Raw genomic sequence first — 72,089 nt, forward strand, 5'->3', positions numbered from 1 at the left:
ATAAAGGAATCACAATTCCTTGTCGAAAAATTCTTTAACCTCTGCTTTCGATCCATTTATCCAAGTATGTATGAATGTTTGGCTGAAGTCTTATTTTATTCGACCGCGTCGTTTTTTTAATCAAATTAGAAACAGTTTACATGTCATGTTTGTCCATTAACTTCTTCATACGGTTATGCGTAATACGTGACCCTTGGTGAGTTCGCAGTGTGACCTTAGACCGTGAGAAAGAGCCTTACAGATATGCAAAAACCATGTCCATTCAATAGTGTCGTTTTCGCAATATATTGATGTTCAAGAGAAGTGTCATTTAAAAAAAAAAAGTGAAAACAATTTATGGGCCGTCCACTCGTGTGCAGCCCAAACTTATGGATGGTCCGCACATCAGTTATGCTTTCCCTCATGATATTATTTCCCCCTCAGTGCTGCCTGCTTGGTGATAACCCTTTGGAAAATACACCTCCCTTCGGCGGTCCAAACATGTTGTATTATACACACTATCAGTTTATGTATGTATATTATAATGTTTACGTGTGAAACAAAAATGTATTTTGTCAAAGAGGAAGACAGTTTGACTGTACTTAAAAATCTCCGTTTCCCTTATAATCCGACGGATTGAACAGCTCTACAGGATAAGGTACTCGTTGATATAGCCGAAGCGTTGGGAAATGATGAAAAGGTTGCTGAATTAGGCCGAGCATTGTGTTTTCCTACAGCAGCATTAGATAGATACACGGAAATGAATAGGAGAGGGGACCGGATTACCTTTAAAGGTACACAAGATATGCTTTTTGACTGGCGGCAGAAAATCTCCCCCAGCGATCAGCATCAGAAGCTCAAAGAAGCCCTCATCAAGGCCAATCTTGTAGAGCTTAGTGACAACTTTCTCAAAGAGGTACCCAAACCCGAAGGTGAGTGTTTTTGTGTAGTGTGGGCTTTTACTGACGTGTATCAATCAGATACAACAATGTACGTCTGGGGACCGACCTTTTATAACGTCACCATCCGAAATACGTGACTAGGTCTTGAACAGGGTTTCGCGGGGTCATGGTATTACCGGCTAAACTAACGCATTAGTATATATCCTGAAAATGTTTCTCCCAAAAATTAACATTTCACGATATCTGCATGATTTTGTTTGCAAATTAAACCGTGGGTGATGGGCTATACAATCGGATGGCAGTGCAAGTATTGACAATATTTGACGCATGAGTGTGAGGTATGTCTAATTTCAAGAAAATCTTAAGAGTGTTCTTTTCTTTTGATACATTGTTCACCATGGTCTCAGGGAACCCAAATGCCGACCGTCAGGAAATTAGAGCTCCAAACCGCAGGATTACGGATAAAACTATTGAAGCTGATGTTGTTGAATTGCGTGACTACGAATTTCGGTTGCCAACCGAAAGTCTGGATGGGAAGGTGGTAGGTTATCTTGCCTTTCTTCCTCTGAGCATGCCAAATTCAAGGAAGCCTGTTCTCAACTTGGTCATCTATGACAATTTACCAGGATTCAAGAAGGTAAGGCAGAAGAAAAAGAAAGGATTTGCCAATTCATAGCAGTATGGTGTGTTCTTATAGTCTTTGCAAATAACCTTTAAATCAAATTGATAGAGATTGCAACGCATGGCAGAACGAACACGAATTACAGCAAATTTGTAATTTAATAAAAAATGTCATTGTTATATTACCAAAAAGGAGTGAAAATATGTTTAATTGTTGATAATTTTAGAAAGTAAAGAAAAGCTAAACGAACATAAAAAGACGAGTAATTGTACGATATGTATGATAATGTGACAATTACCCCGCGGCAAGTTTCATACATTTCCAACTTTAACCGTTGACCCACCACCATACCCTGACCATAACCCTGACCGCCAGCCTTAACTAAAAACCAATTGCAACCTTCTCCAATGCCACTTTAACTAACTGATACTGCTTTCAAACTGGCTTATATCGGAGTCACACCGATGAAAATACCGATTGAATTTTCCTTAGGTAAACAAAGGTAAAACCGCCATTTTCCCTTCTGTCGATTTCATACTGCTGGTGAAATTCACTCACTGTGGCGAGCCTTTGCCGGAAGTGAATAATTATTACGTACATGTAATTATTAAGCCCAAGCCTCATCTAGCTGGCATTCAGCATGTTCAACAAAAAGTCAACAAACACAGCTGGTAACGATAAAGCGCGCGTACACTGCGACATTAGGCCATTTGAATCGGTGTGTTCATCGCTGTTTTCTCCCGAACACATTCACAGTGGCTGTTTCATCGGTGTCATACCGATAAAATGAGTATTTCTCCTGCTCTTGAGCAGGAGAATTTAATCGCCGATTTCTCTTCTTTTCATCGGCTATTTAATCGGCCTTTTCTCCTCTGTACCATTCATAGTGGCCGTTTCATCGAATGCGTCCGGATGCATCCGATGAAAATCAGGCCAGTTTGAAAGTAGCCTATCCGATAGGCGTCGGGCTGTACAAGTATACTAATCGCGTTTATGTGGAGAGTGGCATCGGCGCGGGCGTCAGCCCGAGCGCCTATCATCACTGGTCAACTCACACAGTGTTATTTTCTTTGTTTTCCTTGTTTCGTTCGTAGAAAATCTACGAACCCCCTGCAAAGCTCTTTCATGAATATTTATGAAGCATGGACCAAAATAGGCCAATGAGCGATGAGGAACCTGGAGATGATATTTGATTGGTTGAATCAAAGTGATCGATCACGTGATAAGGCTAGTCTTATGAATCATGCATGAGAATACGCTCGTCACACATACGATACACATATATGAATAATGATGAGTTGACCAGTGATGATAGGCGCTCGGGCTGTCGCCCGCGCCGATGTCAGTCTCCATAACGCGATTATTACACTTGCCATTTAGCCCGACGCCTATCGGATAGGCTAGTTTGAAAGGGGTAGGACGGAGTAATGCCCCGTTAACACTAGCCCGCATTTTGGTTTGCGCATAGTTTGCGCATAGACACATACTCTTGAGTGCCAATACGGGAAGTATTCAAAATAACGTGTGGGAGGATGCGGGCCGTGAGTGAAATGCGTGACAGAATTTTCAAAATGTTCAAAATTTTGGCGGGGCAATTTTGTTTGACAACGTTCGTGAATACTTCGTGAACTATGCGCACCCTATACACTACCTAAAGGCCCGGTCCCACTGCACTTACGGATGCAAAGAGGATGTAAAACGTAAAAAAATATTGCCATCCGTTGGAAAACGCTTTGCATCCGTTGTGTACTCATTGCATACGTGTTTCATACGCTCTATCCATCGAGCATCCGTCCACTGTGATTTCATCCGCGCAAAAAGTTTTGAGCTGCACACAATTTTTAGAACGGATGAACTTCCGCCGTGTACGATGTAAATCCGCGACAAATACGATCAACAAACGTTCTATATTCGTTATTATCCGTTAAACGTCCGCTGTATCCTCCCTGCATCCTCTGGGCATCCTCGCAACTCACATCCGCTACAGCTGAAAAACGGAAAGAGGGAGGAAAGATAAGGTACATGGAACGTCTATACATCGTTAGTAGCACGGAAATAGAAAGGATGTAAGCGTATGCATCTCGTATATAAAGTATTCAAAGCTGTCATCCACTTCCATCCGCTTTCATCCCCTAGGCTTCCGATGAACATCCGTTTAACATCCCCGCTACATACTAACCACGTCCGTTATTTTCCGTTCTGTTTTCGCAGATTTCGCAAATCTTGTCCATTTCTGGAGCGGATGAAAACGGATGGAACTACCCCCGAAATTTTGCTCGTCCGCTGTGTCCTTTATGCATACGTTTTGTGTCCATCGGCCAGTGGGACCGGGCCATAAAGGCCCGGTCCCACTGCACTTACGGATGCAAAGAGGATGTAAAACGTAAATAAATCTTGCCATCCGTTGGAAAAAGCTATGCATCCGTTGTGTACTCATTGCATACGTGTTTCATACGCTCTATCCATCGAGCATCCGTCCACTGTGATTTCATCCGCGCAAAAAATTTTGAGCTGCACAAAACTTTTAGAACGGATGAACTGCCGCCGTGTACGATGTAAATCCGCGACAAATACGATCAACAAACGTTCTATGTTCGTTATTATCCGTTTAATGTCCGCTGTATCCTCTCAGCATCCTCTGGGCATCCTCGCAACTCACATTCGCTGCAGCTGAAAACAGAAAGAGGGAGGAAAGATAAGGTACATGTAACGTCTATACATCGTTAGTAGCACGGAAATAGAAAGGATGTAAGCGTATGCATCTCGTATATAAAGTGTTCAAATCTGTCATCCACTTCCATCCGCTTTCATCAGCTAGGCTTCCGATGAACATCCGTTTAACATCCCCGCTACATACTACCCACGTCCGTTATTTTCCGTTCTGTTTTAGCAAATTTTCGCAAATGTTGTCAATTTCTGGAGCGGATGAAAACGAATGGAGCCACCCCCGAAATTTTGCTCGTCCGCTGTGTCCTTTATGCATACGTTTTGTGTCCATCGGCCAGTGGGACCGGGCCATTTATCGTGGCAGTGCGCGCCAATGCGTACCGATGCGTGACCGTTTGCTTTAATAGTGGCACACATGTTCACGACTTGTTAACGACTAATAGGCCAGTTTCGGCGGTTACGTAATGCGCGGTTACTGTAACCAAGCCCGACAAGCTTTGTCAAATCGCCATTTTGAATCTGTGCATTGTGTATTAGACTGTCGGTTCTTACCGTTAAATTGCATTCATATCTTTCTATCAAAACTGCGTGTATACATATGAATTTCTGTTTTGGCCGGAAATGTCTTCCAACTTGCCATTCATCAAGCTGATTTTCAGGCAGCTGCAATATTTTCTAAGAAAAAGAGGAGTTTCGACTACGGTATACACCCGAGAAAAGACTCGTTAAATTAGCGTCCGCAGTAGCGGACTAGCCTGCCCGTAGCCCCTGACCTACGGGGTCCGTGTCACTCGGTAGACGTGACTGTATGGGGAAATTACAACGGGCAGGATTTTCGTTGAGTGAACTAGTTACATGCCTCCCTTAAGTTTGACGATATTCCTGACTTTGGGACCTATGACGTATTCAATTATCTAGTAGAGAATATGGCGGACCATGCATTTATGATCGTCGAAAACTGAAGGCTTTTAAGAGTTTTGAAGACTTTCGATGGATATTTCCCGATGGCCATAGATTATGTGGCCTGGAGAAGCTCGAGTACAATCCTACCTCTAGTTAGCTCTCGGCAGCTTATGATAGCGACTTGTGACTAGATTATACAGGTCAAACCGACGCAAAAAGACAGAACATCCCAACTTGAACAAAAAGAAAAAATATATAAATAATAAACAAATAAAAAGTAGAAGTCTACAGATCTAATAGAAAATGTAATAACAGTTTTATTTTTAAATGTTTTTTTTTAATAATAATAATTGCTTCTTGAAGTTGAATAACGAAGGTCCGGCATAATTGTAGTCTAATACTAGACTATTAACTTTTATTTTATGAAAATCAAACTTAATTCCTTATCTTATTCTAAACAATAAAATTATTCATCATCCTGATTCTTCTTCCTTGCCATCATAAGGTGTTTTTTTTATTACTTTTATTATTCCCTTTTTCCATTGCTCTATCATTCTTTTTCCTTGTTCATTGTTTTTCTTCATTTTTTCCGTTCAAAATTATTTGTTTATCATTGTTCATCATTCTTATTCTAGCTCTTTGTCATCGGACGATATTATTTTATAAATATTATTTTATTAACAAAGACCTTATATATTGTATTATTACCTTAATTTTCATTATTTCTCGTTGCCTTTGTTAATAATATTGATTCTGCGGTCAGTGCTTGCTTCTCGTTAGCCGTTTCTCGTCCGCCTTGAAATAGTCCGTATCGAGGCGTTTCACAAACATTTTTTAATCCGTAAAATTGTTTTCATTTTGAAAATGTGAATCGCGCCTACACGAACACGAACACGTGGTACGCGCGCACGCTTCTGCAAGCAGAGGTGACTGTGTGTGCGAACGAGTGGAAAATAGTTCATCACTTCTTTCATTTCTACGTCCTAATTTGTTCTCAGATTCAAGCTAAGGTAAATGCAAAATTGAAAGGAAATTACCGATATCGGCTAGCTAACTTATATTTTGGTGCTTCGCTTTCTATTTCATCACTGGCTTTCAAGCCAATATCGCTTGTATCATCGACCTCGTTTTTCTTCTTTTTGAGGGGGTATCGTGCGCTGCCTGTACCGGGGACTTGGCCGAACAGGTTTAGCTGCAAGATGTGAATCGCTAGTTCTGTACCAGCAATGCTTTTCTATTATTCTTGCCTAAGACTCAGCGATTTTAAAGATCAAATGTATGAAGAACAAAATCACATCTCAAAGATATTTATTATTCAAGTTTGAAACTGCCTCCTTTTTCTTCTCTAGGCTCTCTCAAAATAGCGAAAACAAACGATACAATCACACCTAGCGAACACAGTCATGTATGGTATGCACGCAAAGTGTAGTCTGCTACGCACCGCGAGTTCTTTGCTTGTCCGACCCTCCGATTACGTAATGCGATTTAAAGGTCTTTGAATACATTACGAAACTGGCCTATTTGCTCACAATTTGTCCTTTGGCTGCGCATACTTCCCGCGCAGTTTTCGCATGTCATGCTCATAGTCTACGAATACATGCCCTCGTGGTTACGCATTGCGTGAACTATTCGTAAATTAGACGTGACCCTAAACGGACTGCGTGTCACTAATTGGCACGCATTGCCACGCCATAGAGTGGGTCAGCGTGGGACCAAAATATGTGCAAGTGTCAACGAGGCAATCGTCATCGTTTTAAAGCATTTCACGATAAGATAACAATTTTATATGATTCCTTTGTATTAGTATTATTATTATCATTATCACTAGTAGTATTGTCATTATTGATAGTATTGTTATCGTTAATATTTATATTATTATTATTCTTGCACTTATTTAATTTTAACAGAGTCTATGTGAAGAAATGGATGCAAAGGGACGTATCAGCCGAGATATCGAGAGACTCTTTTTTATCGAATCTTCTAATCACAACAGCCTGGAGGTATCATGTAGTATGGATGAAACAGATGATGATTTGAGAGAGGTAAAACAAAATACATCAGGACAGATCTGGAGTCCTTTGCATATTAAAACCTACCAGTGATGGTAACGTTGGCATCAATATTGATAATGACAACATCACTCAACACCCAATCAAATCCATGAAAGTTACCATAAATGACAAAGGTATCATGAATGATAACATTTATGCAACGGGGCGCAGGATTATCAGCACCCATCCGTCACATATAACAAATGGAAGAGGGAAAAGGACGGAGGGATTGAGAGAGAAAGAGAGAGAGAGAGAGATAGAAATAAAGATAGGGAGTGGTAGAGAGATACAAAGGAAGAGAGAAAAGAGAATGAGAATGGCGACCGGGTTGGTTAAAGAATACCACATGATAGATACTCACCATCTTTTCCCTTCTCTTTTTCTCTTTCTCTCTTTTCCCTCTTCTCTTATCGTATGCATCTTTCTATCTCTCTATACACCCCCTTCACTTCTCCTCGACCATCGCTAGACTCTCTACTTCTGGGATCTGCATGATTTCGGACGGAATGTCCTGGACTTCACGTTAGATTGTAATCACTTATCAACAAATGACAGCAATGTGAAAGTAACGCTAACACACGGAAAGAGAAGACGCAACAGCATCTTTGTTGTCGATATGAAAGGTAAGAGATATATATACATATATATTTATATATACATACATTATCATATCATATGCCCGTCTAATTAAACGCTGTAAGGTATATACGCATAAGACGGACATGTGCGGTGAAAAATGACATTAAACAGACGTGGCTATTAGCAGGACATTTGCGTGTCCTGTTGACGATTAAACAATAAGAGGACACTTTTTTTTTTTTTTGGTCTCCAAATTTGAAAATTTGATATTTTTCTTCGTTGGGGGGGGGGGGGGAGAGGAAATGTCACCTTTTTTAGGTAAGCCATGGGCATACTTTTTTTTTTTTTTTTTTTTTTAATGATTAAACAAGAAAAAGAAAAAAAAGGGGGGATTTTAGGAGGGTTTTCTTAAAAATACACACATAAAAGTATCAAAGGGTGGGGGTTTAACCCCTAACCCCCACATGGAAGAGGAGACACTAAGCTTTCCAAATATGTATCATTCATTAATTATAGTTGTGATTAAGTTATGAACATCGATACTTCTCGGTTTCGTTTTTTCTGGGACGCACTGTATATAACCCCTAATGGTACATTATTACCGGATATCATACAAAAAGGTATATTACCCTAACGCTTACACTAGCCCTAATCCTTACTCTAACCCCAATCCTAATCCTACCCTAAATTCAAAACAATATCACTCATTAAACTAATTACGAATGAATATAACCCTATCTAGGGGGTAGTTATTATATTGTTCAATCGTTTAACCCATTGACGACGGGAACCGGATGCTCTCTGTATTAAACCTATGGGAATGAGAGAATTCATTTGTCAACGGGTTAACAGGACAGGAAAATTTCCTGCTAATGTCCATGTTTACTTTAGGACTCATTTTTGCACTACATATTATGTCGCAGTGATGTATACGTTTCAAAAAGCTCTTACAGACACAAAGGTGCGATTGGTCCACAGCTCATCAAATTATATAAATTGTGAGGATAATAATTATCCCTTTTTCCTCCGGTCCTTTTTTTCTATTGTCATATTGAACATATGTGACCAGGGCCCCGTCTTATAAAGAGTTGATATCAATCGCACTTAATGTGCGATTGAACTCGATCGCAACTGTGTACATAAGAGATAGAAGACTGTAAACTTGCGATTAATTGGAATACTTGCGATTGATTCGGATCAATCGTAACTTCATATAAGACGGAGCCCTGTCATTAAAAAAGCCACCAAGAAGTCGTATGCTTTGATTTTCAGTTAGAGCTTAATAACGGTGCATTTGGTCAATATAGTCAATTGTCAATTTTCAGCATTTCATGAAAGAGCATACACTTTTCTTTTTAATTTCCAAATTTGGAAACAAAAAATGAACAAATAATAGTATGATGGACATTGGTAGAACTCTGTTTGTTTGATATTGAGTTTTCTTAATGTTTTTAACTTCTTTATTATCCTGGCTATTATAGAGCAAGCTGATGCAAGCATTGGTACTTCGTCAAAAGAAGGTAAAGAATATACCTAATTTGTGTAGCAATTTTTAAAGACAATTTTACGATCCTTTCAAAGAAATTCGCTATGTTTTATTTGTACGCAATTAAAACAAAATATTAGAGTAGAAAGTTTCAAATATTAGTTAATAGGGTATGAAACTTTCTAGCAGCACCGATTCAATTTACTTTCTTTCTGATCGTTTCGAAACGGCTCTGTGCACATCACGTCTTCTGTACAACTTGTACATGTTATTCCAAGTTGTTTGTTTTGTAATTTATTTGTATTCCTCCAAATGTGTAATATAAACATACAATTGAATAAAATAAATAAACTTTTTCAATATTGATTGCTTATACATGAACATAATTAAACAAAAGCTCATTTGCAGTGTTTATAACTTAGCAAAAAAATGAAAGTAAACTTAAAGTACTTATTTACTTATATGAAAACATATTTAAACAACTGGAGGTTATTTTACTGGTACTCCCAGCTCCCCCTCCCTCACACAAACATACACAAACACACACACACTAATCACTCAGTGGATTTCTGCTAACATTTACACATCCACACGCACCCACCAGGAACACACACTCACACACAAACATAAATTATTTTGCATTTTGATATATGAACGGAAGTTAATACTCTCCTTTCAAGCCATAACAGTACGATAAACTGAAGAAAAAAAACCTCTGTCTAGGTCTTGCCTAAAACAGATTATTATGTTTCATAGCTTGTGTGATTGTTTGTTTATTTTCGTGTTTTTATTTTCTTCTTTGTAGGTAACGCAACAAAAACAGCATGGGGAGACGATTAAAACACTGTATACCAATTCCACCCACAAAATGGGTAATTTCATGTTCAGATAACCTATATGTCATTGTAGTTTTTACAATACGTAATGGACACGGCTATTGATATTGCCTTAATACGAAGACTTTACAAGCCTTATCGATCTATTTTGTTTTACTAAGATGAATACCGTCAGGGAGAAAAATAGAAAGAGCGAGAGAGCGATAGAGGGAGGAGAAAGAGAAAAAGAGAGAGAGAGTGAGATGAAGAGAACGAGAGAGGGGATAGGGAAAAGAGAGATAAACAATAAGGAAAACAATAAGAACGCAGACGAAATATTAGATGGGACATTTCTCAAGTCGGAAGGATATGCTAGAAGCCCTTCTGGTAGAGGAACAGGGGCGGCAGAAGAGGATCAAGAACCGGAAATCTGGTCTAACTCGCACCAAAGTGAAGAAGAGGTATCAAGACAGAGAAATTATAAGCATTGATGGCTCTTGTATCTGTTCTTACATTTATAATAATTATATACAATTAAATAACTATTTGTTTTGTCCTGTGTTGTTGTATTGTTCCACCTTCACGTAATAATATTGTCGCATACATACAAGTTGACAAGAAAATGCACGTTGAAAAACAACAATAGACATGTAACATATCACGAACAAATTGAGGGCACCTATTAAGAAGCAAGCTAACATGTTATAGGTTATATAATGTAAGCAAAATAGTGTAAATTTACTTTCATATAAAGACGAAATAAAATTTTGAATCTCTTGCAAATTAGCATAATGAATAACATGTAACAAAAAAGTACTTAAAGCACGTCTTATCGTTTGGATGGAAGTAGAAAGGCATTAACTCACATATTTTAACGCCCGTCTAGCTTCAAGCTTGGGGGGGGGGGGATGTTATATGAAAATAACGTGTATATACGGTATGTCGCCATGGTATATATGATTTTACATTTTTGTGAGGGATGCATATTTGGCTTGGGTAGGTGTGTGTTATAAGGAAGAAAAAATGTATATATATGGTACGTAGCCATACATTTGTATGAGTGAAATATGTGTGGCCTTGGGCGGGTGTGTGTTATAAGGAAAACAAACATGTATATATGGTATGTCCCATAGTATACGTGTATATTCATTTTTGTGAGGTATACGTGGCTTGGGTTAGTGAATGTTTTAGGGAAATGAAATGAAAAAATTAGAAGAAATTGTGAAATTAATCAATAAAAAGGTGCTTTCATCTCTTCTTTAATGTTAGAACTATTTCTAAGCCACTCAATTTTAATTTATATATTGTTACAATCTTGTAATAATTTTCCATTCAATGTGTTTTCATATCTTCGTATAGCATGTAATTATCAACGATGGCAGCATTCTTTTACCCTAATGTTCTTCTTTACGGAAATTTGTCTTCCATTTACTAATCATCTTGCAATAATTCTAAAAATCCTAAAGTCAAACACCAACATGTATACGAACCTCAATACTCTAGATAAACAGTCAAGTTTGTTGATACAGTGTATGCTTATGTATATATAACTATTGTGTTCTGTTAGGAACTACTAGAAGAAATATAAAGTTATTTTAAAACTGGTCCTTGTCATTTTCGATGGCAAAAAATCCCAATGTTGGATGTTAAATCTGAGATGCATGGCCCTACGTGTGCTCAGTGTATGTGATATGGTGTAATTATGAAGCCCTGAAAAAATTGCGCTTCAAAACGATCAAGAAGTGCCTCAATACAGTACATCTTTGAGTGGACCGGTTTTACCATACTCATTTACCACGATAGACTGTAGTGTTATGAAAACCGTTAGGAAAACGCAAAATTTGATTTCGAATTCTAATCATAAATATCTTGATAATCAGACAGGTGATCGGCTTGTAACAGTCATGGGGCTCCTGACTGACTTAAGAGTTTATAATTCAGGATTTTGTTTCAGAATCTGAGACAAAGTTACCCAATCCCTTTAATGATGGTTGGATTCTACTGGGAACTATTGCATCTTTTTGTATGTAAACAAAAATCTAAAATCGTTTGATTGTCTCACTTAATGGATAACACGTGACTGCGTTTGACCAATCGTATGAATGTGATGTAAGAGTGAATTGGTGTCGTTAACGAAACATAATTATGTATGCAACTTTATTATCCTCCATATAATCTTGATTCATGCGTTTGCTTTAATTGTGGAAAAAAACGTGTACCCTCAGTGTTCAAGATCTAGAAACGAAACAATGTGTATTACGAAACGAAATATTTGATCACATAAATGTGAAGTATGCCTGGTATTGTTTAAAAACAGAAATGCTCAACAGCTTCTTACCGCAAAGTCATGAAGAGGTATATATATTATAGAAAAAATCCCTTGAAAAATTCCTTGAAAAAAATCCTTTCAAGGGAGAATTTTCTTGCTTCGTTTGACTAGATTTGTAATGGGATAATTGGTGACAGACAGCAATTAAGAGGATAACTAAAATCCGGACAACTAAAATCCGTATTTTTGGCCTCTGTGTGACACCGCCTATATATAGAAAAATCGATAGCTTCAGCACTTTGCCTGCTGGCACGGTGTGGTATATGAATTATACTAATGGGGAATATGAAAACTCGCTAGCCTTTTTTTTTTTTACAATGTATTGACGACATTTCTAAGAGTTGTTATCGTTTTGTGTGAAATAAAGTTTAAAAAACAACAATAAGATGATGATCCTTTTCCTTTTTTCAATATTCCATTGAGTAGTTTGAGTTCTCGGAATTGCTGAAATAGAATTTGAGAGCAATCTTTTGGTCTTTTGTATGTTAGTGGTGAAGAGTATTATTATAAAATGTCCCCTGAAAAGGATGGTTATTCAAAATGCCCGCACATTCGAAATATGACGAGTAACAAGTAAAGGTCGTGGACCAAACTTTCATGCGACATGTTTGTGTAGGCTTTTGTAGGCCCTTCCCATTTCTCTGTACCGTTGAGGTGGATGACAGACACCCAGAGCAGACCGAGATACCTAAACAAAAACATATGTTTTAGAAAAACTAAAGATACAGAATGGCAACAATTTGAAGTAAATTGGACCAATAATAAGATTGTCGATATTAGATCGCTAAGTCTACGAAATGTTCTAATAGTCATTTTTTTCATCGGATTGTGACATATATACAAGGACAACTTCCAAATTGGTCGTGTACAAATATATCATTAGTTTTAATATATTTGCACGTTTTATTCCAAGTGCCTTATCGCTTGGGGCACTACTCACAATGTAGTATGGAAAGCAAAGTCTTGCAGGTCCTCTGCTTTCATTTAGACTAATTACGGTTGGATTCCCCCCCCCCCTAAACAAAAAGTTCTCTGGCAGTGTTACAACCATTTGCGGGGGCTTCACACCATATTCGCGGGCTTTGCTCCATATTCGCGTTGGTCCTACTATTCTTTCATGAGATCGATGGTTGCTATATCAACGACTGTTCATTTCTTTCGGACGGGGGTGGGAGGTGGTTTCCCCTCAGTTTTCCCTCTTTCATCCCATTTGCGTAATATAAAAGAATCACTCTCAGAGGGGGTGAATAAACAAATGCATCTGATATTTTGTATTTATGTAATGAACAATCGAGTAAAGCAAACAACGATATAATAACACATTGTCCTATAACAGGCAATGGGAACGACACTCACGATATTTAATCCGTATTTTCGTTACTTACATTGACCTTGTGATGACCTAGATGATAACAATATCTCGTCGTTTGCTCAAGAACATACCTTTCTAAATTACTTTAATTACTTACTTCTTTCAACATTGCACAAGTCATGAATGAACAATCTTTAAAAATAAAACAAAACAAACAAATCAAAGCAAACCTAAATAATACGAACAAAAGTAATTTGCATACGATACTCTTCCACTCAAACATGAAATGGATAAAAGAGCTCACTAATTCCTTTTCACCTGTCGTAGAACCCTACCTTCTCTTTAAAGTTGTAGAGCTCGGATGAAGAATGGCTATAGTGAAAAAACATTCGAGCATGATTGACGATCACTGTAATGAAACATATTGTTGTAATCACGAGTGTAGGCTTTGGTCCCACGCGAGGGTTGCAGAGGGGTGAGAAAGGGTAAAAAGGGTAAATAGCTAGGGAGCCTACACAACATGACCAATTATAACATTATTAAAGATATCCATAACTCATGAATCAATTGAAGAACAAACTCAAAGAAGTCAACCCCCCCCCCCAACAACAAACAATTAAATGTACTTGTAAGGATACTGTGTGGTAAATGTAATGTGTATTTTTCCCTTGTCCTCATTCTAAAAATTGATTGGTAAAATTTGATTGATATTAGGTTGAATTTAGACAACTGCTTTTACATTTTAAGTGTATTCGCTAGTGAAAACGATTCGTTCACCCTTCACGTTACCCCTTCTCTATATATACCCATACATATATTTATCTCTCTCTCTCTCTCTCTCTCTCTTTATCTATATATATATATATATTTATATATATATATATATATATATATATATATATATATATATTTCCTACCCGTCCTCTCTCTTTATTTTCCTCTCTCTCCCTCTCCAACTCTCTCTCTCTCTCTCTCTCTCTCGCTCCCTTCCTTTCTCTACGTCTTTCTCTTTATCTCTTTCTCTCTATCTCAACATTTGTTCTCTCTCCTCCTCCGTCCTCTCCTTCTTTCTTCATTTCTTCCTCTCTCTCCGTTCCTTCTTATCTTTTAAGTCTGAATAAGAAACTACCGACAAAAATGAAATGTTGTATTTCATAATGCATGAAATATATATTTATTACAAATGTATTTCAATGAAGTCATTAATAACAAAAGTCAAGGGGAATTCTTTATGCGTTCTCCTCTTTTTAAAAATCCTTTTTTTTCTAACCATGTTTCATAGATACATTTAAGAACTGAAAGTATTTTCACGGTTATCACTTATTTTAACCACTAACAAAAACCTTTGTACGTGACGTTTACTTCAAAAAATGGAAATGTAATACTTTTTAAAGTGTTTTTTTTTTTAGATCAAAAGAAATGTGAATAAATAAATAAAAGTCCCAGAAATAACTATCATGAAATAGAAGAGCTTACAACTTATTGTCGATCTGTTTAAATATAGTTTTGAATAGATTTACACAAATAATATGTGAGTCATTATTATTCGTGTTTCATAAATTACTAATAGTCAGATTCGTTTTTCCATATACTCATAATTTCTTAAATTCTAAGTTCTTTTCACAAAGGTTTGCATTAGATTTTGTTTTCCCTTTTTTTAGATAACAATATTATTTTGTTGAGCCTAACCAAAAAATAAAAAAGTTCATATTGAAATGTTTTGAGGCAGGCCCTAAAAAAGAAGTTAGATTAAGTTGATGCAGAATAATATAGCGATTGTTTAGACCCCCACCCCTTCTACACACACACGCAAACAAACAAACATAAAATAGCAGTATCTTTTGAGAGAGTGTGAGAACAAAGTTAAAATCATATACATACATAAACATTAAGGTCAATAATGATAATGGTAGTATATTTTATGTATTGCTTGAATACTAATTTTACCTTTTGTGTACTATAGAGTACTACATCGATACAGCAAAGCGGCCCTGATAAGACGTTCTGGCATTCGATGAATGTTTATCTAAAACTTACCCATTCACATCACATTGGTGGAGAGTGTGAAATGGAGATTAATATCTTGACAAAAGACATTACTGGCGCAGTGGGACTCATAGCGAAAACAATGTGATTCGCAGTTCAGTGAAATATCCACACGACCACGACACCTCTACTAATATCGACGCAGCTGAGGAGAATGAAGACCGTATAAGCTAAAGAAGATTATATTCTATTCATCTCAGACTAGGAGCTCTTGGTCACGATATCAAAAACAATAGCGAGGCCAATGTCGTGCTGAGAAAATGTACATTATTCTTGCTTTATATTTCGTGTATACAGTAACACTTTGGTGGGACATCTTGTACAGTAATGGGCAAGAATACAATTTATATCTCAGAATAATTAAGTTACTTCTTGGGACGAGGTTTCTGTTGAGTAATGCATTGATAGGACATCCCATGTTGCTGTTTGCGGGTTTGAGAGTTGTAGACAAGTCTTGGTAATCCTAGCAATTCCGGTGTAAATGAATTATATGACACACTGCAGAAGAATTAACCTTTCTTAGCCTCTCTGCACGGTCGCTCATTATCCATATGTATACTTTTGCGCAAAAGAATAGGCATCAACGCTGTTTGTTTTCTTTTGAAACATAATGCCTTTTGCAAAATTACCCCTTTTTTCGGTCTTGATTACGTTCATCACAGTCTTTTTACCACCGCTATAGATTAAATTTGCTCTGAAATAGTTCAATATTATAGAAGCCCTTAATAAATTAAAAATGGCCGAAGGAGATTATTTGTGTGGAATATAAATTGTCAACTTCTACATCATCATCATTATAGTAATCATTTAATTTAGTTTCTCAAGAGCAGCTGCAAGTGATAGGGCATCAACAAAAGGGACCTTAAGATCATCAGTCATATAGTGGTAGAAAGCTTGTGGAACTGTGATCAGTAGTTTCTTCAGTTGCACTAATTGGGTTCCATTGAGAGTTTTCAAAGCTTTGTTACGTGCTGTGACGTTGTTAGCTGCCAGCCAATCCTGGACCTTCTTGGAATCCCATCCGGGTAATTCAGATTCCAGCGGAGATTGATTCAGTTCTAACTCTGGAGACGAGGGACCTTTCAAGGAAAATGGAGTGCAAGTAAAGAACGAAACTTATTTTAAAATACACACACATATACATATATATGAATATTTCGAAATATCTCAAAATAATTATAAGCTTAAGAACCAAAAGAATTATCATTTGCCATGAAATCATTCACGTTTGACTAATCTAAAAAGCTGATAATGTTTTCTCGTATTAAATACGCCTTGTTGTTTCCAGCTTGTTAAATTTGTACTCACTTATTTTACATTGTAATTGTAAATATACATACTACTTACTTACTTACTTACTTTACTTTACTTTAATCCATCGATGTTGTTAGGAGTAGGACAGAGGCTGTTCATCGATTGATTGAATTCCTTTGCATCAATACTTCTGTTTGTTGTAGTTTCGTGTTTATTTTTAACAAATCTAAGGCGTATTCATATTCATATTATGCTTTATATCATGTATTATCTATAATTCTAAGAAGCATGCATATTAGTATGAGGCAAACTAGAAGGGGTGTTATTTATTGAAAACAATTATCTACACAAATCTCACAAAGTAGCCACTGACCACGTTATCAAGCACATAAAAGAAGGATATAAACTAATTCCATACCATTTTGCGACAAAGATATATTTATATATTCATCAATTCTCTTCTCTCCCCCTTCTCTCTCTCTCTCTCTCTCTCTCCCTCCCTCCCTTTCTTCTATATCTATCTCTCTCTTCTTTCTCTCTCTCTCTCTCTCTCTCTCTCCCTCTCTTTTATTCTCTCTCTACATATATACAACTCGCTCTCTCTATTCATATAGACCTCTCTATCTATCTCTCCCCTCTCTCTCCTTACAGTGTAAGTAACATACCGGGAGCTGCTTTAACGTTCTGGACCGTTTCTTTCTGCACTGCGAATTCTTTTTTGATGATGCTGGTGAGTACCTTGGAGACAAGCTCGGGTTGCTGAACCATGTAGTAGATCTTCCCTGCCGTGATACCGCCTAGCCAACCAGAAGCTTTGAAGTCACTCACCTTCACAGGGATAATCTTCTTCTTGCATTCGTAAGCATAAGACGCTTCTGAAAACATTATATAAAAATCCTTTTTTTGAGAGAGAGCGTTAAGTTCGAGTAAATGGTAAATGGTCTAGGCAAAACGTGTCTGCTTGCAACATCTTGGTGAAAAGAAGGGTGATTTAGGCAACAAAGTGTCTTTAAATAACCCCATAACGTTTCTGGCCATTTCATCATTCCTAATTATGAATAACAATGAGATTGTAAGATCCTTAGTTGTAGCCCAAATGCAAGGACATTCCCGCAATGACGTCAAATGCGTCATGAAGCCACGTGACCGTATATACCTTTTCTCGAGGGATGTAGCCCAGCAAGCGTGAGATCTGTGAAAAAATTACGGTTATTATCATTTGTTGGTCAATATAGAGATTTTCTGAAACAATGGATGCTGGAATATTAATAAGTAGAGGTGCATTCATGTTTGAAAGGCTATGTTAGTTGGGTTCGAGTGGCCCTTTAATGATATTTCCACCAACCCTCGTATCAGCGAATTATGAGCTTCTGCACATGAACACTGAGTACCCTCTCCCTTTAAGTCAACTGACATCAATCAGAAGAAGAGGTAAATTTTTTCTTACCTGTACGGCAGTCTTGACTATCTTGGTAACCACGTGTGATACAAGCTATGATCATATCAGCATTCTCTACGGCTTCTGCCATGGCACCAATTTTATCACCCACTGAGACAAGAAATAACAAGAACAAGAACAAAAAAGAAACACATTGGAGGATCATGAAAGAAGAAGAAAAAGAAAAAGAGACAAAAGAAGAAGAGGGAGAAGAACATAAAGATAGGACAAGAATAAAGGGGTAAAAGAAGAAAAAGAAGAATACAATAGGGTAAAGAAAAATAAAGAAGAAGGAAAGAAGAGAAGGAACAAAAATAATGGTTAATCAAGCTCTAGCTTTGGGGATAGTAAATATGAATTATACGTTATTACCAATAGCCATGTTGGTCCAGAAGTTAACGCTCAAATAAGAACATATTGTTAACAAGTTAATTTCCTTTAATCACCTGCTCGATCCACCTTAGGAAATTACCAGCTTTTAAAAAAACAGACAAGCATTAAAGATATTAAGAAAATGAAAAGTGTCATTCTTCCTAAGAGAAGTGTATGCAGATAAACTTACTCATGTGGTCTTCATCCATCCACACGTTGTAACCTCTTTTGCGCAGCTGTTTCTTGAACTCTCGCATCACAGGTTTGGATGGGTGTTCCCATTTGTAGCTGAGCATGATGTGTCCACTGGACTTCGCAGTGTCCGACGGCGCCCTCTGCTGTGAGTCGACATCTGTTTTCCCCTGCGTCAGGCCTTCGGGAAGTTTGGATTCGTAGATCTCGAAAAGAGCGCCCATACACGCATTGTGGAGTTTTTCATTTTTACTCTTGGAATTCTTCTTCAGATCTTGTTTGGTGATAAAAACAAATATTATAACGTCTGTTTAGAGCCAGAAGGGCGTTAACTTATGACCTGTAACACATACTTAATGACGCCCTTTAATCTCTAAAAACAAGACATGCTTCCTTTGAAATAATTTATGCAAAAGAACATTCACTTCAACGTTTTATGTTATTTAAGCCCATGCTGAGAATATTCAATCTTAAAGCTCCTTTTCATGAACTGATTTCGTTCTTTAATCATTATAACAACAATCATTTAAAAAACATCCCATCCCCTTCCCCTCCCCCATATTTGATATGCATAATATTGTGGCGGTTATCCAAATATGTTCAGTATTAACCACCCGCCTCCAACAGTTTCTCATGCCTTTGGATGCAACTTTAAGCAAATGATAATCCATCATAATAATCTAAAGCCGTGTTTACGTATGCAGTTGTTGGCATTACTCTCGCATATTATCATGATAAGAAAAATATAGAGAATGTTTACTTACTGTTAATAATACTCTTATCTTGCCGCAGTTTTTCTTTATTTTCCTTGAGAAATGCTAGTCTCCAGATCCCGTTGGCGGCAGAAGTCTTTGCCTCCACGGAACAATCTCGTTTGAGAAAGTTAGCGAGGATAGGAATGCCTCTCTCTTCTACTATGAGCCGTTTGTTGTTGTCATTGATTGCCAGGTCATTTACAGATTGAATTAACTCCTCTGCATTAACACCAATATCGAAGCTCCCCCTGACTGACTTTCGTTCTATATATGCTTTGTGTTCAGGATTGTAGAGACATGTATTCAACTGCGAAAGTAGTGATACAATACAGGTGTAGTTGGTGGAAAGCTTGTCAGCCTCTTCTTTATTAACCAGCTTTGCCAAAGTCGTGAATGCTATTGTCTGTGTCAAGCTGTCTTCCGACTCGCCAAACTTTTGCAAGGCAGGCACGGCCCGGTGATGCTTAGGAGCCAGAGACGGAACTCTCCTGCATGCGTTTTCCAATATGTTCATCGCATGAAACATTATGTCATCTACCCATTTGTTCATCGCCTTATCACTCTCCACGAGGTGTAGAAACCAATCAACAATCAAAGACAGGCACCCATCTTCTTCCATTTGTAAACAGAAGTAATCAGACTGGTCCGTAAAGTTCATGGCGGAACCAATCAGTTCGCTATAAAATGTAAACATTTGTGTGGTCTCATGTGATAGTTGTTGTTGTGGATCAGCGTCTTTAATCTTCTGTAACATAGCTCCCCTTTTCCACGTATAAGCAAACATTTCGCAGTAGTCGGTGTCAATGCCCAAACCATCCCCTACAGCGGTCAGATCAATTTTGCTGTTTTCTGAAACTGTTTCGATGTCTTTCATCATTTTAAGACACGAGGTGCATGGAAAACCGTTACAGTCCTTAAAATGCTTGATACTGGCTTTGAAAAGAGTTAGCAATGTTCTGATCTGGTCACTGAACTCTCCGATCCGAAATGTAAGTCAATGTTTTTGAGGCACCGTCGATAGTAGGCAGAATCGCCACATTTAAAGTGTTCGCCTTTCCCTTGTGCTTCAGTGCAGCAACCGCCTTCGGTTGTGCAGAACATCCAACTATCTTGACCGGCGAAATCTGTCTAGTACTCGCAGAACATCCCATGTTTATGACGAACCATCAGACACTGTCAAATGAATAATGTAGTGTATTCAAATAAATACATGATAAGGTAATGCTGGTATATACCAAATTAGGAATTCCGTGATGAAGTGAAATAGATATCGACAAAACATACATATTCTGTATCAGGCATATTTACATCAGCATATTCTTATTTTTATTTTCACCATAATTATTATCATCAACACTATCACCATCATCAATATCACCATATTTAACCTCCCTACCCCGGTCTGTCACGCTATCAAGCAATCGCTTAATGTAAAAGCCCTTCTTTTGTTTGCAAATTTCTTAATGGTATTGTCTTAATGGTAACAAGTTGTTTTATTATCATGATTTATTATTATATTGTATACACGTTCAAAAAACTTGTTGTATTTTGTATAATAGAAATGTTGAATTGCTAAATTGTATTCTGATTTGTATGTTGAAGATGAAAAAAAAAATCAATTAAATAGTTTCTGATATAATTCTCATTGTATCAATTCCCAATGACATGTGTATGTTAAACAATTAGTTATCCCTGATATAACACAATTACGAATAGATATCTGCATTTTAAAGTATTTCATCATGCATTTAATCGACCACAACCTTTACCTAACTTTAAACCAAAATATGATCATAACCTAAACATTAAACCTTAATCTCGACATCAATACTATTCCTAAACATAACTTATACCCACTTGCGACCGTGACCATTACCAAAAACCAATTAGCGACCATCTCCCTAAATCTTAAATCTAAAAACCAATAGCGACCATAACCTTAGTGAAAACCAAATCGTGACCATATCTCTAAACCTTAAACCTATAATGTAACAGGGACCATATCACTAAACATAACTCGAAACCCAATAGGGTCCATAACCTTTAATCTAATATCGTCAATATCTTTGAACCTAAGTTAGAACCCCAAAGTTACCATGAAGACTACCCCTGACCTTTGACGGATTAAAGCCCACTGCAAGTATCGTGAGAGCAACTGGTTGATCACCTCGCTGGCTTATTCAATTATTAAATATACAGGGTAGTATGGCTAGCCCATAGCAGTATATTGTCGCAGAATAGAAATATGATCAACCCCTTACCGTGCAGACTAATTAAAACTTATATCATCATCATTCATAACACAAGATACGTTTATCTTTATAAAATTGGAATATTCTTGATATTACCTGCTCATACGATCGTAGATCCTGTTTGTGAAAGCTTTCCTAAAGGAAAAAGAGTATTACAGGATTTGTACCTATATGAAGGTGTTCAAGTAGAATTATTGCATTATTCTACGATAAGTAAAATGCTTGTAGTCCGTATGTTCATAAATGATTGCCCTTGTCATATTACGGGCTACTGAATCAATTAACGAAGCGCCGCTGCTTGTGCACTGATTTGGAGAGTGTTAGTTTGTGACAGTCCCATGGCAATGAACGAAACCATTATATTGATTAGCGCATGATCGAATTCTTATAAATGAATTCTGTCGCTGAGGGCTACAGTGATTAAAGTTATACTGCAACGTTGCCAATGGTTTAAGAGAATAACTTACATAATATTTGATCACCAAACCTAGTGTTCGGGGCCCTAATACAAAATATAACAAACCAAGAGAAGTAGCAAGTGGATGATATAATGGGGAATTCCATTTTATATGGTCCATCTCTTAGAAGGAATGATGATCAGTGTGATTAATTGGGACCTGTAGACTTTTGTCTTCTTCAAGATATATATATATTTTGTATGACTTTACACGTCATAAGATTTAACAACATAGATAAACACTAATGAAAATATAATGATCATATAAAATAAAAGTGAATAAACTGATACCTTAAAGAAGTATGTGTGTAACAGTAGTGTTAACTTTGGTAGAGTACATTCCAACCCTGTCTTCTGAAAGTAATTCTTCTCATCATTGTAAAATATTCCTGTGCAAACTCTGCATCTGCCAACCGACCGCAGCAGATTGCAATACGCCCTTCAATGACCTTTGAAATCAAGGTTTAAACAATCTAATAATCTTGCCAAGTTCTCAAAATTAATATTTCGATTTGTATGTCTGGGCACAATATTTACATATCCATATCATGATATTGTAGGCATGTGTTTGTTGACAGTTGGCAATTCACATGAATCATAATTATAATGTAAAGCATTTTTTCTTATTACAACAAACAAACACAGTTTTAGGGTAAAATATTGTCGGGGCAAGTAGTGGAATTTTTTTAGATTAAGATGGTGACATATATCATGTGATTCCTCCTGTCTGTGTATTGGATTGTGAGACTTAATGTTAAGGTTTGTGCAATAAATAAGCATTGGAGGACCATTCTTTTGTATTGTAGGTGTGCTGTGCATAGAACTGACAATAGAGTTACAGGTATAGAGAGAGACAGAAATAGGGAATAGAGAAGGGAGGACGGGAATGATAGAGAGAGAGGGAAAGAGAGAGAAAGATAGAAGGATAGAGAGAGAGAGAGAGAGAGAGAGAGAAAGAGGGTGGGGGCAAAGGTGAAAGAGAGAGAATAAAGAGTAAGATAGAGAGATAGAGAAAGGAGAAGAGAGGGATAGGAGGAGATAAAACAATATAGATTGAGGTCAAGATCGAGAGCGTAACAAATTAACCACACAGTACCCTGGCTGGCTCACAAACAAATTCAACATTTGTGGAGTGGCGGCAACTTTGAGTTGGTCCTCTACTTGATTAATGAGTTATGGATATCTATTATAATGATCGTATTGTGCATGTCTATTGTGTAGGCTCTATTGGTTTTTCCCTCTTTTCCCCTTCTCTTAACCCCCCCCCCCCCCTTACAACCTTCGCGAGGGACCAAAGACTAGGATCAATGACGTCAACATGTTTCATTGCAGGTATCGGCAATCATGATCGAATGCTCTCTTACTATAGTCATTATTCATTACAGTTTTAAAGGTAGGGTTCAGCGACAGGTGGAAATAATTTGTGAGCTTTTTTAAAATTAATTTCATGTTTGAGTGGGAGAGTATCGTATAAAAAATTGCCCTTGATAAAAGGATGGCTCTTTAAATACTCTCACATTTATAAAATAAGACAAGTAACAACCAAGGGTTATAAACCAGTTATACATCATACATGTTAGTGTAGTCCCATATACCAAAGTATATGTACAACGCATGTAACTACCAACAAGACTGAGTCAATATCTTATCATTTTGATTCCAAAGTCTCACAGCATATACCAATACGTTTGTCCTTCAAACTAGAAATGTGTATAGCTTCCACACAGTTTCTTTAATACACAATATAATAGCATTACCAGATTTCAACTTTATTTATATAAAGAAAACTGTTACCACGTGAGTGGGTGGTTGTTAATTTGTTTGTTTTGTTTAAGTTTGCTTTGTTTTGGTTTTTTTAAAGTCGGTTTGATTGTTGTGTTTTATTTTGTTTTTGTTCTGGGTTTTTTTGTTTCATTTATGAGGAGTGTTCATTTATATTGTGTGCGATGTTAAAAGAAGTAAGAAATTAAAGTAATTCAGGAAAATGTTGTTCTTGGGCAAACGACGTGATACGCCTATCCTCTAGGTCATCACAAGGGCAATGCAAGTAACGAAAATACGGATTATAATATATCGATTACTGTTCTCATTGCATGTTAAAGTACATTGTGTTCTTTCATCGTTGGTTGCTGTAGTCGATTGTTCATTAAAAAAAATCAATGATATCAGTGGCAATTGTTAATTCACCTCCTTGAGGGTGATTCTAGTATTCTGTAAAAAAGATGGAAGAGGGATAACCGGGGGGAAACCCTCCTCCCACCCCCGGCCGAATAAGATTAATATTTGTTGATAGCAACCGTCGATGTCATGAAAGAATGGAAGGACCAACGCGACTAGTATGGCACAAAGCCCGCGAATATGGCTCTAAGCCCCTGCAAGCAAAATAAGTGGCAAATGTTTGTAACGATGCCAGGAAACTGATGGGTTGGTTCTATTCTAAAGTCTGTGGACGGAAAACAAATTATGAAGCTCACGATTGTTTTAATTTCTAGAGGACCTATACAACTTGTTTATTCATTGTATGTTGGATAGTTCCCCGAAGGAGGCACTTGCAAACATGGAAATTAATTAAATATTTGTACACGACAAACTAGATAGTTGTCCGTGTGTACGTCGCAATCCGAAACAATTGAGATTTTCATAGAGTTGGTTATCTCAGATTTCAAAGTCTCTTATTATTGGTCCAATGTACTTCAAATTTTCGCCATTATGTTTCGCTTGTTTTTCTACTTCATACAAATAACCTCATAACTAAGGTTGGATTGCCTTTAATTCACATATATACTTCACTCACCCCGCCAAACTTGTACAATGTTTTTGTTCAGTCTGTCGGTGTGCTTTCGGTCTGGTCAGTGTAACTACCCCTGTCCCCCTCCCCTACCCTCCCGGCCCGCCCCTGCCCCTACCATCTCTCTCTCTCTCTCTCTCTTTCTCTTTGTTTTCATCGCCCGCTGTTTCTTTCAATCTAGCAACCCAGGTATTGTGGGGTATTACAATGACAATGCGATCAATCAAACATTTTCGTTGAGAAAATGTCACAATCATACATTCACCAAACATAATTCCAATATCTGTTTGAAACAAGTCTATTCCGTCATCAAAAACTAAAAATATGGAAGTTTATGAAATTCTTTGTACACACCCACAACAAAAAGTGAGTCACCCTTACTCAAATTGATGAGTCACTGGTTTGTCCGTACAGCGAAACACTTGAAGGATCATGTGAGTCACTATGACTCGATACAAATGAGTCTTATTTATCTAAGAGACTCATTTGTATCGAGTCATAGTGACTCACATGATCCTTCAAGTGTTTCGCTGTACGGACAAACCAGTGACTCATCAATTTGAGTAAGGGTGACTCACTTTTTGTTGTGGGTGCATCATGACATAGACCCCCCTACTCCCTAGGCCTATCACACACATACCATACCATGCCAGAGTCACTGTCCACATTTGCAATGGAAAATATATCCTAAAATATCACATTTTAGCGATGTAATCGGTGGTCCCGCTACCCGAATCTGAAAAATCTACTTCGTACGCACTAAATTAAGCCTTAACTTGAGATTTATTTGTCACCCATACTGTCACGAAACAATCTTGAATTAATTCGTTTTACATCAAATAACAAGGATAGGAGTTTCGTTGTATAAAACAATGATGCAAGATCATGCATGTTTTCATTCGACACGGCTTCGTGCGATACAGTAGAATCTATACACTATGAACATGACTGACAATGAGAGCGGACAAAATATACATTTCCTCAGGTAGACAAAGGAACATCCCTTCACAGCTATTATGTAAAAAAGTGAATATGCATGTGACACCTGTTCTACACATTTTTACATAATAGCAGTAAGGGATGTTCCTTTGTCTACCTGAGGAACTGTATATTTTGTCCGCTCTCATTGTCAGTCTTGTTCATAGTGATAGTTAAGTTACACACAGCCTCATCAACTCGAGTGCGGATATCGTAAAATGAACGCATGCATCATTTGTATAATAATCAGAAGATTCAGCCCACGAATCCAGTCATAAAAATCATCGTTTAAAACCATATGAATAATTATGCGTACCAATTTTTCACTAGCTGCAGTCAAAACTCTTCTGAATCCAAGATATAAGATGGCGAACGTCGCGTCGTCGATCGGGAATTCAAATATGGCTCGAGAATGCGCATTTTGGATGACGTCACGAAAGCATGCGCGCGCATGCATACAGCCTCACTTTCAAGTTGACTCACTTTTTTCTTCTAAAATGCTGTTATGTCGATCTTGACTCATTTTTTACGACCATGTGAGTCAGTCGAAGCATTTTGCAAATGCGTCAGCTCATGATTGACACACTGGTGAAATATAAATGAGTCAATAGAGACTCATTGGTTGTTACTAATGAGTCAATTTACACCTGACTCACGAAAATTATGCTTAAATGTGTCAAATGACTCACTTTTTGTTGTGGGTGCAGAGAGAACTGGAGAGGAGCTCGCCAAACACGTCACAGTGTTGACAATTCGTGTTTCATTGATTACAATTTCAAATATTTATAGCTCTTCTATTCTTAATCGAATATTGTTCAAATGCCACTTATTTGTTTCTCTCATTCGTCTGCTGAAATTAAACCCAAGATAATTGTATATGTATGAAAAACTGTGTTCATGTGGCACATGCACATTGCTTTACAATGTTAGGTTTTGGAATCAACAAAAGGATAAGAAATTGGCCCAGTCTTACTAAAAAGTCACTTGCACTGTTAATACAAATGTATAGGGTACATTATTAAGAGCATACACAAACATGTCGTATGAAAGTTGGGTCCACAAACTTTACTTGTTACTCGTCATATTTCGAATGAGCGGGCGTTTTGAAGACCCATCCTTTTTAGGTATATTTTCGAATATTACTCTTCAACACTAACATATCAAATTAAAAAAGCTCACCAATCATACGTCACCCATTCCCAGCACTCAATCTTCCTTTCAATTAATGCAACGTTTACAATTCAGTAAAGGGTATTTGTGTTTTTGTTGTTGTTATTTGACTTTATTTCACACAAAAAGACCAAATATTCAAGGAAGCATCGTTAACACTATGTAAATTAAACCACTGACCTCCGAATTTGCGTATTACCTATATAAACCACACTGTGCCAGCAAGGCAATGTGCTCAAGATTTCGATTATTCTATATAAAATTTTCAGATAATCATATAAATATATAAAGATGAATAAAGTTGCTGAGCTGTTTGTGACAATATCATGCATACTTCAAATTTAAAATAAAAAATCGATCAAATATATTTGACTTGACTTAAGCCGTCCACACCATCACTGGGATGTATGATGGCTTCTGTTTCACTATGGCTTGCCACACCTTCCTGTCTTCTGTTAACCTTGTAGCTTTAGTCAGGGAGTCAACTTGTCTGTTTTTGCAGTCCGCCTTGATGCAGTCTGTCCATCTCTTAGCTGGTCTTCCCCTTGGGCGTTTGCCATGTATATTTCCATTGAGAAGGATGTGGGGGTATCTTTTTGAATTCATTCGGTTGATATGTCCAAAGTATCTCAGTCTTTTTGTGGCAACCCTGTCGATGATAGTTTCTTCCATATTCAGTTGTGTTCGTATGTGTGTGTTCCTTAGCCTGTCAAATCTGGTCACACCCATGATTCTCCTGAGGCATGCCATCTCAAAAGTGTGAAGTCTATTTTCATCTACCTTCTTTAATGTCCATGTTTCTGCACCATATAACAGAATAGACAACACCAGGACTTTGTACAGATCTACCTTTGTTGAGCAGCGTATATCTTGTGATGCCCAGATTTTCTTGAGTGCTTGGAATGCTCCTATTGCCTTTCCAATGCGGTGCTTTACCTCTTCCGAGCAGGATCCTGTCTGGCTTATTGTTCCTCCCAGGTACGTGAACTTATCTACTTGTTTTAGCTGTTCTCCTCCAACGTTTATATTCAATAGTTGAGGCTGTTTGCTTATGGCTTGTACTTCTGTTTTGGTAATGTTTATTTTCAGTCCAAAGTTTGAGCTGCTCTGATGTACTAGGTCAACTATTGTTTGGAGGTCTCTGTCATTGTCAGCTATAAGGACTATGTCATCCGCAAATCTTAGATTGTTGATTAGCTGTCCCTGTACTCTTACGCCGATCTTGGTGTCATGTATAGCGTAAAGCATCACAGCTTCGAGTAAGATGTTAAAAAGTTGTGGGGACAGGGCACATCCTTGGCGTACCCCAACTGTGGTTTTAAACCAGTCGGTCAATTCACCATTCACTCTGACTGCACTGCTTGATTGTTGGTAGAGTGCTTGAAGTAGGTGTATGTATTTTGATGAATATCCAAAGAAGTTCATTGCTTTCCACAGCCCTTCCTGCCAGACTGAGTCAAATGCCTTTTCGTAATCGATGAAGCAGCATAGGAGACTTTGATTTCTTTCAAGGCGCTTTTCCATTATCTGTCTGAGGGTGAACAGTTGATCCATAGTGGAACGTCCTGGTCGGAATCCAGCTTGTGCTTCGGACAGCACTTCTTCTGTTTTCTTCATGATCCTTCGCTGGAGGATGATACTGAATACTTTCCCTGCATGGCTTAGCAGGCTAATACCCCTGTAGTTTCCACAGTTGAGTTTGTCTTTTTTCTTGTAGATTGGTGTTATTATGGCTTTTCCCCAGTCAGCCGGAAAACTTTCTTCCCGCCATATTATGTTGCACAATTTGTGAAGTATGGTGATTCCTGTTGGCCCAGTAGCTTTGAGTTCCTCTCCTGTGATGCTGTCAAATCCAGGTGCTTTCTCTTCTGCGAGTTTTCGTACAGCAAATTCTACTTCATCTCGCAGAATGTCTGGAACCGGTTCGAGGCTGGCCATCTGAGGTATGTTAGTAGCTTCTCCATTTGTTTGGTTCTGGTGATTGTACAGTTCCTCAAAGCTTTCTTTCCATCTCTCTTTAACATCTTTCATCTCGGTAAGGATTTCTCCATCTTTGCTTTTCACTGCCTGCATTCTGATGCTAGATTTCTTAGTGATTTGTTTGATTGTTGTGTAGACTGCCTTGGATTTGTTAGCCTGACGTGAGGTTTCCACTTTTTTGCATAGATCTTGTATCCATTTGTCTTTGCAGCCTTTTGTTTTCCTTCGTATTTCTCTGTTAAGGAAGTTGTATCTCGGTCTTTTGTTTGGGTCTCTTTGTTTGTCTTGTTTCGCTTCCTTTCTCTCATCACTCAGTCGGAGGACTTCCTCACTTATCCAGGGTTCTTGTTGTTTGGATTTTTTAAGTCCCAATACTTTCTGTGAGGTTTCATTAATGGCTGTTTTTACTTCTTTCCATAGGTTTTCCACATCTGTGTCATCTTCCCCCAGCAGAGGGCCAAACTTTCCTCCTATTTCAATTTCATAATCTGTCCTGGTTTTGGGGTCTTTGAGTCTAAAGACATCATACCGCTTCAGGTACTGCGGTCTAGGTTTTGCTTTGAGCTTGAGGCGTAGGTTGGTTATAATTAACTGATGGTCTGATCCTACATCAGCACTTGGAAAGCTTCTTGCATTACTAATTGAGTTTTTCCAATTTTTGTTGATCATAATAAAATCAATTTTATTATGGGTGTTTTGGTCTGGTGATTCCCACGTCCACTGGCGGCTTCCTTTGCTTTGTTTGTATAGCGTGTTAGTGATGATCAGGTCGTTTGCTGCACAGAAATTAAGAAGTTTTTCTCCCCTGGGATTGGCCTCCCCAAGTCCATATTGACCTATAACCTGGTTCCATTGCTTGGAGTCTGATCCTACCTTCGCATTTAGGTCGCCCATTACTATAAGAATGTCTTTTCTTGGAGCTTTCTCTATCGTTGCTTGTAGTAGGTTGTAGAATTCCTCAATTTCCTCTTCACTGTTGGCTGTGTTTGGAGCGTAGACCTGTATTATGGTCAATGATCCTGTTTGTATTTCAAATCTTGCTGATATAATTCTTGGTGAGATGGGGTTGTAACCAAGAAGTGCATTTTGGGCGGTTTTGTTAAGAATCAATGCAACTCCTTCTCTATGAATTTTATCTTTCCCCGAGCATAGGATTCTGTGTCCATCATGGGTGAAGTCTCCCATGTCTGTCCAGTGGGTTTCTGCAATGCCGATGATTTCCCAGCGAAATCCTTTTAGTTGATGTAGTAGTATGTCTAAGCTTCCAGCTTGGAGCAGTGTACGCACATTCCATGTGCCAATTCCAATCTGTTTTTTTGTTGTTAGTAGTGGTGCTTTCTTTGTCGGTGGTTCTTCAGTAGCAACTCCCCCGTTAGGCTTTCGAGCTGTTGCGTCATAATTCACTGCTTCTTGCAGGACCACGGGCTGAGTTGGCAGGTTAGTAAAGGCAGGGGCTTTAACCCTGGTGCTGTTTGTGTGTACTTCCATTGTGAAACAGTTTCGCTCATGTTGTAAGCTAGGTGGACGAGACACTCCTCTCCTAGCCATAAAAAATATATTTATTTTGATCGAATTAATACGTTTCATAATACAGGTTGTTTTCTTTTTAGATCTTGAACACTGAGGGTAGATTTTACAACCGATTTGATGTTTCATGAAACCAGGAAAAACAGCAATCGATACAAAGAAATTGTGTGTTTCAATAATTCCAGCAAATGCATAAATCAACATTATTAGGAGGATGACAAAGGTGTATAATTAAATATGCAACTATAACAACTTACTGTGACATCATATGCAATTGATTGGTCAAACCCAGTCACGTGTGCGCTTCAATAAGTTCGACTATCCGGTATTCGTATTTTTATATTTTTGAACTCGTTTATTTTTCAGATTATATTGTGGGAAACGTGAAAATCATGCAAATCAATTCGAAAAATGACAATCATAAATGCAAGTACATAGACTCAAATAACGCGTATAAGCAGTCATTCTTCAGGAACAAATTCGTCATTGACAACTAACAAATAGGTGTGGTAACCACAGGGTAAATGATTAATTATCAATCTATCAGTCGCAACCCCAACAAAATTATCCCTACCCCAAAATAATGTAAACTATGACATTAATATCTTCACAGTACATGCATATAATAATAAACGTTTTAGGGTTTTCTCATACCACATTATATATACTGAAAGCGTCTTAAAAGTATAATAATGAACATTACTTTAGTTAATTCTCCAATTAAACAATTGTTGCAATTGAAATTGGACTCTAATCCGGTCTCTCTCAGCTAATCACTCTGCATCTACAGCTACAAACACATCCTCTAGCTCCTCAGATCACAAAAACTGACCTGGCACGAAAAGTCCGATGATCTTAGAATGATTGACCAATTGAAATATTGACCAGAAGTCCATGACAGTTTACCTCACAATCAATATCTACAAATATAAATCATTAAAATGTTTTTACAATGTATAGATAATGATAACTCATTGAATTTCTTATACAAACAATAAAGTATTCCCAAACGGCAAAATCGTTATACAAACGATACCTGCACCAAATAGTGCACATTGAATATGCAGTACTAGGGAGTTGGAACGGGAAAAAAACTTAACCTTCACCACATTCTAGCATTCTGGTATAACATTCCTATAATTACCACACAAATATGAAATGTACCACTATTGTAAATGCCAGCTGTTAGCACAAATATATATCACGTTTTGTCTAATTGGATGTAATTCTGAAATAAAACCACAACTTAAACATAAACAGTTAAATCTAAAATCGAATAATCTCTTGTCCAGAAATCATTTTGATCTTTATTTTCTGAACGACATCTTTTCTTCCAAATAACAATAAACATTTAATAGAAATGTATTTAAAACCTTTAACTTTAGTTCAAACATCAATGTTTTCTACAACTAACAATTAAGGAAAACAACTAACTTTTCCCCAGATAAACATGTGAAACACAACACTAGGGCAAAACTCAGAAAACACGCCCTTGGACACATAATATTACCAAAGCGTTAAAAGATTCACTGTGTGCATGATATGTACATTGCCAGATCAGGTGGATTTTTACCTGCGTGTTAACCTGTACCTACCACCACTACTCTTATCGAAATATCCTTCCTCTCCCGGTTTGAACACAGTAACCCTCTGAATTAACACAAAATAAGTATTAAACATTTATAGAAACCTTATCAACTCATTTGAACAAAATATATACAGCGTTTGTCAAATATCAATTCTTCCTTTCTTCGGAAACAGAAATAGATGATATTACCATTTTAAGTTTTAAAAAAATAATGTGATTTTATCACAAAATTGAATTTTATCCAAAAACATTATTTTCCATCTACTAAAATGGGGGAGGTGTCTTTTTATGTAAAGTTCGAGAAATGTACAAGAAAAATATATTGTGCATAGGAGAGACTTACATCTCTTTTCGGTGAAAAGTTATAGCAACCCAAAGTTATTGATTTGATTTTCCCAAAAAAAGATATTGTTGCCCTTACGTTTATTAATTGTATGAAAATAAGTATCTGTATTAGTGTAGTGAGGATGTGTTTGATGAGTTTGAATCGAGTGTTAAAGATTAATGTGAAGTAAAACCTCAAATCATTATGGATTTGGTGTCTCATGATAGATAACAAAAATACCTTTAAGTTGATATCAATTGCATTGTTATGGTAGTGTGTTGAATATAAATTTTGAGCCGAATATTTTGTTTTCTTTTTTTTTACCTCATCGTTTATTAATTGAATAATAATACGTACATCAGAGACACAAAATTATCTCGATTCCAAAAAAAACAACATGAATTATACTTATATCACAAAAGGAATTATACTTTTTTGTTTAACATAATCAACATTTTTTTTTCACATTTGCCCTCCATAATATTTCCTTTAAGTAAATGTCGAATATATTTGTAAAATTGCCTTTTCTTTTTTGTGTAAATATTTTTTTGTTTGCCTCATCAGAGGATTTATTGATTATATATACATGGTTACATTCAAAGATACAATACTACAAATAAAATTTACATAATCGCAAATACATTATTATTGTCATAACAGAGAATTGAAATTAAGTTTTGCTTTGCAAAGCAATTGAATCATAATTAACAAACAAATTATACTGATAGTTTTGATTCCCTTTCTTTTGTTTTTCTTTTTTTTTTCTTTTCTTTTCTTTTCTTAAATAACACCCAACAGTTATTTTGGTAAAAGCTTTCTGTTCATCTATAAGTTTGATTTACTTTCCATTCTTTTTGTAATTTCTCTATAGAGATTTTGTTTAGAAGCAACTTTTCTCTTGTCTATCCCAGTTATATTTCGTTGAACAATCAATTTATAAATGGTCCAAAATGATATTGTAAAGAATAATATACAATGACTTTCACAATCTATTTTGAGTAGGTGTTGGATATTGAGCGTCAGTATCCTTACTTTGTATATATCTCTTAATATTTCTTTGATATGTTTAATGAAGGGCTCAATTAGTTTGCATTCTATAAATGCGTGATTCATATCCTCTTTTATATTACATGTTGGGCATACATCGTCATTGGATATTCCCCATTTGAAAAGATTACTTCTTACTGGCAATAGGTTATACAGTAATTTCAAATTAAACTCTCGTAATTTGCTTTCTCTAATTTGAGCAAGATTACGCTTGAATACCTTAGACCAATCAATATCTACATTAAGTTTTTTTTACCCAATAAAGGCAACATGTGTTAGTTAATACAGTTCTCGAAGGAATGAGTTTATAGAAACGATTGCTACTTATATCAGTAACATGTTTTACCTTATTTGCCACCAACAGATATGGAACATTGTTTTCATGTTCTTGTCTAGTATAATCATGCATAAATTCTGCTTTTAAACTATTGACCCATACAGGAGGTATCGCTCGTTTAAGTCTTGCATAGTCAAACATTGCATTGCATTTTCGTTTGGAATGCACCTGCGATTTAATATATTCTGTTGACCGAAAGCCATCTCTCGTAAAAAGGTCTCCTAAAAATACTAGACCACTGTCATACCAGCCTTTATAAAAGAGCGACTGATTATCATACACCACATGTTTGTTGTGCCAAATAATCTGATCTGAAACTTTAACTAGTTCATGTATAGATACACAAACATCTTTCACTGTAGTGCAGTATCTAATCATTTCCCATGCCTTTAAGATTTCTACGTAAAATGACGGAATTTTCTTTTGAACTAGAATATCATTAAGTGTGGTTATATTATAAGAGCAGTTCGGCAGTAGCTTGATGCTTCCCAATAAGTTAAACCAGTAAGAAAAAAATGTTTTCCATGCTCCATTACTCTCATTGAAAAATCTACCTAACTATTTTTATACCGCCTTTACTGTAGTCTTCAATAAGAGAAACCCTTTTGATTTTTTCTGTTTTCCCACTCCAAATAAATTTGAATATAATGCCTTCTATCAACTTCAAAAAGTTTGGAGGGATGGAATCAACCATGATCAAGTGAGTAACTTGGCTAAGTGCTAGACTTTTCAGTACCGTGACTCTTCCAAAAATGGTTAAGCTTCCTTTTGTCCAGCTATCAAGAATTTTCCTCATTTTTATTAACTTCTGCTCCCAGTCCATCTTTAGAGCTTCATTATTATTAAAATATATGTAGTGACCTAAGTATCTTATAAGTTTGTGGGACCATTTCAGATCATGATTCTCTAAATTCCAACTTCTATCAGTGTCTCCTAGCCATATCATGGCTGTCTTTTCTTTATTTATTCTTGGACCTGCTACTTCGCCAAACTGATTCAGTTCATGTAACATTCCATTTAATGAAGTTTCATCCGGAACAAAAAATAATGTATCGTCGGCATATTGCAACAACTTTAGTTTAAGGTCATACTCGACCATTTCTATTGGTTTAATAATATTATTTTTTCTCACTTTGTTTGCCATGAGCTCGGCAGATAAGATAAGTGCTGACAATGGACGTCCTTGTCGTATGCCTCTTTCAACATCAAAACTTTTGGAAATCCAACCATTAACCAATACCGAACTTGAAATATTTTTATATAGGGCAGAGATCCATTTGCGAAATGACTCACCAAAGTTAAACTTTTCTAGACATGAGTTAAGAAATTGTATATCTAGGACATCGAATGCTTTAGAAAAATCTACTAGCATAATTGCTCCAGTTTGACCATTTTTAGTAAAATATTCAATGATGTCTTTTGTCAACCTTACATTACTGGCTGCCAGACGACCTTTTATATAACCTGTCTGATTTTCATGTACAATTTCCCCAATGACTTTCTGTACCCTTGCAGCTAAAACCGCTGCCATTATTTTATAGTCATAATTGAGCAAAGTGATTGGTCTCCAGTTTTTTAAATCATGAGCATCACCTTTCTTGAATAACAATGTGATGAGCCCTTTCTTTTGTGTGTCTGACATAACTCCTGTTGAATAACACTCATTCAACGCTTCAACCACCAATGTTTTTACCTATGGCCAAAACAACTGATAGAATTCAACAGAGATTCCGTCTGATCCCGGTGTCTTGTTTTTCTGCATTGCAAATACTGCACGTTTACATTCCTCTTCGGTAATTAATCCATCACACAATTCTTTGTTTTCGTTAGATAATGGATTAATGTTTTGAAAACCAATATAATTGCTCATATTCTTGGTATCATGCTTTTCTTCTATATACAAATTGGAATAGTACTTTACAACCTCTTCCCTAATCTCTTCATTTTTGCTAACGATTCGACTATCATTTCCACGTTTTAATTGTGAAATTTCCTTTTTCTTTGCATTACTCTTTTCTAAACCCCAAAAATACTTGGTACTTTTCTCTCCTTCTTCCATCCACCTAATACGAGCTCTGATTCCAGCTCCTCTAGATTCATGTCTATAAATCTTCTCTAACTTCTCCTTTGTGTCGGTGTACTCTTTTTCTATTTCTTTATCAGGTACACTGACATCAATTTGTTTTTCAAGATCACACAATATCTTGTCTAATGAAAATTTATAATTTTTCCTATCGAGTGCTTTTGTTCTACAGAATTGTTGTGAAAATTCACGAATTCTAATCTTGAACATTTCCAACCTTTTTGTAAGGAAGGGTATTCATTTTCACAAAAGGAATAGATAATTTCTGAAACTTTCATTTTGTAATTTACATCATCTAAGATATCGGTATTCATTTTCCAATACCCTGGTCCTCTTTTATTTTGTTTGATACAAAATTTAAGTGTTATAGCATTGTGATCAGTTCTGATGGCAGGACGGATATCAGTACATAATGTTTTTACCTTCATCTGTTTAGATACAAGCCAAAAATCCAATCTCGAAGCTCTCTTGAGAGATATGTTTCTCCATGTGTATTGCTTGATATATAAATGCATTAGTCTCCAGACATCGCATAGAGCATATCTTTTAACAAACTTTTTGAGGTTTACGGGTGTCTTGTAATATCTGTTTTCCGTTCCTCGTACATCATTGTGCATGTCTAGCACACAATTCCAATCACCCCCTAGAATTAATTCACGGTCATGGTTATAATGTTTATTCATTTCAGAATTTAACTTTCGAAAGAAGCCTTCCCTATGTTGCTTTTGGGTGGGCGCATACACATTTATTAGCAATAAATCCATATCATGAACTTTGGCTTTTAGCATCAAAAGTTGACCATTTAGCATACATTTTACTGCAATAGTTTGTACATTTAATTTGAGACTCCTCATGAGTGATTGGTTCCATGAGCAAAAAAACATAGACCATGCCATTCACTTCTTACAATTGTTTCTAGACCAGTAAGTTTCTTGAAGGAAGAGAATGTCTGATTTCTGATGTCTAAACCATCGAAATATTTGGTTTCTTTTTATTTCTCAAACCTCGTATATTTAAACTAATAACATGACATTTTACCATTATAGAAAATATAAGAGATAAACAAAATTACTACACACGATACTCATCGTAGATCTGCTCTATTTCTTCTTTGGTGTTTTTTTCGATGTCTTTGGCTTTGGTGGTTTTTTCGATGTATTTGGCTTTGGGTTTTTTTCTGTCACGTTCTTTCCTTTCAGGGGATGTTTCAATAGCTCTGGTGATTCGTCTGGCATTTCTGACACATCGTCCACTCCTTCTTCATCGCTCAATAATTATGATACCTCGCTTGACGTGTCTATTTTGCCTATATAAAAACATAAGAAGCTGAATTAATGTATAGATTTTTAAGAACTACATATTTTTAATTTATATAATCACATTGATTACCTACCACTATATCAATGTATTCATTTTTGTCATTATCAAACAATACTTCTGTTTTTGGAGAAAAAATAAGACCTTGTTCCAAAATATTTGTGAGTACTCACAGTCATAAAATAAATGATAATAGTTTCTGTGCATTTGCTCTTCAAACAACAATCATGATCAGATCTTTTGAAACGATATAGATATTCTGCATAGGCTAATTAATTATAGATTTGTTTGAAATTAAAATGTTTTTTTTTTCTTTTCATTTTGATATGCCCCTACCTAGTAATTGGCGATTTCGTTATCATAGTTTTGTATTGAAGTGTTTTTGTCTTAAGCTTATTTCCTCTGTCGCCGAACATAATAGTCTCTCTAAAATATGTACAGTTTATGCGTTCGTGAATGTGGGTGCGTGTTAGCTGTTAACTGTCCCCACATGGCTTACTTTTTATTGACGTTAATTACAGTTACCGATTAAACCTCCCAATTCAGCTGCTCTCAGAACGTCATGTAAATCAGCCACACTACGGGTTGATCTATCCGTCCATTTCGCAAGGCATTCCCTCGTTGCCTCCTCATAGTTGCTTTGGTACTTTGTCAAGATATTTCTGGCCTGGTTGTGCTTGACTACAAGCTTTTCGCTAAACTGGTCGTAGGCGTAGGATGGAACTTCCTTTGCCACGTCATTTAGCATTTCGTCGCTCACTTTCCTATTCAAATAAATAAAAGAATATACATGAGTAAAGAAATCAAGATCGTAACGTTATAAAACCTTCGTCTTGTGACGGGACTGTGTTCACAACATTCAGTTTCAATGCAACTACTTTTATTATTGTGTTTATTTTTGGTGCAATTTTACCATGTATTATTTCCTTTATAAAAAGGGCAGCTTAGTAGCAATTTCAAATCCATATTGTATTCACTATATAAATTGTTATGTACTCTTAATTAAAAGTTCTTAGATTATAATCTTTGTAATCCGATGAAAGTGTATTTCACACGACGGCAATCCAAACGATGAATAATATCGTATACCAGTTATATTACAACAGAATAGATTTAGTCTCCAATCAACATTCCCACAAACAGAGTACCCTTTTATGTACATTGAAACTGTCAATAAAACGACTATATTAATTTTTTTTAAAATAATTGAATAAGAGTAAATTTGGATTTATACTAATATGAATAATAATATGATACAAGTGAAATAAATGTATCCATGTCTTTGACGGAGAGATCATCCTCATAAAAGGTTGGTTGTAATAAAAGCAGAAAATGAGAGAAAAAGGGGTAGAAGTTTGAATAATATCTGATTTAAAAAAAAATAGGAAAGTTATGAGTTGCTAAAGTTCACACCGGTGAAGCACAAATTGGCAACACTGTGACGTATTTTGCGCGGTCCTCTCCTATTTTCTCTGAACAGAACATTTCATTTCCATTCATTTTGTTTACTTATCGATGATGGAACAAAGTTATTTCATACAGGGGTTCCTTGAAAACCTATATGCAATAATTGTATTTAGAGTAAATGTATGATCGAAAATTGGCTTTAGGTAAAATATATTGAGTTTGTTAGTAAAGGGCAAACGGGAGGGGAGCTCGCAAGATACGTCACAATGGTACCAATTTATCTTTGGTTGATCGCACCTTCCAAAATTCCAAACTTTCTTATTTTCAATCGTTTTTTCTCAAACTTTTACTGACCTATTTACTTCCCCTTTTACAGTCAGACCGCAGCCGGTGCGAAAACCCTCTATTTTATTCAGCACGTATGCAAGAATTTACGTGTCTTGCATACGTAAATTAGTAGTGCAGACGCCAGACGGTCTTCCCGATCGGCAGTTTTTGCCTTTATAATTGTTCATTTCTCATGAAATGGGTCTTATTTTAAAGATAAGAAGTTGCACTCTCCATATACTTATATGACAATCATGTTAAATATATTTTGGAAAAAGATATTTCGCCTTGAAAATGGGATTTTTCGACGATAAATCTATTTAATGAGTAGGGCTGATTTTCACATAGAAATCATGCTTTCGTCAAGAAGATGTTATAATCAGCATAAAGCATCAATATTTTTCTTTACAATGATATCAAAATTATTATATTTTACGCTGTACCAAAGTCAGGAACCAAGACAAATCACGCGAATGTTTCATGAATAATTAAAAAAAAAGTAGTCAACTTTGCCGATGTGGTAATAGAGAGTTCTGATTGGTCAAATACGTCAACTACGTCACATATGCTCCGCTTTGGTTCATTAACATTCTGAATCCACATTTTAATAGCTTGCCTTGTGGCGTGCGCCGGTAATCCACGTGTGCGCAAGGAGTCATGACAACAATCTAAAGAGCCCGGATCAAATACATCATTTGCTTTTTAGATCATTATTTTCTACGATTTTTCTTTTTTAATCATTTTTCTTATTTTTTTCGGCCAGTCGGTGGCGCGGCGGAGCTCCCTGGAGTTTAACAATCAGTTATGCATTGCCATTGTTCAGACGGCGAGCGTGCACGAGTATGAAATCACACAATTTCGCGCCATCATAGAAAGAACAAATTCGTAATTTCCGGGTTTTTAGGGTCTTAATTACTATGAATATAAAGAGAACATGATTTTGCGTCAATTAGGTTTTGACATTATTTTGATCAGTGACTTTTTATCTTTCCAACGAATCTCGAATTAAACAAATTAATTATGTACCAAAGTCAGGAACCAAAAGCGAAATTCCGGGTACAAAATAGCTGTTGAAATGTTACAAAAATAACGACAATAAAAGTGGTGAAAAAGGATTGTTTCAAAATTGTGAAATATGGCAAGTTTCATATCAAACTGAAGCTGAAAATCTCGAGAGTAATTACCGTTGCGTGCTGCCATTTTGACTAAAGTTATCGACCCCAAAAGCAGCTGCGTGTACACCCTTACAAATCTCACTGAAAATCTCGTGAATTTCAGCGCACGTGAATGTACGAGAATACCAAAGGGACGCTGAATAAAAATCAGCGTACAGCCTCATTATCGCGCACGCTGCGGTCTGACTGTTTAGTCCAGAATCGGAATTCAATCCTGTGACCGGGGTAATGATACTGGAAGCACTAAGGTATGTTACGTTTTATCTAGTAGGAAGTTACTAGAAACAGTTAAAATGTATCGTCATCCATAACCGTAATAAATTTGGAGATGGGCAATTGTAAATAATGGTAACATTTTAATACAAGGTACTACAACGAAATTGTAATAATGTAACAGTTGCTTGCACATTCTGAATAGTACAGAAGAAATGGGAGGGGGCCTCGCAAAATTAGTCACAGAGCTGCCAATTTTGGTTTGATCCATCGCACCTTCAACAAATCATAACTTTTTTTCGATTTTTGCTCACACTTTCACCGACCTGGTTCGCTCATTTATTTACTTCTGTTAAAACCAAATTCATATCAGGGAAGATTTACCCTTTTTTCCTAAAATGGCCGGTGTCATGTGGTCAACACAAAATAACTATGTTCCATATACACCTGGAAATAGACGATGTGATTTCGTCGAATTCTTACAAATCCTAATCTGTTTCATGCTTTTCCCTTCGGTCATTTGTCGTAACGGGGATATGCCAATATTCCTTCCAGTACAAATCAGAATTTTACCTTTGGTTCCTCCCTGGCCCACTGTGCGGCGCCCCCGGCGGTGACTCGACATCTGTTGTTTTGTTGATCTCGAAAAGGGCGCCCTCACAGGCATCGCGGAGTTTTTCGTTTATATGACGGGAACCCTCGCTCAGATCTTGTTTGGTAATAAAAGAAAATATTATATCGTCAGTTCGTAGCCACTAGGGCATTAACATATGATCTTAAACACATAGTAACGCCCTTCTATATCTGAACACAAGACATGCTTCTTCTCTTAAAATGGAGGTAAGAAACTATTCGCCTCGTGTGGGCCTAGAACGTCACTGCACAACGTGTTATGTTATTAATGCCCAAGGTGGGAATATTCAATCTTAAAACTCCTTTTCATAAACGGATTTTGTTCTTTACTCCCTCCCCTTTCACCTTTGCTATACAAATCGAAGTAGCTAGCCAAATTGTTTAGGGGCTACCCCCCCCCCCTCCCTACATTTCTTACACCTATGATATCAAATTAAGCAAAAACATATATCCATTATTATTATCTATAATCGTTATCAGGACTCCTCGTGTATTAATGATAACAATGGGGCTAAAATACCATACGTTTTACGTATGAAGTTGTTTAAATCTCCCTCCCATATTATCATGATTATGAAAAATGTAAATAATGTTTACGTACTGTAGATAATATCACGTTCTTTCCGCAGTTTTTCTTTATTTTCCTTGAGAAAGGCTAGTCTCCAGACCACGTTGGCGGCAGAAGTCTTCTCCTCCACGGAACAATCTCGTTGGAGCAGTTTAGCGAGGATAGGAATGACTCCGTGTTCTACTACGAGCTGTTTGTTGTTGTCATTGATTGTTAGGTCATCTATAGCTTGAGCTAACTCGCCTGCACTAGAAGTAATCGTGGTCACAATCTTCTCGATGGATGTTTTTCGATCTGTCTTTTTCTCATGTTCAGGATTTTCGAGACATCCCTTCAAATCCGAAAGTAGTGTTAGGATACAGATGTAGTCGGTGGAAAGCTTGTCTGCCTCTTCTTTCTTCACCAGCTTTGCCAATATCATGACTGCTTTTGTCTGAGTCATGCTATCTTTTGACTCGCTAAACTTCTGGAAGGCAGGCACGGCCCGGTGGTGCTTAGGAGCCAGAGACGGCACTTTTCTGCAGACATTGTCAAACATGTTCATTGCATCAAACATCATGTCATCTACCCATTTGTTCATTGCCTTATCATCCCTCACGAGGTGTAAAAACCAATCCACAATCAAAGACAGGCACCCATCTTCTTCCATTTGTAAACGGAAGTAATCAGACTGGTCCGTAAAGTTCATGGCGGAACCAAGCAGTTCGATATAAAATGTAAACATTCGTGTGGTCTCATGTGATAGGTCTTTTTGTGGATCAGCGTCCTCAATCTTCTGTAACATATCTCTTTTTTTCCACGTATACGTAAACATTTTGCAGTAGTCTGTGTCAATGCCCAAGCCATCCCCTACAGCGTTCCGATCAATTTTACTGTTACGAGAAACTGTGACGATATCGTTTATACTTTTAAGACACGAGGTACATGGGAAACCTTCACAACCCTGAATGTGCTTGATACCGGCTTTGAGAAGGGTAAGACATTTTTTGACCTCGTCACTGAATTCTACGATCCGTTTTGTTTTAGCTGCTGCAGAGTCAGCGGGAATTAAATCTGAAGGGTCAGTCAATATCCTCACAACGTTGGAACTGCAAACACGTGCCATGTTTATGACGAACCATCAGACGCTGTCAACAAAAAAAAACAGTTAATCAAAATGTTAACATGATTGGTAAACATGATGGTTGATAACAAAATAGGAATTTAGTGATAACATAACATGCATATCCACAATACATACATATTCCATTTGAGGCATATTTACATCAGCATAATTACATTTTCCTGTTCACAATCTTCATTATCATAACATCATCACCATCATCTCCGCCATCAACACCATCACAATCACCATTTTTCCTGTTTGTGTTAATCACCCCCCCCCCCTCCATCCCATTTTTCTTCAGCAGCTGCAGAGTCAAGGGGTGGTATTCTGAACATTGTTGTAAGTTTTGTGTTATCTTTTGTTGTATCTCCCAGAGATAACACAGCGCTAATATTGTTGTAAATTGGTATGATGAACATCATTCTATCCCTGTGTTATCTCTTGAAGGACCGCCTCTATCTTATCTTTGACCACTGTTGACACGCCCATTTGTATGGACCCTACCAATCGAAATCTGTTTTATATAAGCATGATAAGTAGGTCGACCAATAGGAATACTTTAGGCCATATCTGAAGATGGGCCTAGCGCATACTAATCTTGGGCGTAATTAGTTATTTGAGCGCTTATTACGCGCGTCATCATATGCGCTGTGGCATGTGGAGACATGAAGACAAATCACGCTTTCACTATATTAGTTAAGATGAAAGCATTAAAATCGTCATATCCTAGCATGTAATTTCTTAGAAAGTTCCCATCTGTGATGTTTCCGGTCAACACACAATCTACTTCTAACTCGTTTATTGGCACGTAGTTGGTTCTGTGCAAGAAATATTGCCGCCATTATATAACCACGAAAGATACAACAACCCCTACCTGTTGTAAATATTGTTGTAAATACCAAGCAAGATAAGATAAGATAAAAGATACAACAATTTTCAGAATACCAATTATCTTGTCATATTATCACTCGTGCGTATATGCAAATGAGGATTAAGCGCCATTTTATTACTAATAAGCACAATTACAAGCGCACCAAAGTTTGAACACAGGCGCGGCCAAACAGATGTGAGAAAAGATACAACAATGTTCAGAATACCAACTTAAATACCTCCAGTAATAGGTAAACGTGATCAAATATACACCAATGGGAATCGGGCTTGCAGATTAAAGCCTACACAAGTTACTCATATAAATATCATGTCTCATATGTCAAATTGCTGTTTAACCTAATGGAGAAATGAATATGGTTTAGAAAATACGTAGACTGATGTACAGTGGCGGATCCAGGGGGCTCGGGGGCCCGCCCCCTTACAAAAATAGAAGGAAAAAAAGGGGAAAGATTTTATTTTATTTTATTTTTTTGCCTGAAACCTCTTGACTTCCGGTGGCTTTGTCCCCTGGACCCCATCTAGGGCCCTAAGGCGGACGGCTGGATGCTAATCTGACGGTAATTTAATGCTTAAAACTCCTGAGCTCCTGGGGGTTCCGGCCCCCGTACCTCAAGCCAATTAGTGTCTTGCCAGTCTCACAAATAAGGTATCAAAATATGTTCATCTTACCGTAATTAAATGTCTAAAACCCTGAGCTTCCGGGGCTCTGCCCCCTGATCCCAACCATTGCCCTAAGGCGGACCCCAGGGTGCTCATCTGACCGTAATATATTGCCTAACATCCCTGAGCCTCCGGGGGCTCAACCTCGTGGACCCCACGCTAATTCGTGACCGAAGAGTGTCACAAATAAGGTAAAAATATATGCTCATCTGACAATAAGTTAATGTATAAAACCCCCGAGCTTCTGGGGGCTCCACCCCTTAGACCAGACTGTTTCCTGCCATTGTCACAAATAAGGTATTAAAATATGCTCATCTGACTGTAATTTTTTTCCAAAACCCTCTAAGCTTCTGGGGGCTCCGCCCCCTGGACCCCAGTCAAATTAGTGAACTGAAAGTGTCACAAATATGGTATAACAATATTTTCATCTTGCGATAATTCAATGTATAAAACCCCTGAGTTTCTGGGGGCTCCGCCCCCTCGACCCTACATCAATGTGTATCTTTCGAGTGTCACAAATAAGGTATTAAAATATGGTCACCTGACCGTAATGTATTGCCTAAAACCACTGTGCTTCCGGGGGCTCCGCCCCTGGACCTCACGCAAATTCGTGACCTGCCAGTGTCACAAATAAGGTATAAAAATATGCTCATCTGACGACAATTTAATGTATAAAACCCCTGGGCTTCCGGGGGCTTCGTCCCCTAGACCCAACACCAATATGTGTCCTGTTAGCGTCACAAATAAGGTGTAAAATATGCTCATCTGACGATAATTTAATGTATAAAACCCCTGAGCTTCTAGTGGCTTCGCCCCCTGGACCCAACACCAATGTGTGTCCTGCCAGTGTCACAAATAAGGTATCAAAATATGCTCATCTGACCGTAATGTATTGCCTTAAACCCCTGAGCTTCCGGGGGCTTCGCCCCCTTTACCCCACGTCAATTCGTGACGTGCTAGTGTCACAAATAAGGTATTAAAATATGCTCATGTGACGTTACTTTAATGTATAAGACCTCTGGGCTTCTGGGGGCTCCGCCCCCTGGACCCCACACCAATTTGTGTCCGACCACTGTCACAAATAAGGTATCAAAATATGCTCATCTGACCGTAATGTATTGCATAAAACCCCTGGGCTTCCGGGGGCTTCGCCCCCTTGGCCCCACGTCAAATCGTGACCTACCAGTGTCACAAATAAGGTATCCAAGTATCAATTCAATTCAATATACAAATTGAATGTTAACGGTCGGCCCTTTTTTTGGTTTGATTCTCTTAAATCCCATCTGTACTAGTGTACAGGAGGGATTGGACCAACCTGCAATGTCACTGGACAGGTGGTTATCTCATCAACTCAGCTCTCAAATAACATTTTAAAAAAGAGGATCATTGGGGACCAATGGTCACCGATTAGGCATTGTTTGTTATATAGAGGGCGCAAGTAGCTATAAGTAGTGCAGTGGGGCATTAATATACGTAGCATACCTAGTAAGTTTTGTTTATCTCGCTATTTGATTTGATAATAAATTTACCTTGAAAAGGGCCTCATGTACAAGCACATGATGATTCTCTGAGGTCCTGGCGTATTATTAATTCTGTTTTTTATGAATTGTTATGTTTTTGTATGATACCAAATAAACTTGTTGATCATAAAATTTAATTTAGAGGAATACAACGAATATTAATTTGTTCTGACTACTGAGATGTTGTCAGAGGCAATGTTTCTTTAGGCTTTTTTTTTTCTCTCTCTCTCTCTCTCTCTTTTTCCCCTTGTCTCAGTATCTATCTTTCTCTTTCTCCCTCTCTCCTCCCTCTCTTTATCTTACTCTCTCTCTCTCTCTCTCTCTCTCTCTCTTCTATACACATTATTGATAGTTCCCTGGGACTTGTGTGGGCTATGTTGATCCCTGGATCATCTGAGGTGACCTCTGCTCCCGGATGAGGAAAGAAAGATCACGAGATAAAATAACCGGAAATAACACCCACCTCGTATTCGGCCAAGGCATACATTGCAAAAATATTGTTCAAGTACAGTAGTAGTAGTAGTAGTAGTAGTAGCAACAGTAGTAGAAGTAGTAGTAGTAGTAGTAGTAGTAGTAGTAGTAGTAGTAGTAGTAGTAGAATGGTTATTTAGAACAGCTGCAAATTGGTAGCCCGTGAGTTAAATTACATTGCAATTTTGTACAAGCTCAGATTTAAAAACTTTTCAAAAAAACCTAGATATGGACAAGTACAAATAATACACAGTACAATAGGTTGCAATTTATTACATATTCCTTATTTACAAACAAATTGAAAGGTATAGTTGAGTTCTTGTTGCAGACCGCAAATGCTTACAAAGTGCATGGTTATTGCTCTTTTTCTTATTTATGACATTTCTAGTACTCGTCTAGGACATACAATATGTGAAATATAGCCAATACGATTATACAAATTCAGCTCTACGTTCAACAAATAATTAATTAATATTAACACTACATGGGCCGGCTGATTATGCGTATTATAACCTACACGAAAATGCCAACGAAAAGCCAACATCGGCATTGACTGGAGAAAAAAAAAACGTATTAGGCAATATTTCGTTTTTTTCAACGGATGGTTCAAACTATCTAATATTTGTGTATGTACACAAATATTATATATCATTATATTAATGGATAATTCAACCGTCTCTGAACTGGTTTTGATCAATAAAAGATGATTTTATCATTTAAATTGTATGTTCTTTGACATTCGACTCTCAGATTTTCATTATCTCACAAGCAAATAATTGTGCGTAGCACCCTATGCTACCGAACTCAACTATCCCTTGAAGTTACAAACATAACAAATTCGTCATTATTAATATAAAAAAAAAAATATTGGGAAGTGAGGAATATTCATATTTTAAATTTTAATTGAGGCTGATTAATTGGGTTTATGACGATTAGATATTTTGAATTCGCACCATAATATAATGCACATTAAATGCCTTTTCGCAGTGCTACTCGATAAAGTAATTCAACACAGTCACACAAAATATATGAGGATTTATCATATATAATCATAAAGAGACAAAACTGACAACAACAAAAAGTGTCAGAGAGAGAACAATTTGAATAAAAAAAAGTTGAAGATGGAAAGAAGAAAAAGGAAGAAATGTAGAAGAGGAGAGAGACACAAGCACACACAACCAACATCGAGGTGAAATTTGATTGTTTGTTTGGTTTCATTTGTGTGTCCTTTTTTTAGTTTAATTTTCATATTGTTTTTGTTTATTGTTGGTTTGGTTTGTTCTGTTTTCGCTTGACCTGGAAGTTTCGGACGTCAGTTGTGCTGCTCATGTCTTTAACCCCCAGCTCCCCTCTTGTAAATGGTTACATAATATGCACTAGGGTAAATGAACACTTTAAACTGTTTCTTTTTCACATGCGAATGTACGTACTTGATCTGTTAAAAACAATTCGTGATTTTAATTCCTTGATGCTTTCGAATAAATTCATCAGGAGGTTTGTGGAGGCAGAATATCGCATGTTTTCCTCTTATAGTATGACAAAGTAAAACTAGGCCGAATACGAGCTGGGTGTTATTTCCTGTTATTTTTAACTCTCATGATCTTTCTGTCCCCGTCCTGGAGCAAAGGTCATCTCAGACGATATCAATATACTCTACAAAAGTCCCAGAGAAATATTAAAAAGCTATATATAAAAAGAGAGAGAGGGGAGGGGAAGAGAAATATAGAAGGATAGGGGTGGAGAAGTGGTAGGAGGAGAGAGGAAAATATAGATAGATTGAGAGAGGGTCACAGAGAGAGAAGACAAAATTAACGCAACATATATGATATTCATGGAATTACGAATTAGTTCTAAACATATCATCGAAAAATACTCGGGAATCCCTTTGTGATACTTAAACATGAAAACTGATTATATCTCCCATTGCAGACCAACAAATGAAAGATTAAATTCCAACGGCATTTGAAAGATGATACTAATTCAATACTTCCATCAAAAAAGAAGGACTTGAAACTTATCGATTGCGTTCGTTTAATTATATAGTCTAATTTCCAGACCCTTGTACCGAATTGTCGTACATGTTGTGCTGCGCGTAAAATCAAGCGTATCTTTTTTAATTGATCGTAACTTTACGCTTTATTTCTATCAAGCGTAAATTTATGATCAAAGATGGCATCCATACTGCTACTTCTGCAGGAAGAAGTTAGTAGGCAACTACAAAGGGAAAAAATCTTCCGAGACGTAGTAGGCCCGACAATCTAGAGAGAATACAGATTCACAAGGGCTGGCCTACTCATTGTCGTTGATCAAACAAATTAAATGAGGGAAGTTATTATAAAAATATGTTTTTTTCACTTGTTATGATAATTTGAGAAAAAAAAAACTTGTTAGTTAAATGATATCACTTGAAGCTACAACTGCTTAATCTTTTTCCATAGAACTGTGTACAAGTTTGTTAAAATAAAGCTATTTTTTTAATTTAATATAATTATTCTGCAATTCTTTTCACATAACTTCACATTATGCAATACCCATGTCATTCAAAAATCAATCTATCTTGCTTCTCTCCTTTTAAACAAGCCATCTTCATTGGAATTCACAGTGTCTATCTTCATTGGAATTCAGGGCCTGAATTCCAATGAAGATAGACACCTCTCCTGCATTGTACATGGAAATATCCGTCCACTGATCTCCGCACAAAGTACCCCAAATTGTACCCACTGAAAGCTCACGCTTACAATAAACCAAAACCATCCTGAAATGATGACAGTATTTAAAAGATCAATTCATTAGTAAATCAAGTGTGGATTTTAATTCATGTGTCCCCATGATTGTTAGGGTTTACATAAACAGAGGGGGTGGCAGCTTGTGACATGGAACCATTCGAGCCATTGAGGTTCTTTTGGCACAAAGTTCCTTATAAAATTAACAAGCTGAAACATATCCTAATACCAGTCACATAAATCATTACTTCACTGAGTGTTTGTTTCAATTTTTCTCCATCATGACTGGTTGAGTTTTGTGCAGAATTGCTACAATCCATTGATTGAGAATGTAATTGCGAGTAGTCGAAACCAGGAGGGTCACAAACTCCCTCTCTACATCCACTGTCACATCTTGGTTCCTGAAGACCCTTGTGGTTTGAGATGAACTTGAGAGAGGTCTAGACACTGTTTGGGCTCTCGCACATTTATTGCAGGAGTTGCTGTTTTTATACTTAGGTTCCAATAAAACTGAAAGTTTCGGTTCTAAATGTATTAAACCCGACACTCAACAGCCAACTCCGGATAACAGCATCGGATGGCAGTAGGGACTGATGCAGAAATACCAGGCACTAGACCGGGCGCTACAGGCAGCTTTCGCTTTCGATCCGTGCTTACTTCAGGCCGCCGCATGAAACTGATCAATCACTAGCACGCGAGCTAATCGATCTTTGTTTAACCACCGGAAAAGTATACCCCCAAAAAAGGACATAATCACCAGTTGTGAATTTTATTGTCCGTATTAGGGAATATATATGACTTGTACCTACGGGATTTCTACGAAAAACCATTTCAAGCACCTAAGTTGGATTCATTGTCGCAGATAATGGCAGACGACAGTGAGGCAGAATAGAGCTATCTTAAAATTGTTTTGTATAATATATTGGTTTTATATATGATTTATGGGTAAAAATGTGAGGTGTATTATTTGCATAAATTTGAAAATGAGTGATTTTTTCAACAAACAAAATTACAATAGTAATCTAAACACTTCACTTGACATGCAAGCACATTTTCCGGCGATCGGGCGTTCAAAGGCCGAGATCATGGGGGGGGGGGGGGGGCTTTAGATTTCCCCCTTTCCATCCATATACACTTTTCCCCCAGAATGATATATATTTTATTCGGCAGCCATTTCAAAAGTGTTTAGTTTTTCCGGGCGCACGGGTATATGTATCTCAATGTAATTCAGGGAATAAGTGCAAACGTCTGAAGTTTTATTTTGTATTTCAGATTTCACTCATATCTAGCTACTGCAAATATAAACATACTGCAACAATGTCTGATTCGGGTTTTTGGGAGCTCAGCTCTTTCTAGAAACTGATTTTTGGGGGACTTTTGTCCCCTTGTATATGTTGTATAATAAGGCCTTTTATCAATTGTGACTATAAAATTGAGCAAAGATGTAAACGATTAATAATGATTTTAACGGGAAGTTCTTTGCAGCAGAATTGAAATTTCAGCTACAGATAATGTTATCATTGTAAAGCGGTCGAACAGAGGAAAAGAGACCCCAAAAAATTCTCAGTATATCATGTACATTATGATACTTTGAATATGACTATTAAACCTGAGATTACCATGCAACGATCACGTAATGTATAATAATAATAATAATAATAATAGCCTAATAGTCCACTCCAAATTTTATTAAACCGAAACGGAAATTCTTTTTGCCCAATGTGTAACTATAATTGAAGGCAATAACAATTGTGTCAATATTCCATGATAACTATTCCCAGCTTTTTTTGCCTTTATAAAGACCTATACATGACATTAAATTACAAGTTTGTGCGAATTGCCCAACATTGCCCGAATGTGGAAATTGTTCTCTAACGACATGATATCACGAATAATCACCATGATCACTATTTGCAATGTCAACTTTCCTACTAGGGATTTTGGGGAATCGCTTCAAACAAGATGATGTTATTTACGTTACCAGAGCCAAAATGCCTTATCCTTGCCCAGATATAGACATATTATACTTAAGACATGCTAGTGTGGGTATATTTCACCTTCTCATCGTTCTCACAATACTAATAACTTTTAGTGAAATTGATAAATATATAGACTAATTATTAGGGTTTCTGCAATAAAAACATGGATTGTATGAAACTCTATTCTGATGAGCTTATATAGTTGCTATCGTTTGGATCAACTCAATTTAGAGGTAACGAGTCAAAAAATATATTATACTCACCGTTTGCCTAGATACTGCTCAATGCGAAATGAATTGTGGAACGAGGCGTTAAGTTCTCTCCTCAGAAATGATCTAGAAACTCAATCTAATACAGATTCCCTTTGCACAAATGTTCTTCGTTTTATCGGATTTTCATGTAGAAGTGACGGATAACCCGTTTGAAACGGAAGATATACACTGCGTGAGTCTATATTTCAATGTCTGGTGACGTGGCATTGAGCAAATACTTAATGCTAGTCAGTTTGATCATGTGGTCCAAAAACGAAACCGGAAGGAAATACGTATAACTAGAGCTAACCAACCAAACAAAAGAATACATATCTCTCGCTCAGTGAGTCGGTACTAATAGACATTGTGACGACAACAAGTTTAAGTTTAGATTTAGGGGTTCGCTGCTCGAAAAGACACCCCCCCCCCCCTCCACACACACTCTCTATCTCTCATTCTCTCTCTCTCTCTCTCTGTCTTTCTCTCTCTCCCTCTATCTCTATATCTCTCTCTCTCTCTATATATATATATATATATATATATATATATATTTATATATATATATATATATATATATTTATATATATATATATATATATATATATATACATATATATATATCAATAGGAAATTACAGTAGGCAGGTTTTTTGGTATATCTAACTACTATATTATTATAATAATCTTCAATCCAACACTCACTCACCCAAGCCTAGATATCCATATGTGGCACAAAAGTATACCACAGCTACATGCCATGTATATAAGTTTTTTCCATAGGACACACACCCACACAAGCCCCCATATTATGTCCCTCACAAAAATAATATACATATATACCAAGGCTACAAACCATATAAACATATTATTTCCTTGGAACACACACCCACCCAAGTCCAGATATCCATCTCTGGCACAAATGTATACTTATATACACAACTACATGCCATATACTGCTACCGCTCACGATGCGTTCTAAAATACCTAATTTAATTTACTATATATATCTTATCTTATTTGCCTGCCTCGTACATGTTAACATTTTGATATAATGCTACATTATTTTCCATTTAATTCCTTTTTAAAACTTTTTTTTCATTATATTTGTTATTGTTCAAATTGTTGTACTTTGAATTTTAATTTGTATCTTTTTGAACGCAGAAATATAATAAATCAAACAAACAAATATATATCAGGAATTTTCATCGGAAACACACCCACACAAGCCCACATATATGTCCCTCACAAAAATGTATATAAATAATTATACCAAGGCTACATTTGTTATTTCCTTAGAACACACCCACCCAAGTCCAGATATCCATCTCTGGCACAAATGTATAGATAGCACAGCTACATACCATATAATATATACATGTTATTTCCTTAAAGGGATCGTTTAACAAAGTTAAATCTGAGATACACGACCCTACGTGTTATCAATGCCTGTGATATGGTGCTATATTGAAGCCCTAACAAATTGCGCTTCAAAATGATCAAGAAGTGCCTCAAAAACAAAAACAAAATGAGTGACCGGTTTTACCATACTCGTTTTCCCCAATAGACTGTAGTGTTGTGAAAACCGTTTGGCAAACGGTTTTTAAAATTTGTAATTCCAATCATAAATATCTTGATAATCAGACAGGCGAACGGCTTGTAAAATTTATGGGTTTCCTGGCTGACCTAAAGGTTTATAATTATAATTGCAGCATTAACTAAATCCAGAATTTTGTTTCAGAATCTGAGACAAAGTTACCGGATCCCTTTAAAACACGCACCCATCCAAGCCCACATATGCATCCCTCACTCAAATGTATGTAAACACATACCACGGCTACATCGTTTTACAGAAAGGTGTTAATATGTTTAAAAATTATGTGAGCTAATGCCCTTCTGTCTCAAATGTTTACTCTCCTATTAACAAACCATGGAAGTACGATAACATGAGAAATTGACGATATATACCACGGCTAAATTCCTCAACACGGATATGAAACCCTTTTCGCACAAACACAGTATACAAATCCATAAGTCCAACCCTATAGGAATTAGTTCCATAGTTTCAAATGGAAATTAATAAATCATTCTCCAGCCTTAGATCGCATCACCACCTTGGAAGTTCACTGGTAGATGCTCCTTGAAGTGGATTACTGGAGATGAAAGTCGTCCAAAGCAGCTTTAGGTATACTTTAATCTGCTGATGTAGGAATGGGGTTCTTCGAAGGTGATGCTGTTTTGGTTCAGGTCTTCTGGCATGTTGGATCTCGTCTCGACTTAGGCAAGGTAAAGAGAAAAAGGTAACTGACATGCTCTTCCACACTAGATGGGACCACCACAGGCGTTAATGCTCCTGTGCAGAGAGAAACTCAAAAATAACACCTCCCCCCCCCCCCCCCTCCATCCCCGCGACTACACCTTGTACTCTGACTTTGGTGTTAGAGAGCCCTGGTTGGGATGTTGTCCGCCTCCTCCGGGTGCCCCAACCACTTTTTCACCGACCTCTCCGTTCTTGTCCTGCCATTTATCTTGGCTCCACCTCCTGGCATTTATGAAGAAGTTACTGACAGTGCCGAGCTAAAGACCCAACTGCTGGGCGATGGTGATCTGCATCTTCTTCGAAGGGCGCTTGTTTTTTGTGAAGATGGGATGGAGGATGCGACGATGGACGTCGCTGAAGACCATGTACGGTTTCGTGATGTGGCTGTGCTGCTAGGGGCTCTTGCCATCGTCTTCCTTTTTCTTGCAGGCTGTAGCGCAAAGATACAAAAGAGAGAGATACAAATCATTAGCATTGAAGAACAAAATCTAAAGAAAAATATTTAAAAATAGTGAACTAGTACTCTCTCAAAACTAAGAGAGAGAGAGAGAGAGAGAGAAAAAAAGAGATACGGAGAACTTTGAAAATATGACAAAAATGAGCATATGCAATTTTCTGTCCTAAATTGTCATTTGAGTGATAGTGATCCCCGCCAACACAAAAGGTTCCCATGATTACTAATTAGAACACCTTTGTAGCTACAAAGTACTTTACAAACCATATACAAATGTTATTACTTAGAATGTATTCATCATTTAATCAATTTTATTCATAAACACTATCTGCAATAGAAAACCATACAAATAATATATTATATACAACTATTAATCATTAGGTTGTATTTTTTACGGACATCTTTGTAAACACGGAAAGGTGTGAAGGGGGACACTCTTTATAGCTCTCTCTCTAACAACGTAACAACACAACATGAAATGATTATATTCAAACCTGATCTTATTCACAGTTTTACTATTCCCCTCTCTCTCTCTCGCTCTTTCTTTCTCTCTCTCTATCTCTCTCCCTCTTTCTCTTTCTCTCTGTCTCTCTGTCTCTCTCTCTCTCTCTCTCTCTCTCTCTCTCTCAGTGATTGATGCTTTTGCCGGCGTTATTTCATGAAATATATTATGATCCTTTAATTTTTTCTCGCAAGTCGCGACATCATTATAATTAAAGACGAAATGTTTAGTGAACTCACAAATCGCTTATGATCAAAACGGTAATTAAAATAGTTACTTAATTAGTCAAAGGAGTTGTGCGTTGGTCTAGCTGTTTTGTCCGTGGTTCGGTCAGCTCTCTGAATTCAAATACAAACCGACTCAGCGGACCCCGGTTCGAGACCGAGTTGCGTCTTTCGGATGGTGACGTTTGGGTCGACCTCAGACGTAAATAATATCTGATTGATACACGTCAGTTAATGCCCAAATAAACGCACACGAACACACACACACACACTCACCTCGGGGTCTGGGTACCTCTTTGAGAAAGTTGTCACTCAGCTCTACAAGATTGGCCTCGGTGAGGGCTTCTTTGAGCTTCTGATGCTGATCGCTGGGGGAGAACTTCTGTCGCCAGTCCAGAAGCATATCTCGGGTACCTTTAAAGGTAACCCGATCCCCTCTCCTATTCGTTTCTGTGTATCTGTTCAATGCTGCCGTAGAAAAACCCAATGCTCGGCCTAATTCCGCCACGTTCTCGTCATTAATCAACGCTCCGGCTATATCAACCAACACTTTTTCCTGTAGAGCTGTTCAATCCGTCGGATTATAAGGGAAAAGGGAATTTAAGTATAGTCAGCTTGTGCCTGTACCTTACTCTGACATGAGGCATTTTTGTTACACAATTAAACATTATTATACAGATATCAACCGGAAGTGTGTGTAATATAACATTTCTGGACCACCGCAGGTAGTATTTATCCAAAGGGTTTTCACTTAGGGAAAATTAAATAAGAAGAGAAAATATAACTTATGTGCGGTCCACACATCAGTTTGGAATACATACGAGTGGATGGCTCACAAATTGTTTTCACTTTTCTTAGAACTGAACCTTCTTTAGAACATTAACATCTTGAGGAAACCATACTTGTCTGTTAAATGGACATTTTTGTGAGGGTGTTTCACGTCGTCGTAGGTGACGCTGCGAACTCACTAATTGTCGCGCATAACACATATCGTTATAAGGAAATTAATGATGAACAAACTTGAAATGTCAAACTGTGTCTAATTTGTTTCAAAGACGGCGCGGTCGAATAAAAACAAAATGCGGCCGATCGTTCATACATACATGGGCAAATGGATCGAATGCAGAGGTTAAAAAGTTGTTGGACAAGAAGTTATGATATATTTATATGGTAACGTGTTATACACGACCGCTTGTGGGTTTCTGGAGTAACCTTGTACGGTGCGAAATAGCATCACAGAGACGCAGAAGCGCGATCACTTAATACTGAGTCTTGCTCAAGCTGGTCAAGTTTACCTTCGTTAGGATCGGCGTTCATCAAGTGTGTATCAGCCAGCATGACTAGTCCAGCCTTCTTGAGAGCTTTTGTTAGCCTTTGTAACTGATTGTGTGTCCCAACCTCCCGACTCCAATCACGGAGCATGAACGTCGTTCCTTTAGCTGTTGTCCTGTCCCCTTTCTGGTTTGTGGCGGCATACCGGTTTATCTCCGCAGCGGAAAAGCCCAGTACACGGCCCAATGCTTCCATCTGCTGTTCAGTTTCGATGGCCTCGGCCAGATCACCTAGTGTCCCATCATCTATAATCAAGAAAAATAAATTATTAATAAAACTATTAATTCATTGCGACAGATTATTAATCCTGTACCAAGTTACATGAAGCTTTAATAACAATGCATATCTGTAATCAATGGTATAAAAATCAATTGTACAATCATTTGCTAATTGGCGTAAAATACCATTTTTTATCCTCTTAGGTTCTTGAATCTAACTGTGTATAAACTTTAAAAAAAGGAAAACAAAAAAGGGGAAAGATTTTCTTTCCTTTTCTTTTTTTTGTGTGTGTGTGCTAAAGAAAGCAAAATATTAAAAAGTGTCACAAAAAAAGGTATAAAAATATGCTCATATGACGATAATTTGATGTACAAAACCCCTGAGTTTCTGAGGGCTCCGGCCCCTGGACCCAACACCAATTTGTGTCCTGCCAGTGTCACAAATAACGTATCAAAATATGCTTATCTGATCGTATTTTATTGCCCAAAACCCCTGAGCTTCTGGAGGCTCCGCCCCCTGGTCCCCACACCAATTCGTGACCTGCCAGTGTCGCAAATAAGGTATCAAAATGTGCTCATCTGACGAAAATTGAATGTATCAAACCCCGAGCCTCTGGGGGCTCTGCCCCTTGGACCCCATACCAATTTGTGTCCTGCCAGTGAAACATATAAGGTATCAACATATGCTCATCTCACAGTAATGAAATGCCTATACCCCCTGAGTTTCTGGGGGCTCCGCCTCTTGACCCCCGCCGAGAAACGTTTAGCGGGGTCTATATGTAAGAGTGGGGTGATGGGATTTTGTTTTTGTCTAACAAAAAAAAAAAAAAAAAAAAAAAAAAAAAGAGCTCCAAAACTCATTTTGGGGGGATTTATCTTTTATAAATCCAAAGGATATGTTTGGATTTCCGGGGATTTCCGCTTAAATTTTATTACCAACATTTTCTCTTTTGTCAACTCTGTTTAATGCTACGGCAGGCAGCCAGTGAAAAAGAACTCGTGTGATCAAATTATGGAAATTTAAGCATTTTTTTAAACAAACAGAACTTTGTTATTTCTGGCTCATTTTTCCCGATTGAGGTGTCATTTGAAAGGGCAGAAATTGACTTTCTAGAAATTTGATTTTCTCCTTGAAATTCAGATACCGCCCGCCAAATGACTTTTTGGTTTCCTCTCTTCAAATTGCTTTTAATCACTCACGCGTGAAATATGCATCACATGAGTTGCCCCAAATGGAAGAGGAGGATCTAAGCTTTCCAAATATGTGTCATTTATTAATTATAATTGTGATTAAGTTATAATAAAACTTCGATAGTTCTCGGTTTCGTTTTTTCTAGGACGCATTGTATATCTTTCTCTCTATATATGTATATTATCTTTCTATTTCTCTTTTTCTCCCTCTCTCTCTGTACAGTGTATTAAAGTGACATACCGGGAGCAGAGTTCTGGACCATTTCTGTCTGCACTTTGAACTCTTTTTCTATGATGCTAGAGAGTACCTCGGAGACATGCTCGGGTTGCTGAACGATGTAGCAGATCTTCCCAGCCGTGATAGCGCCTAGCCAACCAGAAGCTTTGAATTCATTGCTCATCTTCACAGGGATAATTTTCTTCTTACAATCGTAAGCATAAGCCGCTTCTGAAAACATGACAAAAAAAGATCCAGTTGAAAATTTTATATTGATGAGAAAGTCGAGTAGAGTAAATGGTACAGGTAAGACAAAATAAGCTCTCTCAATGTTTTCATTTTGGTTGGGAAAGAATAGCAGGAAAACAAATTCCTTTGTAAATTAATAATGTTTTCCAAAAAGCTTTCATATTCTGAATATGGCAAAACAAGAGCTAAAATATGGACCAAACTTTCGTGCGAAATTTCGCTGTAGTCCCAGGTGCATGTGACCGTGCGTATCCTCGCTTCACTCTCTTATCATTTTTATGATTTTAAATCCCAACAATTTTCACCTAGTCATTACATTTCCCCAACCCAAAGACTTTCCGAGAGACTAGGGGGTATTTTTGTTTATTGAACCGCGGGTATGCTGTGTTTAGACTTGTACATCAAGTTATTGTATTTCTACCAAGTCTGGTGTCAAAGAATTATGACCTTCTGCACATGGAAACTGACAACCTGCTCCCTTTAAAGTAAATTGGCATTGCTCAGAAAATGGGCAATATGTTATCACCTGTACGGCAGTCTTGACTTTCTTGGTAACCACGTGTGATACAAGCTATGACCATATCAGCATTCTCTACGGCTTCTGCCATGGCACCAATGTTATCACCCACTGAGACAAGAAAGAAGACGAAAAAGAAAAGGAAAAACAAGAATGGGGAAGAAAAGGAGAAGAAGAAACGCATAATGGAAGAAAAGGAAGGAAAATGAAAAAGGAAGAAATAAAGGAGAAGAGAAAGGGATAATGGAAGAAGAGGAAGAAATTTAAATTATGAAGAAAAAGATTAATGGACAATTTTGCTCTAGCTTTGGAATAATTTCTGAATTAAATGCCATTATCAGCGGCCAGGATGGTACATTACTAACGCTCAAATAAGAAAACAAGTTAATTTTCTGTAATCACCTGCTAGAGCCACGTTCGGAATTCACACGCTTAAATATTATGTTGCAACTTTAAATGCAAGACAGCAACCAGACATGCATTAACATGACAATTCAAGTAATGTTCACAAATTGTCATTTTTCGTATTAAAGAACAGTGACTGCATACAAACTTACTCATTCGGTCTTCATCCATCCACACGTTGTAGCCTCTTTTTTGGAGCTGTTTCTTGAACTCATGCATCACAGGTTTGGAAGGGTGTTCCCATTTGTAGCTAAGCATGATGTGTCCACTAGACTTGGCACTGTCCGATGGCGCCCTCTGCTGTGAGTCGACATCTGTTTTCCCGGGCGTCAGGCCTTCGGGAAGTTTGGATTCGTAGATCTCGAAGAGTGCGCCCATAGAGGCATTGCGGAGTTTTTCGCTTTTACCATGGGAATTCTCCGTCAGATCTTGTTTGGCGATGAAGGAAAATATGGTATCGTCTGTTTATAGCCAGAAGGGCATTAACTTTTGAACTTTAACACATACTTAACGCCCTTCTATCTCTGAACACAAAACATTCTTCCTCTCTTACAATAGATGCACGAAAATATTCAATATATGTGGGCCCAGTACTTTACTGCAAAGCGTATTATGTTGTTGATGCCCATGGTGGGAATTTCAATCATAAAACTCCTACTCATAAACTGATCTGTTCTGTACTCATAATAGCAAAAATCACGAAATATTACATTCCCCCCCCCTAAATTCTCCTATCTTATTCTTGCTATACATATCGTGTTGGTTGTCCAGATTTTATGGGGCTACCCACTCCTCCCATTTCTTACACCTATGATTTAAACTTAAGATAAAACTTAATACATCATAATTATCCCATGTCTGTAATCATTATGAAGACACTTCGTGCGCCAATGGTAACAATCTAACTACAACAACGTACTTTTTACATTAGTTGTTAACATTACCCTCCCATATTATCATGATTATGAAAAAATGTAGAGAATGTAAACTTACTGCAGATAATACCCTGTTCTTTCTGCATTTTTCCTTTATTTTCCTTTAGAAATGCTAGTCTCCAGATCCCGTTGGCGGCAGAAGTCTTCTCCTTCACGGAACAATCTCGTTGGAGCAATTTAGCGAGGATAGGAATGCCTCCCTTTTCTACTATGAGCCGTTTGTTGTTGTCATTGATTGCCAGGTCATCTACAGATTGAACTAATTCCTCTGCACTAAGAGTAATCACCTGCAGGTGATGCCGGGATTCTCGAGAAAGCTTTGACTCATGTTCAGGATTGGAGAGACATTCACACAACAGCGAAAGTAGTAATACGATACATGCGTAGTTGGTAGAAAGCTTATCGGCCTCTTCTTTCTTCACCAGCTTTCCCAACGTCGTGAATGCTTTTATCTGTGTCACGCTCTCTTCCGACTCGCCAAACGTTTGCAAGGCAGGCACGGCCCGATGATGCCTCGGAGCCAGAGACGGCACTTTTCTGCAAGCGTTGCACAATATACTCATGGCCTTAATTAGTATGTCCTCTACCCATTTGCTCATCGCCTTATCACTCTCCACGAGGTGTAAAAACCAATCGACAATCAAAGACAGGCACCCATCTTCTTCCATTTGTAAACAGAAGTATTCAGCCTTATCCGTAAAGTTCCAACCGGAATTAAGCAGTGTTTTATAGAATGTATACATTTGTTCGGTCTCATGTGATAGTTCTTCTTGTTGATCAGCGTCTTCAATATTCTGTAACATATCGCCCTGTTTCCACGTATAAGCAAACATTGTGCAGAAGTCTGTGTCAATGCCCACACCATCCGCTAAATCAGCGTTCCGATCAGAGTTGCTGTTTTGTGAAACCTTTTTGATATCATTCATACTTTTATAACACGAGGTACATGGGAAACCTACACAATCCTGAATGTGGTTGGTGTTGGCTTTGATAATGTTTATAGATCTGTTGACTTTGGCACTAAACTCTTCGATCCGTTTTGCTTTAGCAGCTGCATAGTCAGCGGGAATTAAATCTGAAATGTCAGTCAATGTCCTCGAAGCATCGTTGGTACTCGCAGAAGATGCCATGTTTATGACGAACCATCAGACGCTGTCAAGTAAACAAAGCAGTTAGTCAAAATATGTCATGATTGGTAAACGTGGTGGTAGATACCAGAATAGGAATTCAAGGATGACGTGAAATGGATATCCACAATACATACATATTCCGTGTTAGGCATATTTACGACTCAGCATATTTTCATTTTCATTGTTATAATCTTCATTATCATCAACATCATTACCTTCATCGCAATCATCAACAACATCACTATCACAATTTTTGGTACCTCCCCCCCCCCCCCCTCCTCATTTCCTCGTGCTACCACGCTATCAAGCGATCGCTTATTGTAATAGCCCTTCTTGTTTTGTAATTTTCTTAGTGAAATGTGTTGTATTGAGTTATCAGTTACAATTTGGTTTCATTGTTATCATTTATTATAATTATTTTGTAAACATGCTCAATAAAATTGATATGTTTTGTGTATGTTGTATCGGTGAATTGTAATTAAATTTGTAATGTTGCAGTAGACAATACATTCAATTCAATAGTATAGCGATATCGACTGGCTGTGTTATATGCCCAAGGGAACGTGCGCACACCTCGCCATGACCCCGAGGCGCGCCTTGGTGGGCTCCGCCGTGGTTAAGTTATGATAAAATATAGATAATTCTCGGTTTCGTTTTTTTTCTGGGACGCACTGTATATACGCAACAGGACAAATGAGTAGTTTCAATATCGACGTCGTTCTTTATCAGCATCTTCACCAATACACCATCACCATGTTTTCGCCATCGACCTCCGTTTTGGCGTTTGAACTTTGTTGCGAACTCTAATTATGAATTGGATATGGGCATTATCGATTTTTGTTCTGTCTTTGAACACCGTCGACGTCAAACTTTGAATGAAGGTTAGAACCTCTTTTCTTATACCTTCTTTCTATCCGATTTCTGTTTCGTCGTTTGCAGGTCTGATCCTGCCTCCGACTAATAATGACATTATCGACTTTCGTTCTGCCTTCGATTAACATCGAAGTCAAACCTAGCTACCAATTGTTTCTTTGAAATTCGTCTTTCGACTAAATCGAGTATGACATCGTCGACGAATCTCGCACCTCCGCTGGAAGGACAGTTTGTATAATGTACTATGTGATTTGAATGCGAGCGGCAGTCTTCCGCTATAGAAATAGACTGCCACTTTACTTATGATATTGCTGTGGGCTGAAAGTATCGTGTCATGTATTGTAACTGTGGTAGAGTCACGAAAATAGAAAGTACAGATCCTTCCAAACCTTCCTAATAAACTTCATTTATCTTTGTCCTAAATTACCCTAATTTAAGTCCTTTCATTTATATGATAAATGAAACCCGTCTCATACAGTCATGGGTCATATATTTCACATCATATCAGTCATTACTCTTCACCATATAGAATATTTCATAAATGGTTCTACCGTTCTACGTAAATTCCTACACAGTCGCACAATACATGTATACATGAACGTACCGCTACATACAGCCAGACTTGGCTTTATATCCAAATTAATTTTCATAATCCTTTACGTAACAGCACTTAATTGCAAGCAAACCTCAGATATATAAATAAACTGACCTCTGTGCCCGTTTGTGAACTGAATATCCCTCAGAATACGATTTGTGACAAATCAAAACATTCGGTAACAAACAAAACCCAGCTTGCTCAATCGAACCAAAAATCAGCTGCCACTAGAGGGCGACCAATTTCTGAGCAAGTCAACGTCATCAACATGTATAATGATTTATTACAAGCGGCAGTCTTTCGCTGTAGAAATAGACTTCAGTTTTCGACTGTAAATTGTTTCATATACTCTACGCAAACTAGATGTTAGCTCGTTTGAATAAACGCTTAAAAAGTAAACAAGTGATCCTTCGACAATATTGATCAACATGATTGTAATGTCTTAATTACAGATTATGTTTGTGAGAGAAGTGGCTGAACCTTGGATAGAAAATTGATTTTTTTTTGTTGAAAGTGGACTTCATGCCAGCTCCTATCATTGTTGTGGTTTTCAAAGTTAAATAAACAAGGGCTGGTAGATATTATGAAAAATACATTAAGTTTGTAGATTTGTAAATGATTAAAACAAAATTAATCATGTAATGTAATGTAATCAATGAAATCTTTTTATTTAGCTACATGCAGAATGGAAAGGCGACTTTGTACGTGCAGCAACATTGTAGTTCAAATACCATTGTAACCTAGGTACAGGAGAACCATGGTAAGGTACATATAACCATAAACGAAAGGTACGGGAGAACCATGGTAACGAAAGGTATGGGAGAACCATGGTAACGAAAGGTACGGGACAATAATGGTTCTTATGGTGGATGGTAATTTGGCCAAACAACCGTGGTAACCAGGTACTAAGAACCATGGTACACGGAACCATAGTTACCATGGTACACGGAACCATGGTTACCGTAGTACTGAAAACCATGTTTTTTACATGGTACATTTTATAAGGGTAGATTTTTAAAGTGTGGTGTATAATATCCGATATACATCTCATTTGACCAATGCCCAATGTCATTTATATGTTAAACAATCGATATAGTTATTCCTGATTTGGACAATTCCTGGACTTTGGACTACGCTAACGGAAACATATCTACATTTCCAAGTATTCAAACATGCACAGTAGCTGTGGTGATCAGCTTAAGCAAAGCACAGTATCATGTAATCGTGCTTCCAAGTCCATGTGAACATCTTTCGCAGCCAACTCCATTAACTCCAATAATGTAACGGTGTACACAAAATTGACATGTACATTTTTTTGTTTGAAGGCGCGGTTATATTAAAACAAAACAAAATCAACCGTTTACACGTACAACATCATGATCACTATTGTATTTTTCACTGTGACTGACTTCACCGCACATGATTAACCTCACCAATGACATGGGATACACTGGTTTAGAGCTGTTTAACGAGCAGTTAGGATTTATTAATAGAGTCATTTGATATCATGGTTACAGCCTAGATGGGGCGAAACAACCTGTTAGAGACGCGGAAGTATGATCACTCAATACTGAGCTTTGATCAAGCTGCTGATCGTACGACACATGCTCATGTTACAATTTGATTCACACTCAATTCAAACCCTATCATGACGATAGTGATTCCATATTGCAACCCTGGTTCGAACAGTAGGCCTGTACTTAACCCTTATGTTCAACATATAAGTAAACTAACACCCATTTGAGACCCTGATCACAAACCCTCCCTAAGACCTAATCATGAACGTATCCCACTTGTGACACTGACCATGTTCCTAACCTAAATTCCAATTTCGATCCTGACCATTAAACCTAACTAAATTAGAATTGCTACAATAACCCTATAAGACCCATGCCAGGCCCTTACCATATTCTTAACATAAAAACCTACTCCTGATCATGGCCTTAAAGCAAACATTATAAACCCTTGCGACAGAAATTAAATATAATTTACAACAAATTGGTGACCATAACCTTAAACCTAACATGGAATCATAATAGTAAACCTTACATAAAACTCAATACAGAACATGGCCCGTATTCAATTTACTATTTAAGCATTAATATAAGTACTTTTTCTTAAATTGTGCAAAGAAAAATGTTTTAACAAAAAATGGTATTATATAAAGAGCATGGGGGGGGGCGGGCTAAGAATTATGTCTTGACGTGAACACGTACGTGATCTTTCTCGAGTTTTGTCTCGTTATATTGGTGTTATGTTCAAGTTAAAGCGTTTTGTTCCACTTAGTATTTTGCTCATTGTTTACAATCCTTTCATTCACTTACGTATTTCCTACTGTAACATTGTATGGGCCATTAATAAGGTAGCAAAGCAGCGCACCGGCTCGGCTGGGAGCGAGACCACAATTCTACGAGAAGAATAAGACAACACCAACCTCGAAGAGAAAGGTCGGATTTCTCACTCGAAAGTATCAAGTATTAACCCTGCTGGAGGTCGACTGAATTAGTTATATGATAATTGGTGCAATATTATCTTGGATCCTTTATTTTGGCTGCCGGTGCAAGAGTGAGAAATCTGAGCTGCCTCGTCGAGGTTGGTGTTGTCGTAGTCTTCTTGTAGAATTGTGGTTTTTCTCCTATGTAAGACTGCAAGGGTGCACCAGAATGGCAGGAGTTAAATGGAGAGATATTGCAATCAACCTCCGAACCGGGGAAAGATACTGAGATAGACTATAAGGGTACAGACCCTTGCTGGACCCACAGTGCATGCCGCCCAAATGATCTAAGCCTTATTTTCATTACAAGTCCAGTAAAATCGAACAAGCTGCTATCATTGAAATGAGCATTCGTGAAGAAGTGGAATTTATTTCGAACATTTTATAAATTCGGCCAATTTTCCAACATTACCCGAGTGTTTAAATTGTTCTCTATTGACATGAGATTACGAATCAGCAACATGTCCATCAAAAACAATAACACATTTTCATAGGAAAGACCCACTTTCGGTTCATCAAATGCAGTGTATTAATATTTTGTTCCTCTCGTTTCGTTTTTGGAACACATAATCCAACTGAGATGCATCAGGATCTGCTCGAAGTCACTATCGTACAGGAAAATTTGAAGGAACCGCCTCGAACAAGAAGTTGTTATATACGTTATCAGAGCCAAAATGCCTTATTATTGCATAGGTATAGACTTAAGAAACTGAAGACATGCTAATGTGGGTATAGTCCACCTCCTCATCATTCTCACAATATTATTAACATTATGTCAAATTGTTTATGTTATTTTATGATTATTATGGTTTCTGCTATAAATACAGGAATTTTATATAACTCTATTCCAACGAGAATATGTTGTGGCAATTGCTTGGATCAACATGATTTAAAGGTAACGAGTCAAGAATTATATATTGTACTCACTGTTCACCTAGATCCTGCTAAAGGCAAACTGAATTGTGGAACGAGGCGTCGAGTTCTCTCCTCAGAAATATTTATCCAATTATAGCCGACCTAAAAGGATTCACACATAATCTTACACAGTTGAAATGAAAGTAACTGGCAACAAGTGACAACAGAGGTCTCTTCTAGAACGTGTTATTTTACAATGTCTCTTTAGCAGGATAATTGGAGAGTTTGTCTCTGGGTCATTAATCCGGTTTGATATACGCCAAAACATGCAGTGTGTCGTAGAAAATGACCTAGAAATCAATCAAATACAGATTCCCTTTGCACAAATGTTCTTCGTTCCATCACATTTGCATGTAGGAATGACGGATAGCCCGTATGAAACGAAAGATACAGGCTGCGTGAGTCTTGATTTCACCGTCTGGGGACGTGGCATTGGGCACGTACCTAATGCTAATCCGTTGCACCATGCGGTCCAAAAACGAAACAAGAAGGAAATACGTATAACTAGTGCTAACGAAACAAACAAAAGAATACATATCTCTCGCTCAGTGAGTCGGTACTGATAGGCATTGTGATGACAATAACCCTTTGATAGCGAGCCCGCGCACGGCGATTGTTTCCCCTGTGACGGAGCGATTTCGGTTACATCGCCAGTAATGGAAAAATTGGCGGTGCTTTCTACTTTCATTGCCCATTGCCCATTTCTTCTCTGAACTAAAAACATTATGTTATGGTACTCATTGTGTGTGTGGTGTTTCTTTTCCTTATCGTGTTCATAGTTGATATCATGTGAACGATATGGGCTTACTGATATACCCTGGATTTGTTAATACAAAGAGACCACACAAATCTATGTCCAATCCCCATTAGTTACAACGTTGATGCACGATCTGGCACACTCGTTATACCATGTCGCAGTATATCCTAGGTGAACAAGATATTTCATACGGCTTGTGAAAACACATATGACAGAAACTTGCTGAAAGGAAGCGTGCCTCGATTGAAATCTTTTGTAATCGTGTTCACGCTGGTAGGTTTTACCCAAAATAAATCATGATCACTGATTGTAACCTGAGGATCGTTGGTGCTTAGAAGCTCAAAAACAAGTTTTTGTCGAATAGATTCTTTAGAAAAAAACTCCAATGGATACCTTTTAAAGTGTAAACATGTCCAAATTTGGGTAATACTTCGTACCGCTTTGATACAAACATTCCTCGCTTAAATAAATACGAGAAAACTCAGACAGATATACAGAGTGAGTCAGAAAAAATGTCCCACTTTTTAAAAGTTGTATTGTTTGAAGTATGAATATTTAATCATCGGTTTCATGTTATGTCTTGCTAGAGTTATCCTTCCAGTACATTTAGGTACCATTTTCATTTGAATCTCTGCATGCATGACTGAACATCAGACAATCTTTTATACAAGACTGCCAGATCTCACTTGCGCCAAGTTGCTGGGTGAGGAATAAAATAGTGTTTTGAACAAAAACAGCAAGACATACAAAAACAAACACACACACACGCACATGCACACGCAAACCCACACGCACACGCACACACACAAACACACACATAAACACAAGAAACAAGGTGACAATTGTTTCATAATTTCCCCTTTTCTGATTAAGCATTCATTTTTATCAAGATCGCTGAATGTCCCTTTAGTACGCATTCACTATCACCACCATGTCATCATCATCATCATCATCATCTCAAGCTTACGCACCAAGAGGACAGCGGCCACTCAACTATTCGTACGAGAAGAAGAATTCCTGACGAATAGTAACAGTTTGGGTGGGCCTTGTCGGGAATGGAACGCTCATTTGTGTGCGTTTGCCTGTGCGAGTGTGTGTGTGTGTGTGTGTGTTTGTGTGTCTTTCTAACTTTCTTTTGTTCAATGCATTGTTTTATTCCTCACCCATTAACTTGGCGCAAGTGAGATCTGGCACTCTTGTAAAGATTGTCTAATGTTCACTCATGCATGCAGAGATTCAAATGAAAATGGTACCTAAATGTACTGAGAGGATAACTCTATCAAGACATATCATGAAACCCAAAATCCCGGGCCCATTATTAAATATTCATACTTCAAACAATACAACTTTTAAAAAGTGGGACATTTTTTCTGACTCACTCTGTATAATTGAAGTAAAAAATGGAAACAATATTTTTGCTTCTGTCTATATTCAGGTTCACCATCCTTAGCAAGTCGATCTTTACATTATCTACAAAGGGGTTCGTTTAACAATGTTAAATCTGAGATGCACGGCCCTACGTGTTATCAGTGTCTGTGATATGGTGTTATATTAAAGCCCTACACAAATTGCGCTTCAAAATGATAAAGAAGTGCCTCCAAAAAGTAAAAACCTTTGAGTGACCGGTTTTACCAAACTCGTTTTCCCAATAGACTGTAGTGTTATGAAAACCGTTTGGCAAACACAAACTTTGATTTCGATTTTCAATCATAAATATCTTGATAATCAGACAGGCGATCGGCTTGTAAAAGGCATTGGGGTCCCTGATTGACCTAAAGGTCATTGCAGCATGAGCTTAATCAAGAATCTAAGACAAAGTTACCGGATCACTTTAAACAATGTCTCCTCTTCGTCAAAGCGTGACCACATACCACACACACATTTGTTTGGGGGGGGGGATAAAACACTCTTTCATAAGATGTATAATAGTTTACTGTTTATATAAAAAAAAAAAAAAAAAAAAAATTAGCACTTTGCTAAGTGTATACTTTTTTTTGCACTCACACTGTATATATATATATATATATATATATATATGTAATTGTTAGGAAATAAGTGAAAACTCTTAAACGTAAATACAAAACTACACTTAGGCATGCAGCTATATTATGCTTAACTTAAACCTAAGTAGGCTTAAAAATAAACCGTTAGGCTGACGTTGAATAAATTAAGATACCCTTAAGTTTACAGAAACATTTTATTTGCAGAGTTCTACACTATTAAAATAATATCATACCTAAACAAATTATATAAGCATATACAAAACTGTTCCTTATTTCAATATGTCAGTTGTTGTCACTTTAAACGGTCACATAAGATTCCTCTAATTTTGTTAAGTATGTAAAAACCAAATTGTCCATATAATTTTATCTTTCTTTTATAGAATGTGACTTAATAAAGCTGACATCCAAAATGATAATGTTAATGATACTTTAAATGGAAGGTGCTTAAATAGCACATAATAATTAGTTAAGTTCTCTATGGTATTTACATCTTTTTTTAAAAATAATACATTAAAAAACGTGTAATCAGAAGATAATAATAATAATAATAATGATATTTAGTTTTTATCACAAATGTCTCTAAGCGCTTAACAAATGTACTATTGCCCCGGTCATTGGATTCAGTGCTTGCCCGCACACACTGTGTACACAATCTTCACACATTGTGTGCACAATCTTCACTCCCTGTGGAGCATTCCAACCAGGCGTTAATTGACGCTCAAAAACTGTTTGACCAACAATGACGGTCGCATCCTACCGGGTACCCTTTTAACACCTAAGATAGAATACATGGATGTATAATGGCAATTAAAACATATATTATAATAATCAAAGGCCCTAAATTCAACCAGTCCACTTTTCATTCATGAGTTAATACGAAAACCACAAAATCTATTTTGAAAGAGGTGTATAGTAATTTGGTTAACCGTAGCTATAATTTGATAACAAATAGTTTATTATATAGTTCGGTATCGTGATGAATTTTTAAATACGCATCTATACATTCATATCCAACATAAAGCATAACAAAATACACCATGAGAATAGAGCTAGGGTTACCCGTAGAATGTGTTTGCTTTATTGCCATTTAATTATTCAGGGCCCGTTTTTTAAATATTTATAAGGTGTTTTATTTACCTCAATACCAGAGGTAGTACACGTTATCAAATTTATGCAATTTACATCATACTGACTTAACACACATTCAGAATATTCAAAATACAATACAAGAGCATAATTAGTAATAAACATCAATTGCTAAATAAAACAGCTCTTTCATGCATTTCCTTATTCGTTTAGAGCAATTATAGTACTAATAATAATAATGATGAAATACGTACTCATTTCATGTTAATTTTATGTATTTCACAAACGCTTTATCTGTTCGAGTAAACAAAATTAATAATGCTTGTACATGAAATATTATAATATGATAATACACCAATTAAAAAAACACGGTACCACTTCTAACAAGGAAAAATCTTCCCTAGAGAGAGAGCGAGACATAATAATAATAAATAATAATGGGCTCTTGTATAGCGCTCATGTCAGTCAGATTTGACCCTCCTGGCTCTCCCGATTATTACCCTGGCTTTAGCACGGCTGTCATATGGCGCTCTAGCATTTCAAGGAATACATTCCCACCAGGTACCCATTTACTTTGCTTGGGTACATAGAGATAAAAAATCAAACAAACAAAACAAAAAACACACAGAAAGCAAATAAAGACTGCTGGGAAAGAGGGCTGGAAAATTGATTCCTTCAAGTGTATATAAAACGCGCAAAATCTTCCAAGCCCTCCTATTTGTTTTAGTGAATTGAAAAGGTATCCTTTTCCATTGCAATTTTCTCCCCTATTTTAGGAAATGTATCTTTACTTTATGTAAATGATGATTTGTATTAACTATTTAAAACTGAAACTCTCTCAGTTTACTGCTTAAGGTGCACAACCATGGTTAATCAAAAACTTTTCTATTTCTTTAGTTGTGATGTTATAAAGTTCTATTAAGTTATGAAATACTGAGCTAATTTATGCATTCGTCTTGATTTGACTTCTATACACCATCTTTGCAATTATTTCTTCAGATAGAAATACTTTCTTTGCAAATATCAATTCTAAACTAAGGCAACCGTTGATGGAATTCTTTGCAGGCTGAACATTCTGTTTCCATTCGTGAGGAATTATTTAATAGATTTTGTTAACTTTTGTAATTTCTTTCTTACTTAAACCAATGGCAATAAAATATGCATCTGTTTTAATAACCCTTGTTCATCGCAGATATGGTGAAGTCGATATATATTTTTTTCAAAAAGACATGTTCATCAAACAGAGTTTGACCCTCCGGTTGTAGAAACTTGTTATTATACAAGATTTCATTTCCCCTATACCTCTCTTCTACTTTAATATAATCTTTCATGTCCCTCCATGTTCTCAATAAACTTTGATGAAAGGTAGGTAACATGATGTCCACAGTATCATCCCAGTAATTACAATAAAATATGAGGTTTCCTCCCATCAGTCACATCAAAATAAATATTTAGAAATCCACATTATTCTCCGTTTCATATACAACTTGTTATCGATAACAAGATATCATAATTGTTATTAGCTAGTAAACCCTTAAATTTGAATGGCTGTGAGCAGATTAGTCATAGATCTGTGGCACTTTTTATTGATAACACGTTTCATGAAACCGGGCCCAAGTGTATCTACCTTCGGCTAGAACAAATGATGAGAGAAATAGTAAATGCTATAAACTAATTAGGAGGATCGTCAAATACACCGATTTACTAAAGTATTTAAGTGTAATAACTTTTATTTTGGGGGGACTTAAGTCGAGTAATTCCTTTAACCTGTGTTTTATGAATAAACTATAATAACAAAAAAACATTGTAAAAAACAATCTTTGTTTTAAAAAAGCATGCATATTACTTAATTATGTTGGTAGACCTGTGCATTGTTGTTAAAGATGGGTAAACACGTGATCCCATACACCAATACATTCATTATATTATCTGCATTATGATTATACTTCGAAAGGATTGTAAAGAAAAGCAAAGCAATTAAAAACACATGGAACTCAGAAGTAATCAGATAAATACACAAATAACATCAACATACACAACATACCTGCAAATTATGAATCAGACGAAACATTGGTTACAAAAGGTAAACAGATTTTATACGAATTTGCTTTTTGTAAATGCTAAGATAAAGAAAACAAATCACATACAAATCAAGTGTAAATGTCTTATTTGAAATATTACTTGAATTATACATGATGTTTG

The 72,089-nt window shown here is 37.1% G+C and overlaps 2 protein-coding genes across 2 annotated transcripts; one reads left to right on the forward strand and one right to left on the reverse strand.

Moving 5' to 3' along the window:
* The first annotated feature begins 635 nt into the window (after nt 1–635).
* Nucleotides 636–10,029, forward strand: LOC105442429. Its single transcript, XM_030993824.1, has 5 exons — nt 636–911; nt 1,289–1,518; nt 6,981–7,115; nt 7,594–7,747; nt 9,995–10,029. Exons 1-5 carry the CDS (start codon nt 740–742, stop codon nt 10,027–10,029), a joined length of 726 nt encoding a protein of 241 aa, XP_030849684.1. The 5' UTR covers nt 636–739.
* A 28,033-nt stretch (nt 10,030–38,062) lies between these two features.
* Nucleotides 38,063–51,678, reverse strand: LOC105440241. The gene is made up of 4 exons (XM_030993825.1): nt 51,487–51,678; nt 41,908–43,001; nt 41,247–41,382; nt 38,063–38,315 (listed from the first exon to the last, which is right to left on the reverse strand). Exons 2-4 carry the CDS (start codon nt 42,977–42,979, stop codon nt 38,063–38,065), a joined length of 1,461 nt encoding a protein of 486 aa, XP_030849685.1. The 5' UTR covers nt 42,980–43,001; nt 51,487–51,678.
* Nucleotides 51,679–72,089: the final 20,411 nt, after the last annotated feature.

The sequence above is a fragment of the Strongylocentrotus purpuratus genome, unplaced genomic scaffold (genome assembly GCF_000002235.5).
Source record: "Strongylocentrotus purpuratus isolate Spur 01 unplaced genomic scaffold, Spur_5.0 spur5_scaffold_20, whole genome shotgun sequence".
Lineage (NCBI taxonomy): Eukaryota > Metazoa > Echinodermata > Echinoidea > Camarodonta > Strongylocentrotidae > Strongylocentrotus > Strongylocentrotus purpuratus.

Bases quoted from the DNA above. Each gene is read 5' to 3' on its own strand.
- LOC105442429 (XM_030993824.1), top strand. From the start codon at position 740: ATGAATAGGAGAGGGGACCGGATTACCTTTAAAGGTACACAAGATATG. The intron at 1,519-6,980 runs GTAAGGCAGAAG...TAATTTTAACAG, and splicing joins ATTTACCAGGATTCAAGAAG to AGTCTATGTGAAGAAATGGA. The intron at 7,748-9,994 runs GTAAGAGATATA...TCTTCTTTGTAG, and splicing joins CTTTGTTGTCGATATGAAAG to GTAACGCAACAAAAACAGCA.
- LOC105440241 (XM_030993825.1), bottom strand. From the start codon at position 42,979: ATGGCACGTGTTTGCAGTTCCAACGTTGTGAGGATATTGACTGACCCT. The intron at 41,383-41,907 runs GTACGTAAACAT...TTACCAAACAAG, and splicing joins AGAACGTGATATTATCTACA to ATCTGAGCGAGGGTTCCCGT. The intron at 38,316-41,246 runs GTAAAATTCTGA...TTATTTGAATAG, and splicing joins GGGCCAGGGAGGAACCAAAG to GAAAGTGAGCGACGAAATGC.